General features: G+C 46.7%; 1 protein-coding gene across 1 annotated transcript; it reads left to right on the forward strand.

Moving 5' to 3' along the window:
* Window positions 1–23,233: 23,233 nt before the first annotated feature.
* LOC135551592 (axoneme-associated protein mst101(3)-like) lies at window positions 23,234–59,797 on the forward strand. Its single transcript, XM_064982792.1, has 3 exons — window positions 23,234–23,544; window positions 25,457–25,656; window positions 58,748–59,797. Exon 3 carries the CDS (start codon window positions 58,851–58,853, stop codon window positions 59,739–59,741), a length of 891 nt encoding a protein of 296 aa, XP_064838864.1. The 5' UTR covers window positions 23,234–23,544; window positions 25,457–25,656; window positions 58,748–58,850; the 3' UTR covers window positions 59,742–59,797.
* Window positions 59,798–70,589: the final 10,792 nt, after the last annotated feature.

The following is a 70,589-nucleotide window of genomic DNA, read 5'->3' on the forward strand; positions in this document are numbered from 1 at the left end:
TGTAGGACCAGCAGACTGAGTCTCTCTCTGTAGGACCAGCAGACTGAGTCTCTCTCTGTAGGACCAGCAGACTGAGTCTCTCTCTGTAGGACCAGCAGACTGAGTCTCTCTCTGTAGGACCAGCAGACTGAGTCTCTCTCTGTAGGACCAGCAGACTGAGTCTCTCTCTGTAGGACCAGCAGACTGAGTCTCTCTCTGTAGGACCAGCAGAGTGAGTCTCTCTCTGTAGGACCAGCAGACTGAGTCTCTCTCTGTAGGACCAGCAGACTGAGTCTCTCTCTGTAGGACCAGCAGACTGAGTCTCTCTCTGTAGGACCAGCAGAGTGAGTCTCTCTCTGTAGGACCAGCAGACTGAGTCTCTCTCTGTAGGACCAGCAGACTGAGTCTCTCTCTGTAGGACCAGCAGACTGAGTCTCTCTCTGTAGGACCAGCAGACTGAGTCTCTCTCTGTAGTGCCAGCAGACTGAGTCTCTCTCTGTAGGACCAGCAGACTGAGTCTCTCTCTGTAGTGCCAGCAGACTGAGTCTCTCTCTGTAGTGCCAGCAGACTGAGTCTCTCTCTGTAGGACCAGCAGAGTGAGTCTCTCTCTGTAGGGCCAGCAGACTGAGTCTCTCTCTGTAGGACCAGCAGACTGAGTCTCTCTCTGTAGGACCAGCAGACTGAGTCTCTCTCTGTAGGACCAGCAGACTGAGTCTCTCTCTGTAGGACCAGCAGACTGAGTCTCTCTCTGTAGGACCAGCAGACTGAGCCTCTCTCTGTAGGACCAGCAGAGTGAGTCTCTCTCTGTAGGACCAGCAGACTGAGTCTCTCTCTGTAGGACCAGCAGAGTGAGTCTCTCTCTGTAGGACCAGCAGACTGAGTCTATCTCTGTAGGACCAGCAGACTGAGTCTCTCTCTGTAGGACCAGCAGACTGAGTCTCTCTCTGTAGGACCAGCAGAGTGAGTCTCTCTCTGTAGGACCAGCAGACTGAGTCTCTCTCTGTAGGACCAGCAGACTGAGTCTCTCTCTGTAGTGCCAGCAGACTGAGTCTCTCTCTGTAGGACCAGCAGACTGAGTCTCTCTCTGTAGGACCAGCAGACTGAGTCTCTCTCTGTAGGACCAGCAGACTGAGTCTCTCTCTGTAGTGCCAGCAGACTGAGTCTCTCTCTGTAGGACCAGCAGACTGAGTCTCTCTCTGTAGTGCCAGCAGACTGAGTCTCTCTCTGTAGGACCAGCAGAGTGAGTCTCTCTCTGTAGGGCCAGCAGACTGAGTCTCTCTCTGTAGGACCAGCAGACTGAGTCTCTCTCTGTAGGACCAGCAGACTGAGTCTCTCTCTGTAGTGCCAGCAGACTGAGTCTCTCTCTGTAGGACCAGCAGACTGAGCCTCTCTCTGTAGGACCAGCAGACTGAGTCTCTCTCTGTAGGACCAGCAGACTGAGTCTCTCTCTGTAGGACCAGCAGAGTGAGTCTCTCTCTGTAGGACCAGCAGACTGAGTCTCTCTCTGTAGGACCAGCAGACTGAGTCTCTCTCTGTAGTGCCAGCAGACTGAGTCTCTCTGTAGGACCAGCAGACTGAGTCTCTCTCTGTAGTGCCAGCAGACTGAGTCTCTCTCTGTAGGACCAGCAGACTGAGTCTCTCTCTGTAGTGCCAGCAGACTGAGTCTCTCTCTGTAGGACCAGCAGAGTGAGTCTCTCTCTGTAGGGCCAGCAGACTGAGTCTCTCTCTGTAGGACCAGCAGACTGAGTCTCTCTCTGTAGGACCAGCAGAGTGAGTCTCTCTCTGTAGGACCAGCAGACTGAGTCTCTCTCTGTAGGACCAGCAGACTGAGTCTCTCTCTGTAGGACCAGCAGACTGAGTCTCTCTCTGTAGTGCCAGCAGACTGAGTCTCTCTCTGTAGGACCAGCAGACTGAGCCTCTCTCTGTAGGACCAGCAGACTGAGTCTCTCTCTGTAGGACCAGCAGACTGAGTCTCTCTCTGTAGGACCAGCAGAGTGAGCCTCTCTCTGTAGTGCCAGCAGACTGAGTCTCTCTCTGTAGGACCAGCAGACTGAGTCTCTCTCTGTAGGACCAGCAGACTGAGTCTCTCTCTGTAGGACCAGCAGACTGAGTCTCTCTCTGTAGGACCAGCAGACTGAGTCTCTCTCTGTAGGACCAGCAGAGTGAGCCTGACTTCAGGTGTCTCCATGGAAACAGGATTAAAAGGGAAAGTGTGTAAATATTTTAATCAGACATATCAATTTGACTAGTCACAATAATCACTTTATTGTGTGTATGTAACCGCACTCAATGATACTACAGGCCTGGAGAGGAGGGGTAAGAGAGCGGAATGGTCAGAGGCTTTCTGGGAAGTGTAGGAAAATGCATTGTGGAAGGTGTAGGAAACTGCAAAGACAGAGGAAGCTATGAGAGATGACTGCACAATCTTAGAGTAAGGAAAAATGCTGTTTTATGAAAAAATTATACAACATTATAACAGAAAGTGATTTAGCTTGTCTATTTTCTCAACAGTACATGATAGGATGCTCATTATGTTTTAATTTAAAACTGACAAATTTGTTCTGACAAAACTGACAATTTGTAAACCTACTCTAAGAGTATGTATTAGGCTGTTTGAGAGAAGGTTTGAATCCTAATCAACTCATCCAATGTGAGCACATCTGTTGTTGCAGGACAGTAGATCAATACAGGTACAGTACTGTCGCAGTAGTCAAGCTGCTGATGCTAATAGCCTTGTAAGTGCATAGGTCAAATTAGCTTTTGAATTTATTGTATTTTTCGGCTTCAGTCAAAAGCCAATATTTCACTTAAAACATATATTTTTTGTATTAATAGAGATTTATTTTCATTCAACAAGCCTTGCAACAATCCTCACAGCAATATAGGTACCGTAAAGCTGCTGCACAGTGTCACTGGGCCTGCAATAATGAACTGATGTGCCTATCAAATGACATGCAAACCACATGCGGAACGAACAGGAGATCACTTAGTCGCTCCCTCGCACGCCCCCTTAGTCTCCCTCACCTCCCTGGCTGCCCGGTAACACAGTAGACTGCTGCTACTGATCACTTCTGCTAGGTATCATAGGATAGCTCTAACAGTCTCCCTCACCTCCCTGGCTGCCCGGTAACACAGTAGACTGCTGCTACTGATCACTTCTGCCAGGTATCATAGGATAGCTCTAACAGTCTGCCTCACCTCCCTGGCTGCCCGGTAACACAGTAGTCTGCTGATACTGATAATGCTATCTGGTATCATAGGATAGCTCTAACAGTCTGCCTCTACTGATAATGCTATCTGGTATCATAGGATAGCTCTAACAGTCTGCTGATACTGATAATGCTATCTGGTATCATAGGATAGCTCTAACAGTCTGCTGATACTGATAATGCTGCCTGGTATCATTGGATAGCTCTAACAGTCTGCTGATACTGATAATGCTGCCTGGTATCATAGGATAGCTCTAACAGTCTGCCGCTACTGATAATGCTATCTGGTATCATAGGATAGCTCTAACAGTCTGCTGATACTGATAATGCTGCCTGGTATCATAGGATAGCTCCAACAGTCTGCTGATACTGATAATGCTGCCTGGTATCATAGGATAGCTCCAACAGTCTGCTGATACTGATAATGCTATCTGGTATCATAGGATAGCTCTAACAGTCTGTCTCTACTGATAATGCTATCTGGTATCATAGGATAGCTCTAACAGTCTGCTGATACTGATAATGCTATCTGGTATCATAGGATAGCTCTAACAGTCTGCTGATACTGATAATGCTGCCTGGTATCATAGGATAGCTCTAACAGTCTGTCTCTACTGATAATGCTATCTGGTATCATAGGATAGCTCTAACAGTCTGTCTCTACTGATAATGCTATCTGGTATCATAGGATAGCTCCAACAGTCTGCTGATACTGATAATGCTATCTGGTATCATAGGATAGCTCTAACAGTCTGCTGCTACTGATAATGCTGCCTGGTATCATAGGATAGCTCTAACAGTCTGCTGATACTGATAATGCTGCCTGGTATCATAGGATAGCTCTAACAGTCTGTCTCTACTGATAATGCTATCTGGTATCATAGGATAGCTCTAACAGTCTGTCTCTACTGATAATGCTATCTGGTATCATAGGATAGCTCCAACAGTCTGCTGATACTGATAATGCTATCTGGTATCATAGGATAGCTCTAACAGTCTGCTGCTACTGATAATGCTGCCTGGTATCATAGGATAGCTCTAACAGTCTGCCTCTACTGATAATGCTGCCTGGTATCATAGGATAGCTCTAACAGTCTGCTGCTACTGATGATGCTATCTGGTATCATTGGATAGCTCTAACAGTCTGCCTCTACTGATAATGCTGCCAGGTATCATAGGATAGCTCTAACAGTCTGCCTCTACTGATAATGCTGCCTGGTATCATAGGATAGCTCTAACAGTCTGCCTCTACTGATAATGCTATCTGGTATCATAGGATAGCTCTAACAGTCTGCCTCTACTGATAATGCTGCCTGGTATCATAGGATAGCTCTAACAGTCTGATGCTACTGATAATGTTTACCTGGTATCATAGGATAGCTCTAACAGTCTGCTGATACTGATAATGCTGCCTGGTATCATAGGATAGCTCTAACAGTCTGCTGCTACTGATAATGCTGTCTGGTATCATAGGATAGCTCTAACAGTCTGCCTCTACTGATAATGCTATCTGGTATCATAGGATAGCTCTAACAGTCTGCTGATACTGATAATGCTGCCTGGTATCATAGGATAGCTCTAACAGTCTGCTGAAACTGATAATGCTGTCTGGTATCATAGGATAGCTCTAACAGTCTGCCTCTACTGATAATGCTACCTGGTATCATAGGATAGCTCTAACAGTCTGCCTCTACTGATAATGCTGCCTGGTATCATAGGATAGCTCTAACAGTCTGCCTCTACTGATAATGCTGCCTGGTATCATAGGATAGCTCCAACAGTCTGCTGATACTGATAATGCTATCTGGTATCATAGGATATCATAACAGTCTGCCTCTACTGATAATGCTATCTGGTATCATAGGATAGCTCTAACAGTCTGCCGCTACTGATAATGCTATCTGGTATCATAGGATAGCTCTAACAGTCTGCCTCTACTGATAATGCTATGTGGTATCATAGGATAGCTCTAACAGTCTGTCTCTACTGATAATGCTGCCTGGTATCATAGGATAGCTCTAACAGTCTGCCTCTACTGATAATGCTATCTGGTATCATAGGATAGCTCTAACAGTCTGCCGCTACTGATAATGCTATCTGGTATCATAGGATAGCTCTAACAGTCTGCCTCTACTGATAATGCTATCTGGTATCATAGGATAGCTCTAACAGTCTGTCTCTACTGATAATGCTGCCTGGTATCATAGGATAGCTCCAACAGTCTGCTGATACTGATAATGCTATCTGGTATCATAGGATAGCTCTAACAGTCTGCCTCTACTGATAATGCTATCTGGTATCATAGGATAGCTCTAACAGTCTGCCGCTACTGATAATGCTATCTGGTATCATAGGATAGCTCTAACAGTCTGCTGATACTGATAATGCTGTCTGGTATCATAGGATAGCTCTAACAGTCTGCTGATACTGATAATGCTATCTGGTATCATAGGATAGCTCTAACAGTCTGCTGATACTGATAATGCTATCTGGTATCATAGGATAGCTCTAACAGTCTGCCTCTACTGATAATTCTGCCTGGTATCATAGGATAGCTCTAACAGTCTGCTGCTACTGATAATGCTATCTGGTATCATAGGATAGCTCTAACAGTCTGCTGCTACTGATAATGCTGCCTGGTATCATAGGATAGCTCTAACAGTCTGCTGATACTGATAATGCTGCCTGGTATCATAGGATAGCTCTAACAGTCTGCTGCTACTGATAATGCTATCTGGTATCATAGGATAGCTCTATCAGTCTGCTGCTACTGATAATGCTATCTGGTATCATAGGATAGCTCTAACAGTCTGCCGCTACTGATAATGCTATCTGGTATCATAGGATAGCTCTAACAGTCTGCCTCTACTGATAATGCTGCCTGGTATCATAGGATAGCTCTAACAGTCTGCCTCTACTGATAATGCTATCTGGTATCATAGGATAGCTCTAACAGTCTGTCTCTACTGATAATGCTGCCTGGTATCATAGGATAGCTCTAACAGTCTGCTGCTACTGATAATGCTATCTGGTATCATTGGATAGCTCTAACAGTCTGCCTCTACTGATAATGCTATCTGGTATCATAGGATAGCTCTAACAGTCTGCCGCTACTGATAATGCTATCTGGTATCATAGGATAGCTCTAACAGTCTGCCTCTACCGATAATGCTGCCTGGTATCATAGGATAGCTCTAACAGTCTGCTGATACTGATAATGCTATCTGGTATCATTGGATAGCTCTAACAGTCTGCCTCTACTGATAATGCTATCTGGTATCATAGGATAGCTCTAACAGTCTGCCGCTACTGATAATGCTATCTGGTATCATAGGATAGCTCTAACAGTCTGCCTCTACTGATAATGCTGCCTGGTATCATAGGATAGCTCTAACAGGCAAAATGGCTTAAGGACAACAAAGACAAGGTATTGGAGTGGCCATCACAAAGCCCTGACCTCCATCCTACAGAAAATATATGGGCAGAACTGAAAAAGTGTGTGAGAGCAAGGAGGCCTACAAACCTGACTCAGTTACCATATCCCATATCACTGCAGAGCGAGCTACTCAATCATCACTTATTATAGTCCCTCTGTTGGCATGGAAACACAGGTGAATAGTTTTACCCCAAAAGGTCCCGATATTGCCAACAAACTCCTCCCCTCAGTGAGTGGGACTCAGACCTGATGTTGGACAGGAAGTCTTATCTTCACAAGGTGGAAGAGGAAAGAAGGGGGACAGTCATCTTGAATCCATCAAGGCGAGCTCTCAGAAGTTATTTCATCAAGGCGAGCTCTCAGAAGTTATTTCATCAAGGCGAGCTCTCAGAAGTTATTTCATCAAGGCGAGCTCTCAAAAGTTATTCTATCAAGGCGAGCTCTCATCAAGGCGAGCTCTCATCAAGGAGAGCTCTCAGCAAGGCGAGCTCTCATCAAGGCGAGCTCTCATCAAGGCGAGCTCTCATCAAGGAGAGCTCTCAGCAAGGCGAGCTCTCATCAAGGAGAGCTCTCAGCAAGGCGAGCTCTCATCAAGGAGAGCTCTCAGCAAGGCGAGCTCTCATCAAGGAGAGCTCTCAGCAAGGCGAGCTCTCATCAAGGAGAGCTCTCAGCAAGGCGAGCTCTCATCAAGGAGAGCTCTCAGCAAGGCGAGCTCTCATCAAGGAGAGCTCTCAGCAAGGCGAGCTCTCATCAAGGAGAGCTCTCAGCAAGGCGAGCTCTCATCAAGGAGAGCTCTCATCAAGGAGAGCTCTCAGCAAGGCGAGCTCTCATCAAGGAGAGCTCTCAGCAAGGCGAGCTCTCATCAAGGAGAGCTCTCAGCAAGGCGAGCTCTCATCAAGGAGAGCTCTCATCAAGGAGAGCTCTCATCAAGGAGAGCTCTCATCAAGGAGAGCTCTCAGAAGTTATTCCTTCAAGGCGAGCTCTCAGAAGTTATTCTATCAAGGCGAGCTCTCAGAAGTTATTCCTTCAAGGCGAGCTCTCAGCAAGGCGAGCTCTCAGCAAGGCGAGCTCTCAGCAAGGCGAGCTCTCAGCAAGGCGAGCTCTCAGCAAGGCGAGCTCTCAGCAAGGCGAGCTCTCAGCAAGGCGAGCTCTCAGAAGTTATTCTATCAAGGCGGGCTCTCAGAAGGTATTCTCTCATCAAGGCGAGCTCTCAGCAAGGCGAGCTCTCATCAAGGCGAGCTGTCATCAAGGAGAGCTCTCAGCAAGGCGAGCTCTCAGAAGTTATTTCATCAAGGAGAGCTCCCAGAAGTTATTCTATCAAGGCAAGCTCTCAGCAAGGAGAGCTCTCAGCAAGGAGAGCTCTCATCAAGGAGAGCTCTCATCAAGGAGAGCTCTCATCAAGGAGAGCTCTCATCAAGGAGAGCTCTCAGCAAGGCGAGCTCTCAGAAGTTATTCTATCAAGGCGGGCTCTCAGAAGGTATTCTATCAAGGCGGGCTCTCAGCAAGGCGAGCTCTCATCAAGGCGAGCTGTCATCAAGGAGAGCTCTCAGCAAGGCGAGCTCTCAGAAGTTATTTCATCAAGGAGAGCTCTCAGAAGTTATTCTATCAAGGCGAGCTCTCAGAAGTTATTCTATCAAGGAGAGCTCTCATCAAGGAGAGCTCTCAGCAAGGCGAGCTCTCAGCAAGGCGAGCTCTCAGAAGTTATTTCATCAAGGAGAGCTCTCAGAAGTTATTCCATCAAGGAGAGCTCTCATCAAGGAGAGCTCTCAGCAAGGCGAGCTCTCAGCAAGGCGAGCTCTCAGAAGTTATTCTATCAAGGCGGGCTCTCAGAAGGTATTCTATCAAGGCGGGCTCTAAGAAGGTATTCTATCAAGGCGAGCTCTCAGCAAGGCGAGCTCTCATCAAGGCGAGCTGTCATCAAGGAGAGCTCTCAGCAAGGCGAGCTCTCAGAAGTTATTTCATCAAGGAGAGCTCCCAGAAGTTATTCTATCAAGGCAAGCTCTCAGCAAGGAGAGCTCTCAGCAAGGAGAGCTCTCATCAAGGAGAGCTCTCATCAAGGAGAGCTCTCATCAAGGAGAGCTCTCAGCAAGGCGAGCTCTCAGAAGTTATTCTATCAAGGCGGGCTCTCAGAAGGTATTCTATCAAGGCGGGCTCTCAGCAAGGCGAGCTCTCATCAAGGCGAGCTGTCATCAAGGAGAGCTCTCAGCAAGGCGAGCTCTCAGAAGTTATTTCATCAAGGAGAGCTCTCAGAAGTTATTCTATCAAGGCGAGCTCTCAGACGTTATTCTATCAAGGAGAGCTCTCATCAAGGAGAGCTCTCAGCAAGGCGAGCTCTCAGCAAGGCGAGCTCTCAGAAGTTATTTCATCAAGGAGAGCTCTCAGAAGTTATTCCATCAAGGAGAGCTCTCATCATGGAGAGCTCTCAGCAAGGCGAGCTCTCAGCAAGGCGAGCTCTCAGAAGTTATTTCATCATGGAGAGCTCTCAGCAAGGCGAGCTCTCAGCAAGGCGAGCTCTCAGAAGTTATTTCATCAAGGAGAGCTCTCAGAAGTTATTCCATCAAGGAGAGCTCTCATCAAGGAGAGCTCTCAGCAAGGCGAGCTCTCAGCAAGGCGAGCTCTCAGAAGTTATTTCATCAAGGAACTCTCAGAAGTTAATCCATCAAGGCGAGCTCTCAGAAGTTATTCCATCAATGCGAGCTCTCAGAAGTTATTCTATCAAGGCGAGCTCTCGGCAAGGAGAGCTCTCATCAAGAAGCTCTCCTCGCATCTACACTTCGGTCCGCAGGTAGTATAACTTTTCATTACATTTTCATTACATTTCATTATAGTACAACGGTTTGATTTGTCTAATCTTAGCAATTTCTTCTTAGCTAGCTACATAGCCGTCTTTGTATCAAAGATAATTGCGTAATTATCGTATTTCGTCGTCCTAACGTAGTCTACACTGCTATCTGCCCAGCAGCTAGCTAACGTCCACCGAATACCAGCACTGTAGAAACTATTACACTCAACTGAACGACTCGATTAGTGTAGTGTAAGCTAGCTACATAGTTGTCTTTGCTGTCTTCGTATCCAAGATAATTGTGTAGTTTAGAGTGTGTAGACTTAGAGTGATTATCTTAATTTACCGAGGTTAGCTAGCCAGCTATTTGTCGTCCTTAACGTAGGAGATACTGCTAGCTAGCTAGCCAACGTCTACCGAATAGAACTTCAACAACCCGGTCAACATTCCGCTTCGCTCCACAGGTAGTATCACATTTTCATTTCACTTCATTACAGTACAACGGTTTGATTTGTTTGATCGTAGCTAGCTAGCTACATAGCCGTCTTTGTATCTAAGACAATTGTGTAGTCTAGAGCGATTTTCTAGGTTAGCTAGCCAGCTATTGTCGTTCTTTTAACGTAACGTAACGTAATCAACACTGCTAGCTAGCCAGCTAGCCCCCGAATAGCAGCACTGTAGAAACTATTACACTCGACGGAACGACTTGATTAGTGTAGTGTCAACAACGCAGCCACTGCCAGCTAGCCTACAAAGTCAACAACGCAGCCACTGCCAGCTAGCCTACTCCAGCAGTATTGTATCATTTCAATCATTTTAGTCAATAAGATTCTTGCTACGTAAGCTTAACTTTCTGAACATTCGAGACGTGTAGTCCACTTGTCATTCCAATCTCCTTTGCATTAGCGTAGCCTCTTCTGTAGCCTGTCAACTATGTGTCTATCTATCCCTGTTCTCTCCTCTCTGCACAGACCATACAAACGCTCCACACCGCGTGGCCGCGGCCACCCTAATCTGGTGGTCCCAGCGCGCACGACCCACGTGGAGTTCCAGGTCTCCGGTAGCCTCTGGAACTGTCGATCTGCGGCCAACAAGGCAGAGTTCATCTCAGCCTATGCCTCCCTCCAGTCCCTCGACTTCTTGGCACTGACGGAAACATGGATCACCACAGATAACACTGCTACTCCTACTGCTCTCTCTTCGTCCGCCCACGTGTTCTCGCACACCCCGAGAGCTTCTGGTCAGCGGGGTGGTGGCACCGGGATCCTCATCTCTCCCAAGTGGTCATTCTCTCTTTCTCCCCTTACCCATCTGTCTATCGCCTCCTTTGAATTCCATGCTGTCACAGTTACCAGCCCTTTCAAGCTTAACATCCTTATCATTTATCGCCCTCCAGGTTCCCTCGGAGAGTTCATCAATGAGCTTGATGCCTTGATAAGCTCCTTTCCTGAGGACGGCTCACCTCTCACAGTCCTGGGCGACTTTAACCTCCCCACGTCTACCTTTGACTCATTCCTCTCTGCCTCCTTCTTTCCACTCCTCTCCTCTTTTGACCTCACCCTCTCACCTTCCCCCCCTACTCACAAGGCAGGCAATACGCTCGACCTCATCTTTACTAGATGCTGTTCTTCCACTAACCTCATTGCAACTCCCCTCCAAGTCTCCGACCACTACCTTGTATCCTCTTCCCTCTCGCTCTCATCCAACACTTCCAACACTGCCCCTACTCGGATGGTATCGCGCCGTCCCAACCTTCGCTCTCTCTCCCCCGCTACTCTCTCCTCTTCCATCCTATCATCTCTTCCCTCTGCTCAAACCTTCTCCAACCTATCTCCTGATTCTGCCTCCTCAACCCTCATCTCTTCCCTTTCTGCATCCTTTGACTCTATGTCCATCTATCCTCCAGGCCGGCTCGGTCCTCCCCTCCCGCTCCGTGGCTCGACGACTCATTGCGAGCTCACAGAACAGGGCTCCGGGCAGCCGAGCGGAAATGGAGGAAAACTCACCTCCCTGCGGACCTGGCATCCTTTCACTCCCTCCTCTCTACATTTTCCTCCTCTGTCTCTGCTGCTAAAGCCACTTTCTACCACTCTAAATTCCAAGCATCTGCCTCTAACCCTAGGAAGCTCTTTGCCACCTTCTCCTCCCTCCTGAATCCTCCTCCCCCCCCCCTCCCTCTCTGCAGATGACTTCGTCAACCATTTTGAAAAGAAGGTCGACGACATCCGATCCTCGTTTGCTAAGTCAAACGACACCGCTGGTTCTGCTCACACTGCCCTACACAGTGCTCTGACCTCTTTCTCCCCTCTCTCTCCAGATGAAATCTCGCTTCTTGTGACGGCCGGCCGCCCAACAACCTGCCCGCTTGACCCTATCCCCTCCTCTCTTCTCCAGACCATTTCCGGAGACCTTCTCCCTTACCTCACCTCGCTCATCAACTCATCCCTGACCGCTGGCTACGTCCCTTCCGTCTTCAAGAGAGCGAGAGTTGCACCCCTTCTGAAAAAACCTACACTCGATCCCTCCGATGTCAACAACTACAGACCAGTATCCCTTCTTTCTTTTCTCTCCAAAACTCTTGAACGTGCCGTCCTTGGCCAGCTCTCCCGCTATCTCTCTCAGAATGACCTTCTTGATCCAAATCAGTCAGGTTTCAAGACTAGTCATTCAACTGAGACTGCTCTTCTCTGTATCACGGAGGTGCTCCGCACTGCTAAAGCTAACTCTCTCTCCTCTGCTCTCATCCTTCTAGACCTATCGGCTGCCTTCGATACTGTGAACCATCAGATCCTCCTCTCCACCCTCTCCGAGTTGGGCATCTCCGGCGCGCCCCACGCTTGGATTGCGTCCTACCTGACAGGTCGCTCCTACCAGGTGGCGTGGCGAGAATCTGTCTCCTCGCCACGCGCTCTCACCACTGGTGTCCCCCAGGGCTCTGTTCTAGGCCCTCTCCTATTCTCGCTATACACCAAGTCACTTGGCTCTGTCATAACCTCACATGGTCTCTCCTATCATTGCTATGCAGACGACACACAATTGATCTTCTCCTTTCCCCCTTCTGATGACCAGGTGGCGAATCGCATCTCTGCATGTCTGGCAGACATATCAGTGTGGATGACGGATCACCACCTCAAGCTGAACCTCGACAAGACGGAGCTGCTCTTCCTCCCGGGGAAGGACTGCCCGTTCCATGATCTCGCCATCACGGTTGACAACTCCATTGTGTCCTCCTCCCAGAGCGCTAAGAACCTTGGCGTGATCCTGGACAACACCCTTTCGTTCTCAACTAACATCAAGGCGGTGGCCCGTTCCTGTAGGTTCATGCTCTACAACATCCGCAGAGTACGACCCTGCCTCACACAGGAAGCGGCGCATGTCCTAATCCAGGCACTTGTCATCTCCCGTCTGGATTACTGCAACTCGCTGTTGGCTGGGCTCCCTGCCTGTGCCATTAAACCCCTACAACTCATCCAGAACGCCGCAGCCCGTCTGGTGTTCAACCTTCCCAAGTTCTCTCACGTCACCCCGCTCCTCCGCTCTCTCCACTGGCTTCCAGTTGAAGCTCGCATCCACTACAAGACCATGGTGCTTGCCTACGGAGCTGTGAGGGGAACGGCACCGCAGTACCTCCAGGCTCTGATCAGGCCCTACACCCAAACAAGGGCACTGCGTTCATCCACCTCTGGCCTGCTCGCCTCCCTACCACTGAGGAAGTACCGTTCCCGCTCAGCCCAGTCAAAACTGTTCGCTGCTCTGGCCCCCCAATGGTGGAACAAACTCCCTCACGATGCCAGGACAGCGGAGTCAATCACCACCTTCCGGAGACACCCGAAACCCCACCTCTTTAAGGAATACCTAGGATAGGATAAAGTAATCCTTCTCACCCCCCCTTAAATGATTTAGATGCACTATTGTAAAGTGGCTGTTCCACTGGATGTCATAAGGTGAATTCACCAATTTGTAAGTCGCTCTGGATAAGAGCGTCTGCCAAATGACTTAAATGTAAATGTAAATGTAATCAAGGAGAGCTCTCAGCAAGGCGAGCTCTCAGAAGTTATTTCATCAAGGAGCTCTCAGAAGTTATTCCATCAAGGAGAGCTCTCAGAAGTTATTCTATCAAGGAGAGCTCTCAGAAGTTATTCTATCAAGGCGAGCTCTCATCAAGGCGAGCTCTCAGAAGTTATTGTATCAAGGAGAGCTCTCAGAAGTTATTCTATCAAGGAGAGCTCTCAGAAGTTATTCTATCAAGGCGAGCTCTCATCAAGGCGAGCTCTCATCAAGGCGAGCTCTCATCAAGGCGAGCTCTCATCAAGGCGAGCTCTCAGCAAGGAGAGCTCTCGGCAAGGAGAGCTCTCGGCAAGGAGAGCTCTCGGCAAGTAGAGCTCTCGGCAAGTAGAGCTCTCATCAAGGCGAGCTCTCAGAAGTTATTTCATCAAGGCGAGCTCTCAGAAGTTATTCTATCAAGGCGAGCTCTCAGAAGTTATTCCTTCAAGGCAAGCTCTCAGAAGTTATTCTATCAAGGAGAGCTCTCAGCAAGGCGAGCTCTCAGAAGTTGGTCTATCAAGGAGAGCTCTCAGAAGTTATTCTATCAAGGAGAGCTCTCAGAAGTTATTCCATAAAGGAGAGCTCTCAGAAGATATTCTATCAAGGAGAGCTCTCAGCAAGGAGAGCTCTCAGCAAGGCGAGCTCTCAGAAGTTATTTCAGCCTCCAACACTGTCGTCTTTGAGCAAGTCAGGCTCAGTGTCAGGAGCCTATGGAGTCTGTGCAACAGTTATTAAAGGCTGCACACTCTCTCTGATGAGAGCTGTCAGTAAAGGTATCTCTGATTTAAGAGAGGGGAGATGCTCCAGGCTGCTGAGACAACTGCTTACGAAACATTAGTTGTTAGACTAGACTGCGAGTGCAGGATTGTCTCTCACGGAATATAATCACAAAGCTATGTCAACCAAATGGAAGTGACTCTACAGTATGTGTTCGTCTTTCAGTGAAACAACTGGAGGTTAGTAGTAAACACAGACACATATTGACTGGATGATGTCCTGGCTTTTTGAACTTTTGAACTACAGTAATCTCAGGTCAAGTGGATGCTTTGGATAGTAACACATATATGGAATAATGATGTATTACTCCATCATTGTCAATGATCAGGCTTACCACTGTTGTGTCATCAGCAAACTTAATGATGGTGTTGGAGTCGTGCCTGGCCGTGCAGTCATGAGTGAACAGGGAGTACAGGAGGGGACTGAGCACACACCCCTGAGGGGACCCTGTGTTGAGGATCAGCATGGCAGATGTGTTGTTGCCTACCCTTACCACCTGGGGGTGGCCATCAGGAAGTCCAGGATCCTTTTGCAGAGGGAGGTGTTAAGCCCCAGGGTCCTTAGCTTAGTGATGAGCTTTGAGGGTTCTATGATGTTGAACGCTGAGCTGTTGTCAATGAATAGCATTCTCACATAGGTATTCCTCTTGTCCAGGTGGGAAAGGGCAATGTGGAGTACAATAAAGATTGCATCATCTGTGGATCTGTTGGTGCGGTATGCAAATTGAGCGGGTCTAAGGTTTCTGGGATAATGGTGTTGATGTGGGCCATGACCAGCCTTTCAAAGCATTTAATGGCTACAGAGGTCAGTGCTACGGGTTGGTAGTCATTTCGGCAGGTTACCTTAGTGTTCTTGGGCACAGGGGCTATGGTGGTCTACTTGAAACATGTTGGTATTACAGAGAGGTTACAGAGAGGTTGAAAATGTCAGTGAAGACACTTGCCAGTTGGTCAGCGTATGCTCGGAATCCAGGTAATTGGTCAGACACAGCGGCCTTTTGAATGTTGACCTGTTTAAAGGTTTTACTCACATCGGCTGCGGAGAGCTTGATCACACAGTCGTCCAGAACAGCTGATGCTCTCATGCATGTTTCAGTGTTATTTGCCTCGAAGAAAGCATAGAAGTTTGTAAGTCGCTCTGGATAAGAGCGTCTGCTAAATGACTTAAATGTAAATGTAAATGTAAGTTATTTTGCTCGTCTGGTAGGCTTGTCTGCTCGTCTGGTAGGCTCGTGTTACTGGGCAGCTCGCTGCTGTGCTTCCCTTTGTAGTCTGTAATAGTTTGCAAGCCCTGCCACATCCGACGAGTGTCTGAGCCGTTGTAGTACAATTAGATCTTAGTCCTGTATTGAAGCTTTGCCTGTTTGATGGTTCGTCGAAGGGCATAGCGGGATTTCTTTTAAGCTTCCGGGTTAGAGTCCCGCTCCTTGAAAGCGGCAGCTCTCCCCTTTTTATGAATTTATTTGCAAATTATGGTGGAAAATAAGTATTTGATCACCTACAAACAAGCAAGGTTTCTGGCTCTCACAGACCTGTAACTTCTTCTTTAAGAGGCTCCTCTGTCCTTCACTTGTTACCTGTATTAATGGCACCTGTTGGCACCTGTTTGAACTTGTTATCAGTATAAAATACACCTGTCCACAACCTCAAACAGTCACACTCCAAACTCCACTATGGCCAAGACCAAAGAGCTGTCAAAGGACACCAGAAACAAAATTGTAGACCTGCACCAGGCTGGGAAGACTGAATCTGCAATAGGTAAGCAGCTTGGTTTGAAGAAATCAACTGTGGGAGCAATTATTAGGAAATGGAAGACATACAAGACCATTGATAATCTCCCTCGATCTGGGGATCCACGCAAGATCTCACCCCGTCGGGTCAAAATGATCACAAGAACGGTGAGCAAAAATCCCAGAACCACACAGGGGACCTAGTGAATGACCTGCAGAGAGCTGGAACCAAAGTAACAAAGCCTACCATCAGTAACACTGCCAGGGACTCAAAACTTGCAGTGCCAGACGTGTCCCCCTGCTTAAGCCAGTACATGTCCAGGCATGTCGGAAGTTTGCTAGAGAGCATTTGGATGATCCAGAAGAAAATTGGGAGAATGTCATATGGTCAGATGAAACCAAAATATAACATTTTGGTAAAAACTCAACTCGTCGTGTTTGGAGGACAAAGAATGCTGAGTTCCAGACAAAGATCACCATACCTACTGTGAAGCATGGGGGTGGAAACATCATGCTTTGGGGCTGTTTTTCTGCAAAGGGACCAGGACGACTGATCCGTTTAAAGGAAAGAACGAATGGGGCCATGTATCGTGAGATTTTGAGTGAAAACCTTCCATCAGCAAGGAACGAAGGAGTGGCTTCGTAAGAAGCATTTCAAGGTCCTGGAGTGGCCTAGCCAGTCTCCAGATCTCAACACCATAGAAAATATTTGGAGGGAGTTGAAATTCTGTGTTGCCCAGCAACAGCCCCAAAACATCACTGCTCTAGAGGAGATCTGCATGGAGGAATGGGCCAAAATACCAGCAACAGTGTGTGAAAATCTTGTGAAGACTTACAGAAAACGCTTGACCTCTGTCATTGCCAACAAAGGGTATATAACAAAGTTTTCCAGCATAATTTGCAAATAAATCAATTAAAAATCCTACAACGTGATTTTCTGGATTTTTTTTCTCTCATTTTGTCTGTCATAGTTGAAGTGTACCTATGATGAAAATGACAGGCCTCTCTCATCTTTTTAAGTTGGAGAACGTGCACAATTGGTGGCTGACTAAATACTTTTTTGCCCCACTCTATGTACAGTCACTGTGGGGACAACGTCCTCGATGCACTCTCACTCTGTGTAGAAGTCCATAACGTATAAAGTCCCATTTATGCTAGTATTGCATTATGGGAGATGCAGTTTTATCCCTCTAAGGTCTGAATGGGATAAATTAGATTTCGCGTTGTAGCTTGTTTGTATTACAGTGTTTTTGTACATGAGTTGTTGTATTTTAATACAGTCAACACTGAAGGCACCTGGCAATGTATTGGAGATGTGAGATTTACCTTTCTCATGCTCCTCTAAAGAACAAGTTGTCAGATGGTGAATCGGAGACCTGTTCCTGTCATGATATTATTAACAAGTTGTCAGATGGTGAATCGGAGACCTGTTCCTGTCATGATATTATTAACAAGTTGTCAGATGGTGAATCGGAGACCTGTTCCTGTCATGATATTATTAACAAGTTGTCAGATGGTGAATCGGAGACCTGTTCCTGTCATGATATTATTAACAAGTTGTCAGATGGTGAATCGGAGACCTGTTCCTGTCATGATATTATTACAGATCTCTGTAAAACTCAGCCGTGGTGTCGCTCTTCATTTCGTGGTTCTTCTTCTTTCTTTATAAAGACCGCTACAAAGAGACGGATCTAGATTCAAATGTCTCTTTAAGAGACACACACTACCTCCTGAGGGAGACATCTACACTACATACCCCCTCTGAGTGGTACAGTGTAAAGACAACAGCTCTCCCACACCACACCCTCCCTCTGAGTGGTACAGTGTAAAGACAACAGCTCTCCCACACCACACCCTCCCTCTGAGTGGTACAGTGTAAAGACAACAGCTCTCCCACACCACACCCTCCCTCTGAGTGGTACAGTGTAAAGACAACAGCTCTCCCACACCACACCCTCCCTCTGAGTGGTACAGTGTAAAGACAACAGCTCTCCCACACCACACCCTCCCTCTGAGTGGTACAGTGTAAAGACAACAGCTCTCCCATACCACACCCTCCCTCTGAGTGGTACAGTGTAAAGACAACGGCTCTCCCACACCACATACCCCCTCTGAGTGGTACAGTGTAAAGACAACAGCTCTCCCACACCACACCCTCCCTCTGAGTGGTACAGTGTAAAGACAACAGCTCTCCCACACCACACCCTCCCTCTGAGTGGTACAGTGTAAAGACAACAGCTCTCCCATACCACACCCTCCCTCTGAGTGGTACAGTTTAAAGACAATGGCTCTCCCACACCACACCCTCCCTCTGAGTGGTACAGTGTAAAGACAACAGCTCTCCCACACCACATACCCCCTCTGAGTGGTACAGTGTAAAGACAACGGCTCTCCCATACCACACCCTACCTCTGAGTGGTACAGTGTAAAGACAACAGCTCTCCCACACCACATACCCCCTCTGAGTGGTACAGTGTAAAGACAACAGCTCTCCCACACCACATACCCCCTCTGAGTGGTACAGTGTAAAGACAATGGCTCTCCCACACCACACCCTCCCTCTGAGTGGTACAGTGTAAAGACAACAGCTCTCCCATACCACACCCTCCCTCTGAGTGGTACAGTTTAAAGACAATGGCTCTCCCACACCACACCCTCCCTCTGAGTGGTACAGTGTAAAGACAACAGCTCTCCCACACCACATACCCCCTCTGAGTGGTACAGTGTAAAGACAACGGCTCTCCCATACCACACCCTACCTCTGAGTGGTACAGTGTAAAGACAACAGCTCTCCCACACCACATACCCCCTCTGAGTGGTACAGTGTAAAGACAACAGCTCTCCCACACCACATACCCCCTCTGAGTGGTACAGTGTAAAGACAACGGCTCTCCCATACCACACCCTACCTCTGAGTGGTACAGTGTAAAGACAACAGCTCTCCCACACCACATACCCCCTCTGAGTGGTACAGTTTAAAGACAATGGCTCTCCCACACCACACCCTCCCTCTGAGTGGTACAGTGTAAAGACAACAGCTCTCCCACACCACATACCCCCTCTGAGTGGTACAGTGTAAAGACAACGGCTCTCCCATACCACACCCTACCTCTGAGTGGTACAGTGTAAAGACAACAGCTCTCCCACACCACATACCCCCTCTGAGTGGTACAGTTTAAAGACAATGGCTCTCCCACACCACACCCTCCCTCTGAGTGGTACAGTGTAAAGACAACAGCTCTCCCACACCACATACCCCCTCTGAGTGGTACAGTGTAAAGACAACAGCTCTCCCACACCACATACCCCCTCTGAGTGGTACAGTGTAAAGACAACGGCTCTCCCATACCACACCCTACCTCTGAGTGGTACAGTGTAAAGACAACAGCTCTCCCACACCACACCCTCCCTCTGAGTGTCCCACACCACATACCCCCTCTGAGTGGTACAGTGTAAAGACAACAGCTCTCCCACACCACATACCCCCTCTGAGTGGTACAGTGTAAAGACAACGGCTCTCCCACACCACACCCTACCTCTGAGTGGTACAGTGTAAAGACAACAGCTCTCCCACACCACACCCTCCCTCTGAGTGGTACAGTGTAAAGACAACAGCTCTCCCACACCACATACCCCCTCTGAGTGGTACAGTGTAAAGACAACAGCTCTCTCACACTACGTCCCTGCAAGAATTACCTTAATACCAGCAGACAGCATGTTTGCTCTGTTAGCCAAATTGAAAATGAAAGGCTTAAAATATTCACACGTGTGAATCATTGCATTAACCAAGTGTGCAACACTATGTGCAGTATGGTTTTAATGAGAAGCTCCTGTCTAGTTAGAATTTCTATCCATATTTTGTTTGTCTACATACAATGTTGTTTATGGTCTAATAATAGCTGCAGGACTGTGGCTTCACCCACGCAAGGCTTGTGTAAATAGAAACACTGAGAATCTGATGTTGAGAGATCTCACTAGACATATTTCACTCATGTAAATCCACCCGAAGATGTTTGTATGCATTTAACAGGGTGAATGTGGAGGCATATCAGAGATCAGTTCAAATCAAATCAAATCACATGTTATTGGTCACATCCACATGATTAGCAGATGTTAATGCGAGTGTAGCAAAATGCTTGTGCTTCTAGTTCCGACAATGCAGTAATAACCAACAAGTAATCTAACTCACAATTCCAAAACTACTGTCTTATACACACAAGTGTAAGGGGATAAAGATTATGTACATAAAGATATATGAATGAGTGATGGTACAGAGCAGCATAGGCAAGATACAGTAGATGGTATCGAGTACAGTATATACATCTGAGATGAGTATGTAAACAAAGTGGCATAGTTAAAGTGGCTAGTGATACATGTATTACATAAAGATGCAGTAGATGATATAGAGTACAGTATATACGTATACATATGAGATGAATAATGTAGGGTATGTAAACATTATATTAGGTAGCATTGTTTAAAGCGGCTAGTGATATATTTTACATCATTTCCAATCAATTCCCATTAATAAAGTGGCTGGAGTTGAGTCAGTGTGTTGGCAGCAGCCACTCAATGTTAGTGGTTGCTGTTTAACAGTCTGATGGCCTTGAGATAGAAGCTGTTTTTCAGTCTCTCGGTCCCAGCTTTGATGCACCTGTACTGACCTCGCCTTCTGGATGATAGCGGGGTGAACAGGCAGTGGCTCGGGTGGTTGTTGTCCTTGATGATCTTTATGGCCTTCCTGTAACATCGGGTGGTGTAGGTGTCCTGGAGGGCAGGTAGTTTGCCCCCGGTGATGCGTTGTGCAGACCTCACTACCCTCTGGAGAGCCTTACGGTTGTGGGCGGAGCAGTTGCCGTACCAGGCGGTGATACAGCCCGCCAGGATGCTCTCGATTGTGCATCTGTAGAAGATTGTGAGTGCTTTTGGTGACAAGCCAAATTTCTTCAGCCTCCTGAGGTTGAAGAGGCGCTGCTGCGCCTTCTTCACGATGCTGTCTGTGTGGGTGGACCAATTCAGTTTGTCTGTGATGTGTATGCCGAGGAACTTAAAACTTACTACCCTCTCCACTACTACTGTTCCATCGATGTGGATAGGGGGGTGTTCCCTCTGCTGTTTCCTGAAGTCCACAATCATCTCCTTAGTTTTGTTGACGTTGAGTTTGAGGTTATTTTCCTGACACCACACTCCGAGGGCCCTCACCTCCTCCCTGTAGGCCGTCTCGTCGTTGTTGGTAATCAAGCCTACCACTGTTGTGTCGTCCGCAAACTTGATGATTGGGTTGGAGGCGTGCGTGGCCACGCAGTCGTGGGTGAACAGGGAGTACAGGAGAGGGCTCAGAACGCACCCTTGTGGGGCCCCAGTGTTGAGGATCAGCGGGGTGGAGAAGTTGTTGCCTACCCTCACCATCTGGGGGCGGCCCGTCAGGAAGTCCAGCACACAGTTGCACAGAGCGGGGTCGAGACCCAGGGTCCCGAGCTTGATGACGAGCTTGGAGGATACTATGGTGTTGAATGCCGAGCTGTAGTCGATGAACAGCATTCTCACATAGGTATTCCTCTTGTCCAGATGGGTTAGGGCAGTGTGTAGTGTGGTTGAGATTGCATCGTCTGTGGACCTATTTGGGCGGTAAGCAAATTGGAGTGGGTCTAGGGTATCAGGTAGGGTGGAGGTGATATGGTCCTTGACTAGTCTCTCAAAGCACTTCATGATGACGGAAGTGAGTGCTACGGGGTGGTAGTCGTTTAGCTCAGTTACCTTAGCTTTCTTGGGAACAGGAACAATGGTGGCCCTCTTGAAGCATGTGGGAACAGCAGACTGAGATAGGGATTGATTGAATATGTCCGTAAACACACCAGCCAGCTGGTCTGCGCATGCTCTGAGGGCGCGGCTGGGGATGCCGTCTGGGCCTGCAGCCTTGCGATTGTTAACACATTTAAATGTTTTACTCACCTCGGCTGCAGTGAAGGAGAGTCTGCATGTTTCCGTTGCAGGCCGTGTCAGTGGCACTGTATTGTCCTCAAAGCGGGCAAACAAGTTATTTAGTCTGCCTGGGAGCAAGACATCCTGGTCCGTGACAGGGCTGGTTTTCTTTTTGTAATCCGTGATTGACTGTAAACCCTGCAACATACCTCTTGTGTCTGAGCCGTTGAATTGAGATTCTACTTTGTCTCTATACTGACGCTTAGCTTGTTTGATTGCCTTGCGGAGGGAATAGCTGCACTGTTTGTATTCGGTCATGTTTCCAGTCACCTTGCCCTGATTAAAAGCAGTAGTTTGCGCTTTCAGTTTCACGCGAATGCTGCCATCAATCCACGGTTTCTGGTTAGGGAATGTTTTAATCGTTGCTATGGGAACGACATCTTCAACGCACGTTCTAATGAACTCGCACACCGAATCAGCGTATTCGTCAATGTTGTTGTCTGATGCAATACGAAACATATCCCAGTACACGTCATGGAAGCAGTCTTGGAGTGTGGAATCAGATTGGCCGACCAGCGTTGGACAGACCTCAGTGTGGGAGCTTCTTGTTTTCGTTTCTGTCTGTAGCCAGGGATCAACAAAATGGAGTCGTGGTCAGCTTTTCCGAAAGGAGGGCGGAGCAGGGCCTTATATGCTTTGCGGAAGTTAGAATAAAAATGATTCAAGGTTTGCCAGCCCTGGTTGCTCAATCGATATGCTGATACAATTTAGGGAGCTCGGTTCCTGCTTTGATGCACCTGTATTGACCTCACCTTCTGGATGGTAAGCGGGGTTAACAGGCAATGGGATAGGAGGCTGCTCCCTCTGCTGTTTCCTGAAGTACATGATCATCTCCTTTGATTTGTTGACGTTGAGTGTGAGGTTATTTCCCTGACACCAAACTCCGATGGCCCCACCTCCTCCCAGTAGGCCGGCTATTTTTCAGGACCAGATAATAGAATATGCATATAATTGACAGCTTAGGATAGAAAACACTCTAAAGTTTCCAAAACTGTAACAATATTGTCTGTGAGTATAACAGAACTGATATTGCAGGCGAAAGCCTGAGAAAAATCCAATCAGGAAGTGATTCTTATTTAGAAATGTCTGCGTTCCTATGCGTCCCTATTGAGCAGTGAAACATCAACCAGATTCCCTTTTCTATGGCTTCCATAATGTGTCTAGTGTCACAAGACATAGTTTCAGGCTTTTATTTTGAAAAATGAGCGTGAACGACAACATTGCGTCAGTGGTCAGCTGGTGGCTCTCAGAGTGGTAATCAAGCCTACCACTGTTGTGTCGTCCGTAATAGACAAATGCGGCCATTGTTTCTCTCGCTCCTACTAAGAAGCCAACTGACCCAATTGATATATTATCGAATAGATATTTGAAAAACACCTTGAGGATTGATTATAAAAAACGTTTGCCATGTTTCTGTTGATATTATGGATCTAATTTGGAATATTTTTCAGCGTTGTCGTGACCGCAGTTTCCGGTAGATTTCTCAATCAAACGTGAAGAACAAAAGGAGGTATTTCGGCTATAAAAATAATCTTTATGAAACAAAATGAACATTTGCTGTCTAACTGGGAGTCTCGTCAGTGAAAACATCCGAAGATCATCAAAGGTAAAAGGTTAATTTGATTGCTTTTCTGATTTTCGCGACCAAGTTTCCTGCTGCTAGCTGGACATAATGCTATGCCAGGCTATCGATAAACTTACACAAAAGCTTGTCTTGCTTTGGCTGTAAAGCATAATTTCAAAATCTGAGATGACAGGGTGATTAACAAAAGGCTAAGCTGTATTTCACTATTTTTCACTTGTGATTTCATGACTATGAATATTTTCGAGTAATATTTTTTTTGTCCGTTGCGTTATGCTAAATAGTGTCAGTTGATGACAATTCTCTCGGATCCGGGATGGGTAGTTCCAAGAAATGCTGAAATGTAGTCAATGAACAGAATTCTTATGTAGGTATTCCTATTGTCCAGATGGGTTAGGGCAGTGTGCAGTGTGATGGCGATTGCATAGTCAGTGGACCTATTGGGGCAGTATGCAAATTTGAGTTGGTTTAGGGAATAAGGTAGGGTGGAGGTGATATGATTCTTGACTAGTCTCTCAAAGCACTTCATGATGACAGAAGTTAGTGTAATGGGGCAATAGTCAACTAGTTCAGTTACCTTAGCTTTCTTGGGAACAGGAACAATGGTGGTCCTCTTGAAACATGTGGGGACAACAGACCGGATAGGGATTGATTGAATATGTCCGTAAACCGACAAGCTAGCTGGTCTGCGCATGCTCTGAGACTGGGGATGCTGCCTGGGCTGGCTGCCTTGCGAGGGTTGACACGACATGTTTTACTCACGTTGGCCACGGAGAAGGAGAGCCCACAGGCTTTGGTATCAGGCTGTGTCAGTGTCAGTGTATTGTCCTCAAAGCAAGCAAAGAAGTTGTTTAATTTGTCTGGGAGCAAGACGTCAATGTCCCGACCGGGTTGGTTTTCTTTTGAAGTCTGTGATTGACTGTAGACCCCGCCACATACATCTCGTGTTTGAGCCGTTGAATTGCGTCTCTACTTTGTCTCTATACTGACGCTTTGCTTGTTTGATTGCCTTGTTTGAGGGAATAGCTGCACTGTTTGTTTTCGGTCATGTTTCCAGTCGCCTTGCCATGATTAAAAGCGATTTCAGTTTTGAGCGAATGCTACTATCAAGCCACGGTTTCTGGTTAGGAATGGTTTTAATAGTGGGTATGACATCTTCGATGTACTTGCTAATAAACTCGCTCACCGAATCAGCGTATACATCAATGTTGTTGTCTGAGGCAATCTGGAACATATCCCAGTTCACGTGATCAAAGCAATCTTGAAGCGTGGAATCCGATTGGTCAGACCAGCATTGGACAGAACTGAGCAGGCGTTTCCTGTTTTCGTTTCTGTCTACAGGCTGGGAGCAACAAAATGGAGTCATGGTCAGATTTGCCGAAGACAGGTCGGGGGAGGGCGTTATGTGAATAGTGGAAGTTAGAGTAGCAATGATCCAGAATGCTCCAGCCCCTGTTGCGCATTCGATATACTGATAGAATTTAGGAAGTCTTGTTTTCAGGTTAGCTTTGTTAAAATCCCCAGCTACAAGATATGCAGCCTCAGGATGTATGGTTTCCAGTTTACATAGAGTCCAGTGAAGTTCCTTCAGGGCCGACGAGGTATCTGCTTGGGGAAGAGGGATATACACGGCTGTCACTATAATCGAAGAGAATGCTCTTGGAAGATAATGCAGGAGGCATTTGATTGTAAGGAATTCTAGGTCAGGTGAACAAAATGACTTGAGTTCCTGTATGTTGTTGTGATTACACCATGAGTTGTTAATCATAAGGCATACACCCCCGCCCTTCTCCTTACCAGAGAGATGTTTGTTTCTGTCGGCGCGATGCAACATATCCCGAGTGAGCCATGTTTCCGTGAAACAGAGAATGTCACAATCTCTGATGTCTCTCTGGAAGGAGACTCGTGCACTAATTTTGTCCACCTTGTTTTCTAGAGATTGGACATTGGAGAGTAATATGCTAGGGAGCGGTGGATGGTGTGCTTGCCTTCTGAGTCTGACCAGTAGGACGCTCCGTCTGTCTCTCCTGCGGCGACCATGTTGTTTTGGGTCGGCCTCTGGGATCAGATCCAATGTCCAGGGTGGAGGTCCGAACAAAGGATCCACTTCGGCAAAGATTCCTGGTTGTAATGTTGGTAAGTTGACATTGCTTTTATATCCAATAGTTCTTCCCGGTTGTATGTAATAACAATTTAGATTTTCTGGGATAACAATGTAAGAAATAATACACAAAAAAAACAAATAACTGCATAGTTTCCTAAGTACCTGAAGCGAGGCGATCATCTCTGTCGGCGCCATCTTGCTATTCATCTTTCACCTCTCCCACCTCTGCTTGTATGACAAGGTGGAGGTATAACCTAACAGGGAGTTCAAATTGATCATAATTACTGAATGTGTGATAATGCATACTGGGGTTTAGGACTGTAACTTACTTTCATGAAATAATAGCTCTCTCCGGATAAACTGTCCCCACCCATGCAGTCAGCTGGGTTCTGAGTACATCACTCAGACAGGAATAAAGAACTCTCTGGGAAGAAGATGGACAGTGATTGATGATTAACCACTCATGGTGTGATTGTGATAACGTACAGAAAGTCATTTTGTTCACCCTACCATACCTTAAGGGAACATTTCGACATTTTCTGTATGGTTAGTCCCTTACTAGACGTCCGAAAACATTTGTAAAACTCGGGGACGGCGTCGGGCCGAGCGGCAGGGCCAGACCTACCGGGAAGTCATCAAATTAACTTTGTCGGACATTCGGTTTTCGTTTTATAAAATAATCAAATTTTGGTCATTTTCCGCTATCCCGGAAAATCCCACAAGAGGGCATAAGCAATCATACTGCAATTTGACAAAACATCACGAATCACGACGGGCCTTATCTCGAAAACTGAAAATATTTAGAAGCCGAAACTTGGTGAGCATAGGCTTGGCATAATGGGCAGGTGGCCCCGAACAAGATGGCGTCTAGGCCTCAACGGTTTTTGAGTTATGGCCATTTTTCTGGGATTAAAGGTCCAAAATGAAAATAGAGAAATTATTTTTTCACTTCACGTGAAAGTCAAGGAGCCTCCGGTGTCAATAAAAAAAATCAACCATTTATCTATCGTCAATTAAGAGAAATCGCACAATGACAGATTGGTGATGTTCAAATATAGGTGTTTTTTTTCAACAGTTACAGATCCAGTTGCAGGGTGTTCATACGAATATTTTTAAAGTGTGCTGCGGAGCTCTACGAGATTTCTGTGATTTTCTATGATTTTCTAAAATAACACACACTCACTAAACCCTCCGTAAATAACTCAGTTCTTAACGTAAAGACTTAAAACTCAGGATTCTGTAAAGGCATACCCCAATCAGGATATGGGTTTATTTATAGCTTCCTGTGCCAACAGGAAGTGCCTTAAATGGTGTCATAGTGGCTGTTTCCAAGGGTTAAAAAGGTCAGATCTTTTCAAAACATCATATGTGTGATTAGGCAACCCTCCTGAACTGTAAAATCAGTCATTTCTCCCAACAGATGTCAAAGAAAAGCTCTCACACACACACACAGCAAGGATGGAGTGACAAAGCGCGGTGCTTAAAGACACAGAGAGCAGGCAATGGCATAAACATAATCCCAAGGCCGTGCCGAGTTCAACGAGATATCCCGCTTGACCGTAGCTCGCTCGGTCTAAGTGCAGCGACCATGAGAAAAGTAGGCCCAAAATGAAGCCTGCACCACAACATCATTTGATTTTGGGTGACAGCGGCGGAACGGTTAGGTTTAGAAGGACAATTCAAACACAGGACTGTTCCTAAGGTCCTCCCGATCTGTGCAAGCCTAACCTTGACCGTGTGGCATTAACCCTTCACAGTTAAAAGAAGGTGTTTACATCAAACAGTTTGCATTGACTTCTCTCCCCATAGGAATACATTGCCTGCTCCTCTAAATTCAACCTGAGGCCTATGTGGATTATGAATGCCTTATGAACCTGTCTTCTATGACAGTCCATCAGACCACTATGAGGTCTACCTGTGTCGATTCTAAGCTTCCTGGAGAAACCGGAAGTGGTTAAATTCACCCAAAAATGTATTTGGATGTACATCACCAGCAAAGGTGAAAATGACTCTGCATTCAACCCTGTGTAAATCAGTCAGTTTTTATGGTAAAGACTTGAAACTCAGGATTATGTAATAGAATACCCCAATGAGGATGTGTGTTGAGTTATAGCTTCCTGTAACAACCGGAAGTGCCATAATTGGTGTCTCATGGGCTGTTTCGAGGGGTTAAAAAAAATTGGATCTTTCCAAAACTTCATATATGTGATTAGGCAACCCCCATGAACTGTAAATCAGTCATTTTTCCCATAAAACTTCAAAGGAAAACTAAATCACACACACACACAGCTTGGAAGTAGGGATCCATTGGGGTGCGTAGAGACATACACTCCCTGCATTAGTTAAAATTGTTGGAACTTTTAAAGAACCGTCAGACCTAGAGTTCCGAAACTTTAGAATCCTGTTCTAGACCTCAGGTCGATAGTGCGTGGTGAGTTACGGCGCTCTAGAAGGTTCTCGGACCGAGAAACAGCCTCGTACATTTGCAATGACTTCAATTCATTTTGACCATTACGAAAATGGCGACATTTATAAATGTCCCAGAGTCACAAGACTAGGTGCATTGTGACCGTCCCGGCCCATAGAGACAGAACCCAACGTTTCTGTCCGATAGCTCATTCAAGGACCCCGTAGCAAGTAATTGAAAAAAGTGGATTTTCAGCACCAATTAGGGTTTTACTCGGACACCAAATGACCTATCGAGCCGAAACTTGGGATTCGGGGTCGCCTCAGCTAGGCCTACACATAACACAAGAAATGGACCCGCAGCTAGAACGTAACTACGTGTTTTATGTTTTTTTATGGTTTGAACCGAAGGCGTTGTGAATTTTGGGCCAGCTCTGAAGTATGTGATACTTGGCTCCTAAACGAGTTGGGAAAAGTGGGTTTGGTGTCAGTTTGTATCAGTTTGGTGTCAGAATGATATCAAATTGACTGATGGACGGTGACTTGCTGGTGACTCTTGTCCATTTGCAATATGTTTAAACGGTGAGGTACCATCACCAAAAGTGACATTCTGAAATCAACCCTAACGAGCGATGGAGAGGTACCAGAATCACTGCCCAGCCATCCCGAGTTCATCGGGCCAGTCAATTTGGCATTCCTGAACGATTTTTATAGCATGACAAATTTGTGATGGTGAATGCCCAGTTAACCATATTGCAAATGCACAGTGACTTTGCAAGAGTGAGAAAACATAAACAAATGGACATTCTGAAATCAACCCTAACGAGCGATGGAGAGGTACCAGAATCACTGCCCAGCCATCCCGAGTTCATCGGGCCAGTCAATTTTGCATTCCTGCACGATTTTCAGTGACTTTGCAAAAGTGAGAAAACATTTGCAATATGTTTTAACAGTGAGGTACCATCACCAAAAGTGACATTCTGAAATCAACCCTAACGAGCGATAGAGAGGTACCAGAATCACTGCCCAGCCATCCCGAGTTCATCGGGCCAGTCAATTTGGCATTCCTGCACGGTTTTTATGGCATGACAAATTCGTGATGGTGAATGCCCAGTTAACCATATTGCAAATGCACAGTGACTTTGCAAGAGTGAGAAAACATAAACAAATGGACATGATGAAATCAACACCACGAGTGATTGAAAGGAACAACAATCACTGCCCGGCCTTCCCGAGTTCATCAGGCCAGTCAATTTTGCATTTCTGCAGGATTTTTGAGCATGTCAAATTTCTTATGACATTTGGCCCCCACAAAACATATGCCTTATGCACAAGTAAAAAAAAAATAATTATGATAATAAAATATGACTAAAGTATGTTGATACAGTTCTTATACGTGTGTAATTGACACAAAATTCTAAAGAATTTCGAAAAACGGTCCAGAAAGCACTTTTTTAGGGGTGTGTGAAGTTTTTTATGAAATTTTGCAATTTTTGACTTTTGACTTTTGACTTCCTATGAAATCATATTGCAAATGGATAAAACATTTGGACAAAACACTCTAATACCTCATAATGCATCTGTCAACCCTCTAATAACCCAGACTGCATCTGTCAACCCTCTAATAACTCCTAATGCATCTGTCAACACTCTAATAACTCATGATGCATCTGTCAACCCTCTAATAACTCAAAATGCATCTGTCAACCCTCTAAGAACTCAGACTGCATCTGTCAACCCTCTAATAACTCCTAATGCATCTGTCAACACTAACTCAGACTGCATCTGTCAACCCTCTAATAACTCAAAATGCATCTGTCAACCCTCTAATAACTCATAATGCATCTGTCAACCCTCTAATAACTCAGACTGCATTTGTCAACCCTCTAATAACTCCTAATGCATCTGTCACCCCTCTAATAACTCAGGCTGTATCTGTCATACCTCTCATAAGTCATAATGAATATGTCAACCCTCTCATTAGTCATAATGCATCTGTCAACCCTCTAATAACTCAGACTGCATCTGTCAACCCTCTCATAAGTCATAATGCATCTGTCAACCCTCCAATAACTCAGGCTGCATCTGTCAACCCTCTCATTAGTTATAATGCATCTGTCAACCCTCTAATAACTCAGACTGCATCTGTCAACCCTCTCATTAGTCATAATGCATCTGTCAACCCTCTAATAACTCAGACTCTGTCAACCCTCTCATAAGTCATAATGAATCTGTCAACCCTCCAATAACTCAGACTGCATCTGTCAACCTTCTCATAAGTCATAATGCATCTGTCAACCCTCTAATAACTCAGACTGCATCTGTCAACCCTCTAATAAGTCATAATGCATCTGTCAACCCTCTAATAACTCAGACTTTATCTGTCAACCCTCTCATAAGTCATAATGCATCTGTCAACCCTCTAATAACTTATAATGCATCTGTCAACCCTCTAATAACTCATAATGCATTTGTCAACACTCTAATACCTCAAAATGCATCTATCAACCCTCTAATAACTCAGACTGCATCTGTCAACACTGTAATAACTCAAAATGCATCTGTCAACCCTCTAATAACTCAGACTGCATCTGTCAACCCTCCAATAACTCATAATGCATCTGTCAACCCTCTAATAAGTCATAATGCATCTGTCAACCCTCTAATAACTCAGCCTGCATCTGTCAACCCTCTCATAAGTCATAATGCATCTGTCAACCCTCTCATAAGTCATAATGCATCTGTCAATCCTCCAATAACTCAGACTGCATCTGTCAACCCTCCAATAACTCAGACTCTATTTGTCAACCCTCTCATAAGTCATAATGCATCTGTCAACCCTCTCATAAGTCATAATGCATCTGTCAATCCTCCAATAACTCAGACTGCATCTGTCAACCCTCTAATAACTCAGACTCTATCTGTCAACCCTCTCATAAGTCATAATGCATCTGTCAACCCTCTCATAAGTCATAATGCATCTGTCAACTCTCCAATAACTCAGGCTGCATCTGTCAACCCTCTAATAACTCAGACTGCATCTGTCAACCCTCTCATAAGTCATAATGCATCTGTCAACCCTCCAATAACTCAGACTGCATCTGTCAACCTTCTCATAAGTCATAATGCATCTGTCAACCCTCTAATAACTCAGACTGCATCTGTCAACCCTCTAATAAGTCTTAATGCATCTGTCAACCCTCTAATAACTCAGACTGCATCTGTCAACCCTCTCATAAGTCATAATGCATCTGTCAACCCTCTAATAACTTATAATGCATCTGTCAACCCTCTAATACCTCAAAATGCATCTATCAACCCTCTAATAACTCAGACTGCATCTGTCAACACTCTAATAACTCAAAATGCATCTGTCAACCCTCTAATAACTCAGACTGCATCTGTCAACCCTCCAATAACTCATAATGCATCTGCCAACCCTCTAATAACTCAGACTGCATCTGTCAACCCTCTCATAAGTCATAATGCATCTGTCAACCCTCTAATAACTCAGACTGCATCTGTCAACCCTCTCATAAGTCATAATGCATCTGTCAACCCTCCAATAACTCAGACTCTATTTGTCAACCCTCTCATAAGTCATAATGCATCTGTCAACCCTCTCATAAGTCATAATGCATCTGTCAACCCTCCAATAACTCAGACTGCATCTGTCAACCCTCTAATAACTCATAATTCATCTGTCAACACTCTAATACCTCAAAATGCATCTGTCAACCCTCTAATAACTCAGACTGCATCTGTCAACAATCTAATAACTCAAAATGCATCTGTCAACCCTCTAATAACTCAGACTGCATCTGTCAACCCTCTAATAACTCAAAATGCATCTGTCAACCCTCTAATAACTCAAAATGCATCTGTCAACCCTCTAATAACTCAAAATGCATCTGTCAACCCTCTAATAACTCAAAATGCATTTGTCAACCCTCTAATAACTCAGACTGCATCTGTCAACCCTCTAATAACTCATAATGCATCTGTCAACCCTCTAATAACTCATAATGCATCTGTCAATCCTCTAGTAACCCAGACTGTATATGGTCTCTGACCAATTCCTATTGCTCTGAATGCATCCCCAATGGAACCCTATTCCCTGTAGTGCACTACTTTGTGTCATGACCCATAGGGCTCTAGTCAGAAGTAGTGCACTATAAAGGGAATAGGGGGTGATTCCGGACACATCCTGTATGTTGATTTTCTACTCAGGGAAATATTGTGGTTGACCCCTGTCCCCCAGATCCTCAATTTACGTTTTAATAAATATAGTAAAACAGCTTTTTCAGGCTAAACAAGTGTGAAAGAGCAATTGTAACATCCCTCTCTCTCAAATGCTTTGGGGGGGGGGGTATTTGGTTCTCTGTCTGTTTTATTTCTGAGGCCATTTTCCTTGCATTGGCTGATAATACTTGTTGTTGCAGTTGTTTTTATAGTCATAGTAGCGTATTGATTGCTGAAAAATACATTTGTGGAGGAAGCACGGCCATTACCCACACATGTAGCTCCAGCAAGGAGCTAGAACCAAGGCAGCAGCGAACTGAGAGCAAGGGATATTCATGAGGACACAGATGTGAGTTATATCTGGAACACTAGCTACCTCTCTCATCTCCCATTAGTAAGCTGAAATTTCTCGTTGCCATGATGTTACTCTCAAAAATGTCAAATGTTGTAGATTTATCTGCACAATCTACTGTCCTTAAATAGAGTATAGTCCTCACACACATAGGGAGATACAGACAATTCACAGAGTGATACACTATATCACATCAAGCAGAGTTGTCTCTACCAGCTACTGCTCCTTGGAATTAGTGCTGCAATTATTTCCAGTGAAATTTCTATCTAAAACTGTGCAGTTTACTCTGACCTCTGATGCCAACGCTACACGTTCCTCTAGAGATGTTTGTTTGCAGGCGTTGTTTTTGAACAGCCCATCTTTGCAACGTCTGTTACACTTGGTTGAACTGAGTAGTTAACAGCCTCTTAAATGTAATGGCAAAATGTAGATTTCCGCCAAAATAGACATACCCAAAGGTAACTACTGAAATGCCAAGGCTTGGTATATTTGGAAAGATGACATCTGGGAGATTATGATCTGAAGATAGATAGATAGGAGTTACATAGTTCAGAAAAGTGGGGTGTCGTGTTTTTGACTTCATTAAACAGTTTAAAATCACATTACATAATTTCACAAATAGTTTAATCTTTACTCATTCATTTTATACAACAATTAGATGCAAGCCCTACAACTGAGACTCTTGTATAAACAGAGTTATGGTAATGTGGCTGAATTGTCTTTCTTGAGGTCACCAAATTGTACCAAATGGACGAGTTCATAGCTGGCTACTTCACCGACCGTTTATACCTTCTCCAGAACATGAATATTGTTCAATTCTCAAGTTCTGTGATGTGGAAGAAGTTCCTTTGTTCTCTCTGGCCATGAGGAGAGAACTCCTAGGAATTTATTACCTGCCTAACAGAGCCTGTTGGTAGGGCGAAGACAGCGAGGCGGTGAGAGATAGAGGGGGATGGTGCAGAGAGAGGGGGGTGGTGCTCGCTGTACCCAAAGAGTGCCACGTCATGATAGGGGATAGACACGGCCGTGACTATAACCAAAGAAAATTATCTTGGGATATAACAGGGTCTGCATTTGATTGTGAGGTATTCTCGGTCGGGTGAACAAAAGGATTTGAGTTTCTGTATGTTATCACAATCACACCATGAGTCGTTAATCATGAAACATTCACACCCACCCTTCTTCTTCCACAGAGAGATATTTATTCCTGTCTGTGCGGTGAACTGAGAATCCAACTGGCTGTTCCGACTCAGACAGTATATCTCGAGAGAGCCATGTTTCTGTGAGGCAGAGTATGTTAATGTCTCTCTGGAAAGAAAACCTCGCCCTGAGCTCGTCAACTTTATTATCCAGAGACTGAACATAAGCAAGTAATATACTCGGAAGCGGTGGGTGGTGTGCACGCTTCCTAAATCAGACTAGAAGACCACTCCGAGTACCACTCTGAGTACCTCTCCTCCGTCGGTGTTGTTTTGGGTCGGCTTCTGGAATCAGTTAAAACCTGTTGAGTGTAGGGGGCAGTATTTTGATTTTTGGATGAAAAACGTACCCAAATATAACTGCCTATTTCTCAGGCCTAGAATCTAGAATATACATATAATTGTCAGATTAGGATAGAAAACATTTCTAAAACTGTCAAAATATTGTCTGTGAGTATAACAGAACTGATATTGCATGCGAAAACCTGAGGAATATTCAACCAGGAAATGGACTCTATTTTGAAAGCTCCATGTTCCATTGAATGCCTTCCCTCCATTTAAAGGGATATTAACCAGATTCCTTTTCCTACGGCTTCCCCATGTTATGAACAGTCTTTAGACATAGTTTCAGGCTTTTATTTTGAAAAATGAGTGAGAAAGATCACATCGCGTTAGTGTATAGCTGGATGACCCCAAAATGTTGCTTGTGTAACAGTTTGGAGCAGCCATTGTGTCTCTCTCTCCTATTGACAAAGCCAAAGTCCCGGTTGATATATTATCGATTAAATATTGAAAAAACAACCTGGGGATTGATTATAAAAAACGTTTGACTTGTTTCTGTGGACATTACGGATACTATTTGGAATTTTCGTCTGCGATGTCGTGACCGCTCGTGCCTGTGGATTTCTGAACATAATGCACCAAACAAATGGAGGTATTTTAGATATAAAAAAAATCTTTATGGAACAAAAGGAACATTTATTGTGTAACATTTATTGTGTAATCCTCAAAGGTAAGCAATTTAATTTCTTGCTTTTCTGACTTTCGTGACCAATATACTTGGCGGCTAGCTGTTTGTAATATTTGATCTACTAAGAGATGTTCTTACATAAACACTTGGATAGCATTTGTCGAAAAGCTGTATTGAAATCTGACACGCCAGGTGGATTAACAACAAGCTAAGCTATGTTTTGCTATATTGCACTTGTGATTTCATGAAAATTAAAAAACATTTAGTAATTTATTTTGAATTTGGCGGCCCTGCAATCCATCTGATGTTGACGCAAATGATCCCACTAACGGGATGGGTGCATCAAGAAGTTAAATTGCCCTGTTGGGTGTGAACAAAGGATCTGCTTCGGGAAAGTCGTATTCCTGGTCGTATTCCTGGTCGTAATGCTGGTAGTGAGTTATCGCCGCTTTGATATAGAATAGTTCTATCTGACTGTATGTAATAACAAAAAACTCTGGCCGAACAATGTAAGAAAGAATAAATACAAAAATAAAATACTGCATAGTTTACCAAGAGCAAGAAGCGAGGCAGCCCTCTCTGAATGGCATATGTGGCACCTCCCTCGACATCCAGGAGGGATGTCATGGGGGACCGCCTCAGCCAGGTGACCAGGAACAATTGTCCTGAGAAGGGAGACATGAAAGGAAGTGAGATACGGTAGTCACTGGGGAGCTCACCTTGTGGACTGTCCGGAGAACCTTGAACGGCCCCAAAAACTGGGGGCTCAGTTTCTTGCAGGGCAGGCGGAGTGGGAGGTTCCTGGTGGAGACCAAGACGTGATCACCAGGATGGAACACGGAAGCCTACCTGCAGTGGTAATTCGCATCCTCCTTCGGACAGTGGATGGCGTGCTGGAGTCTCACGTGTGCATCACTCCACATATCTTCTGCACTCCTGAACCACTCATCCAATGGGGAGCAGGTAGCCTAGTGGTTAGAGAATTGGGCAAGTAAGCCCTGAATCAAATCCCCGACCTGACAAGGTAAAAATCTGTCGTTCTGCCTACTTAGCAAGGCAGTTAACCCACTGTGTGCCGGGTGCTGAAGACATGGATGTCGATTTAAGGCAGCCCCCCACACCTCACTGATTCAGAGAGGTTGGGTTAAATACAGATGACACATTTCATTTGAATGCATTCAGTTGTACAGTTGACTAGGTATCCCCCTTTCCTTTCCCTTTCCACCGCAGGAGCTTTGGTCTGGCCCGGGGTCCACAGATCCCGGGCTGGATGATAACCCAGATCACACTGGAAGGGAGTCAGACCGGTGGAGGAGTGAAGTAACAAATTCTGTGCGTACTCCGCCACGAAAAAGGAATCGGGCGCACTCCCCCTGCCGGTCCTTGGCAATGGCTCCTCAGGAACCTCCCCAGCTCCTGGTTCATCCTCTTCACCTTCCCATTAGACTGAGGCCTATACCCAGTAGTGAGGCTGACAGTGACTCCTCAGGAACCTCCCCAGCTCCTGGTTCATCCTCTTCATCTTCCCATTAGACTGAGGCCTATACCCAGTAGTAAGGCTGACAGTGACTCCTCAGGAACCTCCCCAGCTCCTGGTTCATCCTCTTCTTCTTCTTCCATTAGTCTGAGGCCTATACCCAGTAGTGAGGCTGACAGTGACTCCCCAGGAACCTCCCCAGCTCCTGGTTCATCCTCTTCATCTTCCCATTAGACTGAGGCCTATACCCAGTAGTGAGGCTGACAGTGACTCCTCAGGAACCTCCCCAGCTCCTGGTTCATCCTCTTCATCTTCCCATTAGACTGAGGCCTATACCCAGTAGTGAGGCTGACAGTGACTCCCCAGGAACCTCCCCAGCTCCTGGTTCATCCTCTTCATCTTCCCATTAGACTGAGGCCTATACCCAGTAGTGAGGCTGACAGTGACTCCTCAGGAACCTCCCCAGCTCCTGGTTCATCCTCTTCACCTTCCCATTAGACTGAGGCCTATACCCAGTAGTGAGGCTGACAGTGACTCCTCGGGAACCTCCCCAGCTCCTGGTTCATCCTCTTCACCTTCCCATTAGACTGAGGCCTATACCCAGTAGTGAGGCTGACAGTGACTCCTCAGGAACCTCCCCAGCTCCTGGTTCATCCTCTTCACCTTCCCATTAGACTGAGGCCTATACCCAGTAGTGAGGCTGACAGTGACTCCTCAGGAACCTCCCCAGCTCCTGGTTAATCTTCTTCTTCTTCTTCCATTAGACTGAGGCATGGGAAGGGGAAGGAGTTTCCCTACTTGAGTGTGCTGGGGGAGATTTTGTTTGGGCACACACAGAACAGGAGTTGACGTAACGAATAACGTCCTGCGCCAGGGTGGGCCACCGATACTTTTCAGTGAAAGATTGAATAGTATGGGTGATTCCTGGATGTGCAGCATCGAGAGCTGTGTGCCCAAGTCAGCAGCAAATTCCTTATCCCCGTGGGAACTTTCACTACCATTCAAATGTTTGGGTCACTTAGAAATGTTCTTGTTTTTTAAAGAAAAGCAAATTTTTTTCCATTAAAGTAACATGAAACTGATCAGAAATACAGTGTAGACATTGCTAATGTTGTAAATGACTAAATAAAGGTAAAATAAAAAGAAGCAACACACATGGCCTTCTTTAGACTAGTTGAGTATCTGGAGCATCAGCATTTGTGGGTTCGATTTCAGGCTCAAAATGGCCAGAAACAAATAACTTTCTTCTGAAACTCATCAGTCTATTCTTGTTCCCTCTACTTGAGGGTGAGGGTACCGACACCCGAAGTAGGTTATCCAGACGGATGGCCATTGCGATGAGTGTGTCCAAGGAGAGGTTGTTGTCTCGACATGCCAGTTCCGTCTGGACCTCCTTGCGTAATCCTCTTCTGAAAAGCGTACGGAGCGCCGGTTCATTCCAGCCGCTGGATGCTGCTACTGTCCGGAAATTGAGTGGTCATCCTGCCGTAGATGATAGGAGACACCTCTGAACAGAGACATGAACCCCTAATACAAAGCCAGCTCCTCCTCTACTCTCTCCCAGACGGCCGTAGCCCACTCCAATGCCCGCACAGTCAGCAGAGAACTAACCGTGGCAAACTTGGACCTCTCATTGCTTCTTTAGGCAGCACCTTACCATGACTCACCTTGGTTCTTCAGTCAGCATCTCACCATGACTCACCTTGCTTCACAATGACCTCACCAAAATTGTGCGTTCTTAATTAAGTCACATATTATTTTACACTTCCACCTTTCTGTGTTCCGACTTTCCTTAGATGATAAACAACATGATGAACAACATGCATGCTAGTGCAGCAGCACACATAGGTCTGATTTGACATTATATTTTACAATTGATGCATCCCAAATGGCACCCTATTTCATAAATAATGCACTACTTTTGACCAGATCCCATAAGACCTGATGAGCGCTGGTCTAAAGTAGTGCATTATAAAGGGAATAGGGTGCTTTTGGGACAGATCCATAGTGACAGCTAGTAAGGAAGTGGTGCTCCCAGCCATGTCATGTCACAGTGAGTTACAGTCAGACAGAAATAGGTACTGGAGAAGAGGAAGGTGAAGGAGAGAGGAAGAGAAGAGAATAGAGGAGAGGAGAGGAGAGGTGAGGAGAGGAGAGGAGGAAAGAGAGGGAGAGGAGAGGAGAAGAGGAAGGTGAAGGAGAGACGAAGAGAAGAGAATAGAGGAGAGGAGAGGAGAGGAGGAAAGAGAGGTGGAGTAGAGGAGAGGATAGGAGAGGAGGAAAGAGAGGGGGAGGAGAGGAGGAAGGTGAAGGAGAGAGGAAGAGAAGAGAATATAGGAGAGGAGAGGAAGAAAGAGAGGTGGAGGTGAGGAGAGGAGAGGAGGAAAGAGAGGTGGAGGAGAGGAGAAGAGGAAAGATGGAGATGGGGAGAGGAGAGGAGAGGAGAGGAGGAAAGAGGGAGGTGGAAGAGGGGAGAGGAGAGGAGAGGGAGGTGGGGAGAGGACAGGATAAGAGGAAAGAGGGAGGTGGAAGAAAGGAGAGGAGAAGAGGAAAGAGGGAGGTGGAAGAAAGGAGAGAAGAGGAAAGAGGGAGGTGGAAGAGAGGAGAGGAGAAGAGGAAAGAGGGAGGTGGAAGAGAGGAGAGGAGAAGAGGAAAGAGGGAGGTGGAAGAAAGGAGAGAAGAGGAAAGAGGGAGGTGGAAGAGAGGAGAGGAGAAGAGGAAAGAGGGAGGTGGAAGAGAGGAGAGGAGAAGAGGAAAGAGGGAGGTGGAAGAGAGGAGAGGAGAAGAGGAAAGAGAGGTGGAAGAGAGGAGAGGAGAAGAGGAAAGAGGGAGGTGGAAGAGAGGAGAGGAGAAGAGGAAAGAGAGGTGGAGGTGAGGAGAGGAGAAGAGGAAAGAGAGGTGGAGGTGAGGAGAGGAGAAGAGGAAAGAGAGGAGGAGGTGAGGAGAGGAGAGGAGGAAAGAGAGGAGGAGGTGAGGAGAGGAGAGGAGGAAAGAGAGGTGGAGGTGAGGAGAGGAGAAGAGGAAAGAGAGGTGGAGGTGAGGAGAGGAGAAGAGGAAAGAGAGGTGGAGGTGAGGAGAGGAGAGGAGGAAAGAGAGGTGGAGGTGAGGAGAGGAGAGGAGGAAAGAGAGGAGGAGGTGAGGAGAGGAGAGGAGGAAAGAGAGGTGGAGGTGAGGAGAGGAGAGGAGGAAAGAGAGGAGGAGGTGAGGAGAGGAGAAGAGGAAAGAGAGGTGGAGGTGAGGAGAGGAGAGGAGGAAACATGTCATCCTGACTTAAGGTCAAGAGCACAAAGGGGATTCATGGGAGAGGACTGAGCAGCCTACCTACTGGTTCACATAACCCCTTATCTATTCTGTATCACATGATACTGTATATTATACTGTACATAGAACATGTATGTTGTTAGAATTTTCCAAAGGAGTAAGGACTAAGCAGTTGAACTACTGGATCACATAACCTTATACTCTACAGAAAAACGCTGTGGTAGTGTTTGGCTAGTATGCTGATGCATAACACATTAAATATAACATTTATATTTTTGGAAGCATTTAGTTCATAATAACAGACATAGAACATTTATTTTATTTAACCTTTATTTTAACAGGGAGTTACGTAAGCCCAATACTCTTGGAAATATCTTGTTCGAACAACTTAGTGTCTCGTTTGAACGACTTAGTATCTAATTTTAAGAATGTATTATCTAATTATGAATGACTTCATCTTTCCCGAGTCTGGTCTTGGCGATGCATAGAAAAAACACTGAGTCCTTATTCAGCCACGAGAATATAAACATGTTTTATGTCCCGTCGATAGTATAGTCTCTAACAGAGCTCATCCAATTTGTCCTCCAGTGACTGCATGTTTGCCAATACAACAGAGGGCAACTGTAGTCTACTTGCTCGCTGACGTGGTTACGTCAGGATGCCGCCTCGCCTGCATCTCTTTCACCACCATTTCCTCTTTTGAGTCCCGGGGATTATGGCCTGGTCCAGTCGCACCCTGATCTGGTTCTCCACCCCCTCCAGGTGTCACCCATCTTCCCCATTATTGATGGTGCATTTAAATCAAATTAGTCACATGCGCTGAATTTATTTATTTTACCTTTATTTTACTAGGCAAGTCAGTCAAGTTGTCTTATTTTCAATGACGGCCTAGGAACAGTGGGTTAACTGCCTGTTCAGGGGCAGAACGACAGATTTGTACCTTGTCAGCTCGGGGATTCGAACTTGCAACCTTTCGGTTACTAACTCAACGCTCTAACCACTAGGCTACCCTGCCCATACAACAGGTGTACACCTTGAAATGTTTACTTACGAGCCCCTAAACAACAATCCAGTTTAAAAAATCCGGATAAGAATAAGTAATAAAAGTAACAAGTAATTAAAGAGCAGCATTAAAATAACAATAGGGCCACCATACACCGGTACAGAGTCAATGTGCGGGGGCACCGGTTAGTTGAGGTAATATGTACATACTGTATAGGTATTAAAGTGACTATGCATAGATGATAACAATGGAGAGTAGCAGTGGTGTACAAGGGGGGAGGGCAATGCAAATAGTCTGGGTAGCCATTTTATTAGGTGTTCAGGAGTCTTTTGGCTTGGGGAATAAGCTGTTTCGAAGCCTCTTGGGCCTAGAATTGGCGCTCCGGTACTGCTTGCCATGCGGTAGCAGAGAGAACAGTCTATGACTAGAGTGTCTTTGACAATTTTTTAGGGCCTTCATCTCACACTGCCTGGTATAGAGGTCATGGATGGCAGGAAGCTTGGCCCCAGTGATGTACTGGGCCGTATGCACTACCCTTTGAAGTGCCTTGCGGTTGGAGGCTTAGCAGTTTCCATATCAGGCAGTGATGCAACCAGTCAGGATGCACTTGATGGTGCAGATGTAGAACCTTTTGAGGATCTGAGGAACCATGCCAAATCTTTTCAGTCTCCTGAGGGGCAATAGGTTTGGTTGTGCCCTCTTCAAAACTGCCATGGTGTGCTTGGACCATATTAGTTTGTTGGTGATGTGGCCACCAAGAAAATTGAACCTCTCAACCTACTCCACTGCAGCTCTGTCGATGAGAATGGGTGTGTGCTCGGTCCTCTTTGTCCTGTAGTCCACAATCATCTCCTATGTCTTGATCACATTGAGGGAGAGGTTGTTGTCCATGCACCACATGGCCAGGTCTCTCCTCCTCCCTAATGGCTGTCTCGTCATTGTTGGTGATCAGGCCTACCACTGTTGTGTCATCGGCAAACTTAATGATGGTGTTGGAGTCGTGCCTGGCCGTGCAGTCATGAGTGAACAGGGAGTACAGGAGGAGACTGAGCACACACCCCTTATGGGCCCCCTGTTGAGGATCAGTGTGGAGGATGTGTTGTTACCTACACTTACCACCTGGGGGCAGCCATCAGGAAGTCTAGGATCTAGTTGCAGACGGAGGTGTTTAGTCCCAGGGTCCTTAGATTAGTGATGAGTTTTGAGGGCACTATTGTGTTTAACTCTGAGCTGTAGTCAATAAACAGCATTCTCACATAGGTGTTCCTTTTGTCCAGGTGGGAAAAGGCAGTGTGGAGTGCGATAGAGATTGCATCATCTGTGGATCTGTTGGTGCGGTATGCAAATTGGAGTGGGTCTAGGGTTTATGGGATAATGGTGTTGATGTGAGCCATGACCAACCTTTCAAAGCATTTCATGGCTACAGACGTGAGTGCTACGGGTTGTTTGTCATTTAGGCAGGTTACCTTAGTGTTCTTGGGCACAGGCAATTAAAACATGTTGGTATTACAGACTCGGACAGGGAGAGGTTAAAAACTTCGGTGAAGATACTAGCCAGCTGGTCAGCGCATGCTTGTAGTACACATCCTGGCAATCTGTTCGGCCCTTTGCAGTCTGTAATGGTTTGCTAGCCCTGCCACATCTGACGAGCGTCAGAGCTGGTGTAGTAGGATTCGATCTTAGTCCTGTATTGATACTTGTCTGTTTGATGGTTTGTTCTTCCGGGTTAGAGTCTCGCTCCTTGAAAGTGGCAGCTCTAGCCTTTGATCACTGTTTGTCTGTTGCCAGTTTGTCTTGTCAAGGCTACTAGCGTTTTAACCTGTACTGTTTCTTGTTAGTTCCTGTTTTCTAGTTTGCCCGGTTTTGACCATTCTGCCTGCCCTGACCCTGAGCCTGCCTGCCATTTCATACCTGTTGAAACTGCCCTGGATTACTGACCCCTGCCTGCACTGACCCTGAGCCTGCCTGCCTGCTGTTCTGTACCTTATGCACTCTGCCCTGGATTACTGACCCCTGCCTGCACTGACCCTGAGCCTGCCTGCTTGCTGTTCTGTACCTTATGCACTCTGCCCTGGATTACTGACCCCTGCCTGCACTGACCCTGAGCCTGCCTGCTTGCTGTTCTGTACCTTATGCACTCTGCCCTGGATTACTGACCTCTGCCTGCCCTTGACCTGTCATATTCCTGCTCCCTGTTTGGGAATAAATGTTTGTTATTTCGAACTGTCTGCATCTGGGTCTTATCCTGAGGTCTGATAGTAGGAACTGGTCATGACTGACCTAGTTGACTCTAAAGATTGGAAGTCTGTCAATGGCCAGGGTTTTTAATACTACTGCCATGGACCTGTTACATATAATGGTTTTATTCTTATCCTAATGGTACCTACGTCCTTTAGACTACAGCTTACCTTAATGTGTTGCAGGCATCTGTCTAATCCCTCCGTCTCCAACCAGTAGCTGTTCTTCACTTCGGTCACATGCACAGTCTCCTGGGAGAGGATCAGGTGGGAAGCAGAGTCCAGGATGGTGCAAGAGCCTAAGGAAGCACAGTGGCCTGGCGAATCACACCATGCGTCTCCTTATAAGATCAGTGATGGCCTCTGTGTGCTGGGTCCACATGTGGTTATGAACCTTTAGCACAATGTAGATGAGCTGCTGGTTAGCGGACTGTCACAGCAACATGGAGAGCAGGCTGAGGAGGTGACATATTTCCACAAAGATGGAGTGGGAGCCGCCAGTAAGGAAGGCTGCTGATGGCACCAACAGATTCCCTGCTAACAACTTTCCCATTCTAGTCTGGGACTCCCACTTCTTCCTGTGGCACACAACACACGGTCTCCATGGTGATGGCCAAACCGATTATTTTCAGGGATGAATTGATGACACTTGCTCGACATCCTGGCTCATCTCAGACATTGAACAACTTCTTCAGCTTTGCTATCAAATACGATGTATTTCGGATCTTGCACACACTCTTCGATAGTATATCTTGGCTCGCACTGTGATGATGGTGCTTCTGAGCTCTCAGGTTCATACAGAGAGTTCTGGTCTTCACTGATCTCACGCTCCATCAGCTCCGTCTGTGGAGTATAGGGGCAAGACTCGGTTGAATACTGATGGTCATGAGTGCAATCTAGCTGGTCCCCGAGCTCTTTACTGATGGTCCTGGTGGACCTTTTTACTCATGGTCCCGGTGGACCTCTTTACTGAGGGTCCCGGTGGACCTCTTTAGTGAGGGTCCCGGTGGATCTCTTTACTGAGGGCCCCGGTGGATCTCTTTACTGAGGGTCCCGGTGGACCTCTTGGTGAGGGTCCTGGTGGATCTCTTTACTGATGGTCCCGGTGGATCTCTTTAGTGAGGGTCCCGGTGGACCTCTTTAGTGAAGGTCCCGGTGGATCTCTTTACTGAGGGCCCCGGTGGATCTCTTTACTGATGGTCCCGGTGGACCTCTTTAGTGAGGGTCCCGGTGGACCTCTTTAGTGAGGGCCCCGGTGGACCTCTTTAGTGAGGGATCCGGTGGACCTCTTTACTGAGGGTCCTGGTGGACCTCTTTAGTGAGGGTCCCGGTGGACCTCTTTAGTGAGGGTCCCGGTGGACCTCTTTACTGAGGGTCCCGGTGGATCTCTTTAGTGAGGGATCCGGTGGACCTCTTTACTGAGGATCCTGGTGGACCTCTTTACTGAGGGTCCCGGTGGATCTCTTTAGTGAGGGATCCGGTGGACCTCTTTACTGATGGTCCCGGTGGACCTCTTTGTTGATGGTCCCGGTGGACCTCTTTAGTGAGGGTCCCGGTGGACCTCTTTAGTGAGGGATCCGGTGGACCTCTTTAGTGAGGGTCCCGGTGGATCTCTTTAGTGAGGGATCCGGTGGACCTCTTTACTGATGGTCCCGGTGGACCTCTTTACTGATGGTCCCGGTGGATCTCTTTACTGATGGTCCCGGTGGACCTCTTTAGTGAGGGTCCCGGTGGACCTCTTTAGTGAGGGATCCGGTGGACCTCTTTAGTGAGGGTCCCGGTGGATCTCTTTACTGAGGGTCCTGGTGGACCTCTTTACTGAGGGTCCCGGTGGATCTCTTTAGTGAGGGATCCGGTGGACCTCTTTACTGATGGTCCCGGTGGACCTCTTTACTGATGGTCCCGGTGGATCTCTTTAGTGAGGGTCCCGGTGGACCTCTTTACTGATGGTCCCGGTGGATCTCTTTAGTGAGGGTCCCGGTGGACCTCTTTACTGATGGTCCCGGTGGACCTCTTTACTGATGGTCCCGGTGGACCTCTTTACTGATGGTCCCGGTGGATCTCTTTACTGATGGTCCCGGTGGACCTCTTTACTGATGGTCCCGGTGGACCTCTTTACTGATGGTCCCGGTGGATCTCTTTACTGATGGTCCCGGTGGATCTCTTTAGTGAGGGCCCCGGTGGACCTCTTTAGTGAGGGATCCGGTGGACCTCTTTACTGATGGTCCCGGTGGATCTCTTTACTGATGGTCCCGGTGGACCTCTTTAGTGAGGGATCCGGTGGACCTCTTTAGTGAGGGATCCGGTGGACCTCTTTACTGATGGTCCCGGTGGATCTCTTCTCCACTGCAGCACAGGAACCCTCTGGCACCCAGGGGTCAGTTTGGCAAGCAGTACTGACCATTATTCGCTGATGCTTGAAATAAAATGAAGGCTTATATTAGGTTATAGTTAAATTGTTCAAGAATCACTGCATATACTGTATATTGACCATTTGATATCCAAAATTGCCTCAGGGGTGACAGATTGTGTCTTGGAATAAACAATAGCCTTCTCTGCACAGTCTCCTCTGGATAAAAACCTTTTCAGGGATGGCGGTGTGATCCTGAAAACAAATAAACGTTTCGTTAAGACAACTGAACCTGAATTTATCAGTTGGTGTCAGCATACACACGCACGCACGCACGCACACACACACACACACACACACACACACACACACACACACACACCAAGCTAAGCAAATACAGGGACATTTATTTTCCGGCAAACATTAGCTACGTCAATTTCAGTCTAGAAAACGTTCCGAAAACAAATCTGTCAGCAAAATGTATTTCTTGACTCTCTGGGGTGGAAACTACCTACCAAATAACAGGACTACACTGAGAAACTGTGTTGCAATTTTAGTTGCAGTTGAGTTGCTTGCTAATGTTAGTTACTGGAGGGTGTTACACAAAACACTTCAGGTGCAATTAGCTATTTACCTTTAATTAGAGTTGCAACAAAGTTGTCCAGTGTCTAAGGCTAGCCAAGTCAACAACAGTCATGACTCATGGTAAACGTTACCTCAGGCTCCATTGTCTCGCATCGCCTCCTCTGTTCAGTCCAGCTTTGGCTTGACTCAGAAGTCAGTGATGTTGATGATGGTCGGTCTGTAACACCATAACACTCAAAATGTAACATGGAGGTGCAAGCATAGGGTTCAACGTAGGACTATGACTCCTGTCCCTTCCGAAACTCCCGGTTGCTTCATCGAAAGTGTCTTTTATTGCAAACTCTTCCTCCGTGGAGTGATGCTGCAGATCCTGCGAGCTCGAGCTAATTCGAATCTAGCTACCTCGAATCTATTTCTTGATTATATTTACACACATTATATTCAGTATTAGGATTAAAAAGAAAATTCATACATATACAGTAACATAATAGTATTCTGATTAGTACATATACAGTAACATAAAAGTATTCTGATTAGTACATATACAGTAACATCATAGTATTCTGATTAGTACATATACAGTAACATCATAGTATTCTGATTAGTACATATACAGTAACATAATAGTATTCTGATTTGTACTTATACAGTAACATAATAGTATTCTGATTAGTACATATACAGTAACATAATAGTATTCTGATTAGTACATATACAGTAACATAAAAGTATTCTGATTAGTACATATACAGTAACATAATAGTATTCTGATTAGTACATATACAGTAACATAATAGTATTCTGATTAGTACATATACAGTAACATAATAGTATTCTGATTAGTACATATACAGTAACATAATAGTATTCTGATTAGTACATATACAGTAACATAATAGTATTCTGATTAGTACATATACAGTAACATAATAGTTTTCTGATTAGTACATATACAGTAACATAATAGTATTCTGATTAGTACATATACAGTAACATCATAGTATTCTGATTAGTACATATACAGTAACATCATAGTATTCTGATTAGTACATATACAGTAACATCATAGTATTCTGATTAGTACATATACAGTAACATAATAGTATTCTGATTAGTACATATACAGTAACATAATAGTATTCTGATTAGTACATATACAGTAACATCATAGTATTCTGATTAGTACATATACAGTAACATAATAGTATTCTGATTAGTACATATACAGTAACATAATAGTATTCTGATTAGTACATATACAGTAACATAATAGTATTCTGATTAGTACATATACAGTAACATAATAGTATTCTGATTAGTACATATACAGTAACATAATAGTATTCTGATTAGTACATATACAGTAACATAATAGTATTCTGATTAGTACATATACAGTAACATCATAGTATTCTGATTAGTACATATACAGTAACATAATAGTATTCTGATTAGTACATATACAGTAACATAATAGTATTCTGATTAGTACATATACAGTAACATAATAGTATTCTGATTAGTACATATACAGTAACATAATAGTATTCTGATTAGTACATATACAGTAACATAATAGTATTCTGATTAGTACATATACAGTAACATAATAGTATTCTGATTAGTACATATACAGTAACATCATAGTATTCTGATTAGTACATATACAGTAACATCATAGTATTCTGATTAGTACATATACAGTAACATAATAGTATTCTGATTAGTACATATACAGTAACATAATAGTATTCTGATTAGTACATATACAGTAACATCATAGTATTCTGATTAGTCAGACTCGTCCTGAAACAAGATTGGTGAATACTTAGTATACGTCTCATAGCCAGGAAGGATCAAAGCTGACAGTTGATTAATGGTTCTAACATTTTTGCTAGGTAAGACAATTTCGAAATAGGGGTCACCACCTTTGTGGAGAGGGGCCGCCTTCCAAGCCCTGGGGATAGCATCTGAGGTCACGACCTTTGTGGAGAGGGGCCGCCTTCCAAGCCCTGGGGATAGCACCTGAGGTCACCACCTTTGTGGAGAGGGGCCACCATCCAACCCCTGGGGATAGCACCTGAGGTCACCACCTTTGTGGAGAGGGGCCACCTTCCAAGCCCTGGGGATAGCACCTGAGGTCACCACCTTTGTGGAGAGGGGCCACCTTCCAAGCCCTGGGGATAGCATCTGAGGTCACGACCTTTGTGGAGAGGGGCCGCCTTCCAAGCCCTGGGGATAGCACCTGAGGTCACCACCTTTGTGGAGAGGGCCACCTTCCAAACCCTGGGGATAGCACCTGAGGTCACCACCTTTGTGGAGAGGGCCACCTTCCAAACCCTGGGGATAGCACCTGAGGTCACCACCTTTGTGGAGAGGGGCCACCTTCCAAGCCCTGGGGATAGCATCTGAGGTCACGACCTTTGTGGAGAGGGGCCGCCTTCCAAGCCCTGGGGATAGCACCTGAGGTCACCACCTTTGTGGAGAGGGGCCACCTTCCAAACCCTGGGGAGAGCACCTGAGGTCACCACCTTTGTGGAGAGGGGCCACCTTCCAAGCCCTGGGGATAGCACCTGAGGTCACCACCTTTGTGGAGAGGGCCACCTTCCAAACCCTGGGGATAGCACCTGAGGTCACCACCTTTGTGGAGAGGGGCCACCTTCCAAAAAAACAAAGATTCACTGAAACCTTTTTTTCTGTTTGTGTTATTATTTAGTATTGTACATCATACAGTGAGATATTTCATAATGTTATTATTTAGTATTGTACATCATACAGTGCGATACTTCATACTGGTATTATTTAGTATTGTACATCATACAGTGAGATACTTCATACTGGTATTATTTAGTATTGTACATCATACAGTGAGATACTTCATACTGGTATTATTTAGTATTGTACATCATACAGTGAGATACTTCATACTGGTATTATTTAGCATAGTACATCATAGAGTGAGATACTTCATACTGGTATTATTTAGCATAGTACATCATAGAGTGAGATACTTCATACCGTTCACTTTCTAACACAAATTATATCCTTGGACCAGAATAAAGAATAAAGGACGATCAAACATTTCTTTATATGAGCTCCAAGTTCTTGCAGTGGCTATCTAAATGATTCACTCTTCTTTGGACCAAGGCAGAAGTCTCAAGCTTTTCTGAGATAGTAGGAGTTCTGAAAACCATAGATTGATGTTCTGGATGGCCATAAATATAAATGCATGTACAGTGCCTTGCGAAAGTATTCGGCCCCCTTGAACTTTGCGACCTTTTGCCACATTTCAGGCTTCAAACATAAAGATGTAAAACTGTATTTTTTTGTGAAGAATCAACAACAAGTGGGACACAATCATGAAGTGGAACAACATTTATTGGATATTTCAAAAAATTTTAACAAATCAAAAACTGAAAAATTGGGCGTGCAAAATTATTCAGCCCCTTTACTTTCAGTGCAGCAAACTCTCTCCAGAAGTTCAGTGAGGATCTCTGAATGATCCAATGTTGACCTAAATGACCAATGATGATAAATACAATCAACCTGTGTGTAATCAAGTCTCCGTATAAATGCACCTGCAATGTGATAGTCTCAGAGGTCCGTTAAAAGTGCAGAGAGCATCATGAAGAACAAGGAACTTACCAGGCAGGTCCGAGATACTGTTGTGAAGAAGTTTAAAGCCGGATTTGGATACAAAAAGATTTCCCAAGCTTTAAACATCCCAAGGAGCACTGTGCAAGCGATAATATTGAAATGGAAGGAGTATCAGACCACTGCAAATCTACCAAGACCTGGCCGTCCCTCTAAACTTTCAGCTCATACAAGGAGAAGACTGATCAGAGATGCAGCCAAGAGGCCCATGATCACTCTGGATGAACTGCAGAGATCTACAGCTGAGGTGGGAGACTCTGTCCATAGGACAACAATCAGTCGTATATTGCACAAATCTGGCCTTTATGGAAGAGTGGCAAGAAGAAAGCCATTTCTTAAAGATATCCATAAAAAGTGTTGTTTAAAGTTTGCCACAAGCCACCTGGGAGACACACCAAACATGTGGAAGAAGGTGCTCTGGTCAGATGAAACCAAAATTGAACAATGCAAAACGTTATGTTTGGCGTAAAAGCAACACAGCTCATCACCCTGAATACACCATACCCACTGTCAAACATGGTGGTGGCAGCATCATGGTTTGGGCCTGCTTTTCTTCAGCAGGGACAGGGAAGATGGTTAAAATTGATGGGAAGATGGATGGAGCCAAATACAGGACCATTCTGGAAGAAAACCTGATGAAAAATACCTGAGACTGGGACGGAGATTTGTCTTCCAACAAGACAATGATCCAAAACATAAAGCAAAATCTACAATGGAATGGTTCAAAAATAAACATATCCAGGTGTTAGAATGGCCAAGTCAAAGTCCAGACCTGAATCCAATCGAGAATCTGTGGAAAAAACTGAAAACTGCTGTTCACAAATGCTCTCCATCCAACCTCACTGAGCTCGAGCTGTTTTGCAAGGAGGAATGGGAAAAAATGTCCGTCTCTCGATGTGCAAAACTGATAAGAGACATACCCAAGCGACTTACAGCTGTAATCGCAGCAAAAGGTGGCGCTACAAAGTATTAACATAAGGGGGCTGAATAATTTTGCACGCCCAATTTTTCAGTTTTTGATTTGTTAAAAAAGTTTGAAATATCCAATAAATGTCGTTCCACTTCATGATTGTGTCCCACTTGTTGTTGATTCTTCCCAAAAATATACAGTTTTATATCTTTATGTTTGAAGCCTGAAATGTGGCAAAAGGTCGCAAAGTTCAAGGGGGCCGAATACTTTCGCAAGGCACTGTACATACAGTAATATAAACCTAAAATAATGGTGCAATTGTAAAACGCTCCCTCAGTTGGAGGAGAATCCATATTGTAACAAGAGGAATCCTGGTATACACACCTGACTGGGGCAGACAAGTGATGGACCACGTGAATAACCAAACCCCCTGAGTTTGGACTGTCGACAAAATGAAATCACTCTCAGACTAAAGCCCCCCTCCCTCCTTCTCTGCCTTTCTCCTCCCTCCCTCCCTCCCTCCCTCCCTCCCTCCCTCCCTCCCTCCCTCCCTCCCTCCCTCCCCCTCCCTCCTCCCTCCCTCCCTCCCTCCCTCGCCCCTCCCTCCCCCCCCCTCCCCCCCCTCCCTCCCTCCCTCCCTCGCCCCCTCCCTCCCTCCCTCCCTCCCTCCCTCCCTCCCTACACCCCTCCCTCCCTCCCTCCCCCTCCCTCCCCCTCCCTCCCTCCCTCCCTCCCTCCCTCCCTCCCTCCCTCCCTCCCTCCCTCCCTCCCTCCCCCTCCCTCCCTCCCTCCCTCCTCCCCCCTCCCTCCCTCCCTCCCTCCCCCCTCCCCCCTCCCTCCCTCCCTCCCTCCCTCCCTCCCTCCCTCCCTCCCTCCCTCCCTCCCTCCCTCCCTCCCTCCCTACACCCCCTCCCTCCCCCTCCCCCCTCCCTCCCCCCTCCCTCCCCCCTCCCTCCCTCCCTCCCTCCCTCCCCCCTCCCTCCCTCCCTCCCTCCCTCCCTCCCTCCCTCCCTCGCTCCCTCCCTCGCTCCCTCCCCTCCCTCCCTCCCTCCCTCCCTCCCTCCCTCCCTCGCTCCCTCCCTCCCCCTCCCTCCCTCCCCTCCCTTGTTCCCTCCCTCCCTCCCTCCCCCCCCCCTCCCTCCCTCCCTCCCTCCCTCCCTCCCTCCCTCCCCCCCCCCCTCCCTCCCTCCCTCCCTCCCTCCCCCTCCCTCCCTCCCTCCCTCCCTCCCCCCTCCCTCCCTCCCCCCCTCCCTCCCTCCCTCCCTCGCTCCCCCCCTCCCTCCCTCCCTCCCTCGCTCCCTCCCTCCCTCCCTCCCTCCCTCCCTCCCTCCCCCCTCCCTCCCTCCCTCCCTCCCTCCCTCCCTCCCTCCCTCGCTCCCTCCCTCCCCCCTCCCCCCTCCCTCCCTCCCTCCCTCGCTCCCTCCCTCCCTCCTCCCTCCCTCCTCCCTCCCTCCCTCCCCTCCCTCCCTCCCTCCCTCCCCCCTCCCCCCCCCTCCCTCCCTCCCTCCCTCCTCCCTCCCTCCCTCCCTCCCTCCCTCCCTCCCTCCCTCCCTCCCTCCCTCCCTCCCTCGCTCCCTCCCTCCCTCCCTCGCTCCCTCCCTCCCTCCCTCGCTCCCTCCCTCCCTCCCTCCCTCCCTCCCTCCCCCCCCCCCCTCCCTCCCTCCCTCCCTCCCTCCCTCCCTCCCTCGCTCCCTCCCTCGCTCCCTACACCCCTCTACCTCTCACCACTTCAGAAAGTCTAACATCCTGTTTTCAGAAGAGAAAAGAGCTCTGACATTCAATGTATTTTCAATCTGATTTTCCTATATGTGCCACAGGTTCGCTCTACCAGAGTTTGAATACAGGCTTTCCTGGAGGCATCTAGGGCAACATCCCAAATTTCACCCTATTCCCTTTATAGTGCACTACCTGGTCAAACGTAGCTCATTATAAAGGGAATAGGGTGCCATTTGGGATGCTTCCTAGGAGGAGAGCTGAGGAGAGGGCTGATCATGATCCCCCTAACTCCCAGATGGGCTGACTCTGGCTGTGCAGTGTCACGTTGAATCTCTTAGTGCCCTTCAGAGAGCAGTGGGCCAGAGAAAGAAGAGTCCAGCATCTATCTATCTATCTATCTATCTATCTATCTATCTATCTATCTGTCTATCTGTCTATCTGTCTATCTGTCTATCTATCTATCTAGAAAATCACATTGTAGGATTTTTAATGAATTTATTTGCAAATGATGGTGGAAAATAAGTATTTTGTCAATAACAAAAGTTTATCTCAATACTTTGTTATATACCCTTTGTTGGCAATGACAGAGGTCAAACGTTTTCTGGAAGTCTTCACAAGGTTTTCACACACTGTTGCTGGTATTTTGGCCCATTCCTCCATGCAGATCTCCTCTAGAGCAGTGATGTTTTGGGGCTGTTGCTGGGCAACACAGACTTTTAACTCCCTCCAAAGATTTTCTTTGGGGTTGAGATCTGGAGACTGGCTAGGCCACTCCAGGACCTTGAAATGCTTCTTACGAAGCCACTTGTTTGTTGCCCGGGCAGTGTGTTTGGGATCATTGTCATGCTGAAAGACCCATCCACGTTTCATCTTCAATGCCTTGCTGATGGTAGGCTTTGTTACTTTGGTCCCAGCTCTCTGCAGGTCATTCACTAGGTCCCCCCGTGTGGTTCTGGGGTTTTTGCTCACCGTTCTTGTGATCATTTTGACCCCACAGGGTGAGATCTTGAGTGGAGCCCCAGATCGAGGGATATTATCAGTGGTCTTGTATGTCTTCCATTCAGTCTTCCCAGCCTGGTGCAGGTCTACAATTTTGTTTCTGGTGTCCTTTGACAGCTCTTTGGTCTTGGCCACAGTGGAGTTTGGAGTGTGACTGTTTGAGGTTGTGGACAGATGTCTTTTATACTGATAACAAGATCAAACAGGTGCCATTAATACAGGTAATGAGTGGAGGACAGAGGAGCCTCTTAAAGAAGAAGTTACAGATCTGTGAGAGCCAGAAATCTTGCTTGTTCGTAGGTGACCAAATACGTATTTTCCACCATAATTTGCAAATAAATTAATTAAAAATCCTACAATGTGATTTTCTACATTGTTGTTCTTCTCATTTTGTCTGTCATAGTTGAAGTGTACCTATGATGAACATTACAGGCCTCTCTCATCTTTTTAAGTGGGAGAACTTGCACAATTGGTGGCTGACTAAATATTTTTTTGCCCCACTGTATACACCTGTTCTGAAAGGCCCCAGAGTTTGCAACACCACTTAGCAAGCGGAACTGTGAAGACCAAGTAACACTCCAAACAGGTCAGGGACAAAGCTGTGGAGATGTCCAGATCTGGGTTAAGTTATAAAAAAATATCCGGATCTTTGAACATCTCATGGAACATCCCATGGAGCACAATTAAATCCACTATTTAAAAAAATTGAAAGAATATGGCACCACAACAAACCTGTCAAGTGAGGGCCGCCCACCAAAACTCACAGACCAGGCAAGGAGGGCATTAATCAGAGAGGCAACAAAAAAAACCAAAGATAACCCTGGAGGAACTGCAAAGCTCCACTGCGGAGATTGGAGTATCTGTCCATAGGACCACTTTAAGCCATACACTCCACAGAGCTGGGCTTTACTGAAGAGTGGCCTGAAAAAAGCCATTGCTTAATTAAAAAAGAAAATAAGAAAACACATTTGGTGTTCGCCAAAAGGCATGTGGGAGACTCCCCAAACAGTTGGAAGAAGGTACTCTGGTCAGGTGAGACTAAAATGTAGCTTTTCGTCCAACAATGAAAACTCTATGTCGGGCGCAAAGCCAACAACTCCCATCACCCAGAGAACACCATCCCTACAGTGAAGCATAGTGGTGGCAGCATCATGCTGTGGGTATGTTTTTCATCAGCAGCGACTGGGAAACTGGTCAGAATTGAAGGGATGATGGATGTCGCTAAATACAGGGAAATTCTTGATGGAAACCTGTTTCAGTCTTCCAGAGATTTGAGACTGGGACGAAGGTTCAACTTCCAGCAGGACAACGACCCTAAGCATACTGCAAAAGCAAAACTTGAGCGGTTTAAGGGGAAACATTTAAATGTCTTGGAATGTCCTAGTCAACGCCCAGACCTCAATCCAATTGAGAATCTCTGGTATGACTTAAAGATTGCTGTACACCAATGGAACCCATCCAACTTGAAGGAGCTGGAGCAGTTTTGACTTGAAGAATGGGCAAAAATCCCAGTGGCTAGATATGCCAAGCTTATAGAGACATACTCCAAGAGACTTGCAGCTGTAATTGCTGCAAAAGGTGGCTCTACAAAGTGTTGACTTTGGGGTGGTGAATAGTTATTCACGCTCAAGTTTGCTGTTTTCCTTCTCATATTTCTTGTTTGTTTCACAATAAAACATATTTTGCATCTTCAAATTGGAAGGCATGTTGTGTAAATTAGCTCCTCCCACCCGAGGCCAGAAGACTTGTTAGCTCCTCCCACATGAGACCAGAATACGTGTTTTAGCTCCTCCCACCTGAGACCAGAAGACCTGTGTTAGCTCCTCCCAGATGAGACCAGAGACCCCCTCACTGTTCACCCCTGAAATATAATTTCTCTGGTCTCACCTACCCATGTAGATGACCAGTGGTTCTGGTAGTGTTTGATGGTTCTGCTTTGCGGAGTGAGACACTTAGGCTTGAGACTTGAGACTGACACTTAGGCTTGAGACCAAATGGCCTCCTATTCCCTATGCAGGCAACTACTTTAGACCAGGGCCAATAGGGACGCAACCTAAAATGCAAAACAGGGGAGTTGAGTTTTGTCATCCTGAGAGGACTGGATGTGGATGTGATGTCATCCTAAAAGGACGTGGAAGTGGTGTCATCCTGAGAGGATGTGGGTGTGGTGTAATCCTAGGAGGAAGTGGATGTGGTGTCATCCTAGGAGGACGTGGATGTGGTGTCATCCTAGGAGGAAGTGGATGTGGTGTCATCCTAGGAGGACGTGGATGTGGTGTAATCCTAGGAGGAAGTGGATGTGGTGTCATCCTAGGAGGAAGTGGATGTGGTGTCATCCTAGGAGGAAGTGGATGTGGTGTCATCCTAGGAGGAAGTGGATGTGGTGTCATCCTAGGAGGACGTGGATGTGGTGTCATCCTAGGAGGTAGTGGATGTGGTGTCATCCTAGGAGGACTTGGATGTGGTGTCATCCTAGGAGGACGTGGATGTGGTGTCATCCTAGGAGGAAGTGGAAGTGGTGTAATCCTAGGAGGAAGTGGATGTGGTGTCATCCTAGGAGGAAGTGGATGTGGTGTCATCCTAGGAGGAAGTGGATGTGGTGTCATCCTAGGAGGAAGTGGATGTGGTGTCATCCTAGGAGGAAGTGGATGTGGTGTCATCCTAGGAGGAAGTGGATGTGGTGTCATCCTAGGAGGAAGTGGATGTGGTGTCATCCTAGGAGGAAGTGGATGTGGTGTCATCCTAGGAGGACGTGGATGTGGTGTAATCCTAGGAGGTAGTGGATGTGGTGTCATCCTAGGAGGACGTGGATGTGGTGTCATCCTAGGAGGACGTGGATGTGGTGTCATCCTAGGAGGAAGTGGATGTGGTGTCATCCTAGGAGGACGTGGATGTGGTGTAATCCTAGGAGGAAGTGGATGTGGTGTCATCCTAGGAGGACGTGGATGTGGTGTAATCCAAGTAGGACGTGGATGTGGTGTCATCCTAGGAGGACGTGGATGTGGTGCCATCCTGAGGAGGACGTGGATGTGGTGTCATCCTGAGAGGACGTGGATGTGGTGCCATCCTGAGGAGGACGTGGATGTGGTGCCATCCTGAGGAGGACGTGGATGTGGTGCCATCCTGAGAAGACGTGGGTGTGGTGTCAACCTAGGAGGACGTGGGTGTGGTGTAATCCTAGGAGGATGTGGTGTCATCCTGAGAGGACGTGGATGTGGTGTCATCCTGAGAGGACGTGGATGTGGTGCCATCCTGAGAAGACGTGGGTGTGGTGCCATCCTGAGGAGGACGTGGATGTGGTGCCATCCTGAGGAGGACGTGGATGTGGTGCCATCCTGAGAGGACGTGGGTGTGGTGCCATCCTGAGAAGACGTGGGTGTGGTGTCAACCTAGGAGGACGTGGGTGTGGTGTCAACATAGGAGGACGTGGGTGTGGTGCCATCCTGAGAAGACGTGGGTGTGGTGTCAACCTAGGAGGACGTGGGTGTGGTGTCAACCTAGGAGGACGTGTGTGTTGTGTTAACCTAGGAGGACGTGGGTGTGGTGTTAACCTAGGAGGACGTGGGTGTGGTGCCATCCTGAGAAGACGTGGGTTTGGTGTCAACCTAGGAGGACGTGGATGTGGTGCCATCCTGAGAAGACGTGGGTGTGGTGTCAACCTAGGAGGACGTGGGTGTGGTGTCAACCTAGGAGGACGTGGGTGTGGTGCCATCCTGAGAAGACGTGGGTGTGGTGTCAACCTAGGAGGACGTGGGTGTGGTGTCAACCTAGGAGGACGTGGGTGTGGTGTCAACCTAGGAGGACGTGGGTGTTGTGTCAACCTAGGAGGACGTGGGTGTGGTGCCATCCTGAGAAGACTTGGGTGTGGTGTCAACCTAGGAGGACGTGGGTGTGGTGTCAACCTAGGAGGACGTGTGTGTTGTGTCAACCTAGGAGGACGTGGGTGTGGTGTCAACCTGAGAAGACGTGGGTGTGGTGTCAACCTAGGAGGACGTGGATGTGGTGCCATCCTGAGAAGACGTGGGTGTGGTGTCAACCTAGGAGGACGTGGGTGTGGTGCCATCCTGAGAAGACGTGGGTGTGGTGTCAACCTAGGAGGACGTGGGTGTGGTGTCAACCTAGGAGGACGTGGGTGTGGTGCCATCCTGAGAAGACGTGGGTGTGGTGTCAACCTAGGAGGACGTGGATGTGGTGCCATCCTGAGAAGACGTGGGTGTGGTGTCAACCTAGGAGGACGTGGGTGTGGTGCCATCCTGAGAAGACGTGGGTGTGGTGTCAACCTAGGAGGACGTGGGTGTGGTGTCAACCTAGGAGGACGTGTGTGTTGTGTCAACCTAGGAGGACGTGGGTGTGGTGTCAACCTGAGAAGACGTGGGTGTGGTGTCAACCTAGGAGGACGTGGGTGTGGTGTCAACCTAGGAGGACGTGTGTGTTGTGTCAACCTAGGAGGACGTGGGTGTGGTGTCAACCTAGGAGGACGTGGGTGTGGTGTCAACCTAGGAGGACGTGGATGTGGTGTCAACCTGAGAAGACGTGGGTGTGGTGTCAACCTAGGAGGACGTGGGTGTGGTGTCAACCTAGGAGGACGTGGGTGTTGTGTCAACCTAGGAGGACGTGGGTGTGGTGTCAACCTGAGAAGACGTGGGTGTGGTGTCAACCTAGGAGGACGTGGGTGTTGTGTCAACCTAGGAGGACGTGGGTGTGGTGTCAACCTGAGAAGACGGGGGTGTGGTGTCAACCTAGGAGGACGTGTGTGTTGTGTCAACCTAGGAGGACGTGGGTGTGGTGTCAACCTAGGAGGACGTGGGTGTGGTGTCAACCTAGGAGGACGTGGGTGTGGTGTCAACCTAGGAGGACGTGGGTGTGGTGTCAACCTAGGAGGACGTGTGTGTTGTGTTAACCTGAGAGGACGTGGGTGTGGTGTCAACCTGAGTGGACGTGGATTTGATTGCCGATAGTAAATTGCATTTCTTAATGCTGTTGGTCTATCCATTGTTTACATTAAATGTATGAACCTTAAATTGCGTTTATCATATTTTCACTTTTCCTATTGGTGTGTCCATCACATGAATCAGTGATTTCTGGCTCTTAAAGGGGTGTAAATGAGGGTGATTCCGCATCTTGGATGGTGACTTTGGGGACAAGGGAGGAAGAGGGAGGACAAGGGTGAGGGAGGGGATCTAGTCTGGCTGTTGTTGATAGATTTATGACGGACTGGAAATAAGCATTTGTCCGCTCATCCTAATGTTTGCAGGGGAAAACATCATATCACATAGTCCTGTCTACACCGTTGAACGGTTGCAGGAAGACTTCATGTACAATCCAAACTATATTGAAAATATTTGGATAATGGAAAGCTTTAGAGATAAAAAGTAAATGTTACCATTTCTTCATAAAAGATAAATATATAGTGGTTCACTTAATAAACTGATAATATGGTATGTTGATTGACCATCTATACATACATATACTGTACATGGGACAATGCAATTAAAGATTTAATTGATACAATAAAATGCATTGATCCCGTTGCAATTTCTTTATTGAGAAGTCACAAACACTGAAGCAGTTTTCATATGCTGTACGCCTGTTCAGTTTTAATCCTTGGCCAAACAAGCATTAATCCACAGGAAGTGCACCATCTGTGTCACGTTCTGACCTTTATTTCCTTTGTTTTGTCATTATTTAGTATGGTCAGGGCCTGAGTTGGGGTGGGCAGTCTATGTTTGTTTTTCTATGATTTGGGTATTTCTATGTTACAGAATCACCCACCACAACAGGACCAAGCGGCGTGGTGACAGGCAGCGGCAGCAGGAGCAGCGAAAAGAGGAATGGACATGGGAGGACGTTTTGGACGGCAAGAGTATGGACTATACAACTTGGGAGGAAATAGACAGGTGGGCGGTCGACCCAGGAAGAGTCCCGGAGCCCGCCTGGGATTCGCTGGAGCAGTGCGAAGAGGGGTATAGGAGAATGGAGTTGGAGAGACAAGCACGGCGGCACAGCAGGAAGCCCGAGAGTCAGCCCCAAATATTTCTTGGGGAGGGGCACACAGGAAGTGTGGCGAAGCCAGGTCGGAGACCTGCGCCAAATTCCTGTGCTTACCGGGGGGCGAGAGAGACCGGGCAGGCACCGTGTTATGTGTCCCCAGTGCGGGTGCATAGCCCGGTGCGCCCATCTGCCCAGCGCCGCCTGAGCCGCCCGTCTCCCCAGCGCCCCCTGAGCCGCCCGTCTCCCCAGCGCCGCCAGTGCCGCCAGTCTGCAAGGAGCTGCCAGTGCCGCCAGTCTGCAAGGAGCCGCAAGTGCCGCCAGTCTGCAAGGAGCCGCCAGTGCCGCCAGTCTGCAAGGAGCCGCCAGTGCCACCAGTCTGCAAGGAGCCGCCAGGGCCACCAGTCTGCAAGGAGCCGCAAGTGCCGCCAGTCTGCAAGGAGCCGCCAGTGCCGCCAGTCAGCCAGGGGCCGCCAGTGCCGCCAGTCAGCCAGGGGCCGCCAGTGCCGCCAGTCAGCCAGGGGCCGCCAGTGCCGCCAGTCAGCCAGGGTCCGCCAGTGCCGCCAGTGCCGCCAGTGCCGCCAGTCAGCCCAGAGGCGCCAGAGCCCCTCAGCCCAAAGCCCTTGCCCCTCTGTCCCGAGCTGCCCCTCTGTCCTGAGCTGCCTGTCTGTCCCGAGCTGCCCCTCAGTCCAGTGGGGTCATTTAGTAAGGTCACCGTGGTTAGGAGGCCATGGAAGCGGACAAGAAGGTGGACTAAGACGTTGGTGAAGTTGGGTCCGCGTCCTGTGCCAGAGCCGCCACCGCGGACAGACGCCCACCCAGACCCTCCCCTATAGGTTAAGGTTTTGCGGCCGGAGTCCGCACTTTTGGGGGGGGGGTACTGTCACGTTCTGACCTTTATTTCCTTTGTTTTGTCATTATTTAGTATGGTCAGGGCGTGAGTTGGGGTGGGCAGTCTATGTTTGTTTTTCTATGATTTGGGTATTTCTATGTTTCGGCCTCGTATGGTTCTCAATCAGAGGCAGGTGTCATTAGTTGTCTCTGATTGAGAATCATACTTAGGTAGCCTGGGTTTCACTGGGTAGCCTGGGTGTGTTTGATTGTTCCTGTCTCTGTGTTTGGACCAGATAGGGCTGTTTTGGTTTTTCACATTTCTTGTTTTGTTAGTTTATTCATGTATAGTGTCTTCATGTATAGTGTCTTTATTAAAGTACCATGAATAACCGTTTTGGTCCGCCTCTCCTTCACCTCAAGAAAACCATTACACCTTGCCCCTGTCCAATGGATAGAGAGGGACAACAGATGCAACGTAATTCACCAAAGACCTGGACATAAATGGTCAAAGAAGGCCTCAAGCCATGGTAAGTGCTATGTACCTACTTAGTTGTGTGTTTGTTTACGCATGTACATTTAAGTCATTTAGCAGACGCTCTTATCCAGAGCGACTTACAAATTGGTGAATTCACCTTCTGACATCCATGTAAAGTGTAACCATAATTACCAAACAATGCCAGTCCAGGCTGCCTCATGTTAATTGTATAGTATTGTAATCAACAGTCACAGCGGAGGACATGGACCTTACCGAAACAGATGACCATATAGCAGTGGCTGTTGGGGGGGAGAGCTTGACCCTGGAGCATCTGACTCTAAAACGGGGTTTGATAGCTTGACCCTGGGGCATCTGACCCTAAAACGGGGTTTGATAGCTTGACCCTGGGGCATCTGACCCTAAAACAGGGTTTCAGAGCTTGACCCTGGGGCATCTGACCCTAAACAGCAAACCCCCCACACACACACACACATTTTTGTATTAACCCTAAATCACCTGATTTAATTAGTCAAAGGCTTGATGATTAGCTGACTAATCTAACCACCAACCTTCCCCACGCTGCTGCTACTCTCTGTTATTATCTACGCATAGGCACTTTATTAACTCTACCTACATGTACATATTATCTCAATTACCTCGACACCGGTGCCCCCACACATTGACTCTGTACCGGTACCCCTTGTTTATAGCCTCCACACTGACTCTGTACCTTTACCCCCTGTATATAGCCTCCACATTGACTCTGTACCGTAATACCCTGTATATAGCCTCCACATTGACTCTGTACCGGTACCCCCTGTATATAGCCTCCACATTGACTCTGTACCATAATACCCTGTATATAGCCTCCACATTGACTCTGTACTGGTACCCCCTGCATATAGCCTCCACATTGACTCTGTACCGGTACCCCTTGTTTATAGCCTCCACACTGACTCTGTACCGGTACCCCCTGTATATAGTCTCCACACTGACTCTGTACCGGTACCCCCTGTATATAGTCTCCACACTGACTCTGTACCGGTACCCCCTGTATATAGCCTCCACACTGACTCTGTACCGGTACCCCCTGTATATAGCCTCCACATTGACTCTGTACCGGTACCCCCTGGATATAGCCTCCACATTGACTCTGTACCGGTACCCCCTGTTTATAGCCTCCACATTGACTCTGTACCGGTACCCCCTGTATATAGTCTCCACATTGACTCTGTACCGTAACACCCTGTATATAGCCTCCACACTGACTCTGTACCGGTACCCTCTGTATATAGTCTCCACATTGACTCTGTACCGTAACACCCTGTATATAGCCTCCACACTGACTCTGTACCGGTACCCCCTGTATATAGCCTCCACATTGACTCTGTACCGGTACCCCTGTATATAGCCTCCACATTGACTCTGTACCGGTACCCCTTGTTTATAGCCTCCACACTGACTCTGTACCGGTACCCCCTGTATATAGCCTCCACATTGACTCTGTACCGGTACCCCCTGGATATAGCCTCCACACTGACTCTGTACCGGTACCCCCTGTTTATAGCCTCCACATTGACTCTGTACCGGTACCCCCTGTATATAGTCTCCACATTGACTCTGTACCGTAACACCCTGTATATAGCCTCCACACTGACTCTGTACCGGTACCCCCTGTATATAGTCTCCACATTGACTCTGTACCGTAACACCCTGTATATAGCCTCCACATTGACTCTGTTCCGGTACCCCCTGTATATTGCCTCCACATTGACTCTGTACCGGTACCCCCTGTATATAGCCTCCACATTGACTCTGTACCGGTACCCCCTGTATATAGCCTCCACATTGACTCTGTTCCGGTACCCCCTGTATATTGCCTCCACATTGACTCTGTACCGGTACACCCTGTATATAGCCTCCACACTGACTCTGTACCGGTACCCCCTGTATATAGCCTCCACATTGACTCTGTACCCGTACCCCCTGTATATAGCCTCCACATTGACTCTGTACCGGTACCCCTTGTTTATAGCCTCCACACTGACTCTGTACCGGTACCCCCTGTATATATCCTCCACATTGACTCTGTACCGGTACCCCCTGGATATAGCCTCCACATTGACTCTGTACCGGTACCCCCTGTTTATAGCCTCCACATTGACTCTGTACCGGTACCCCCTGTATATAGTCTCCACATTGACTCTGTACCGTAACACCCTGTATATAGCCTCCACACTGACTCTGTACCGGTACCCCCTGTATATAGTCTCCACATTGTCTCTGTACCGTAACACCCTGTATATAGCCTCCACACTGACTCTGTACCGGTACCCCCTGTATATAGTCTCCACATTGACTCTGTACCGTAACACCCTGTATATAGCCTCCACACTGACTCTGTACCGGTACCCCCTGTATATAGCCTCCACATTGACTCTGTACCGGTACACCCTGTATATAGCCTCCACACTGACTCTGTACCGGTACCCCCTGTATATAGCCTCCACATTGACTCTGTACCAGTACCCCCTGTATATAGCCTCCACATTGACTCTGTACCGGTACCCCCTGTATATAGCCTCCACACTGACTCTGTACCGGTATCCACTGTATATAGCCTCCACATTGACTCTGTTCCGGTACCCCCTGTATATTGCCTCCACATTGACTCTGTACCGGTACCCCCTGTATATAGCCCTTCTATTGTTATTTACAGATGTTCGTTAATTATTTATTTCTATTTCTATTTCACCTTTATTTAATTCTTATTCTTATCTTACTTTTTTAAAGCATTTTCTTAAAACTGCATTGTTGGTTAATGGCTTGTAAGTAAGCATTTCAATGTAAGGTGACAAATACAATTTGATTTGATTCAAGTTAAGGGTTAAAATAAAAATGTGAATCGCCTGGAGGGGCCGAGGAGAGGTTGGGGAAACCCTGCCCTAATGAAACCAGATGCCAGGAGTCAGTTTGAACAGACACGACTCCCTCAGTTCAGAAAACACAATCTGTGCTTCTCGACCAGAAATCCCTCACGCCTGAACAGGACCTGCTTTTGAACCTCATACACTATCCAGCTCCTGCTCGTCAAAGTAGCTAAATGGTAGGAGGGGGTTTTGACCTGAGGTAGGCTTGACGCCAGGTCACATGACCCTAAGGAAATCACCCTACACACAACAACCCCAAGAGAGTAAGTGCCTAATCAAGGCTCGCGTCATTCAACTGGTCAGGCAGAATGACTAGCTTGTTAGAACATTTCTAAATAGCACTAAATGCAGTTGTAATATAATGACCATGTATAGCTGGCTCACTGGCTTTCACTTCAATGTGGGTTTAAATACAATGTGGTGCTATAAAAGTTTTAGATCCTCAGACTGGCTGTAACCTAATCCTCTGTCTGATTGGCTGTAACCTAATCCTCTGTCTGATTGGCTGTATCCTAATCCTCTCTCTGATTGGCTGTAACCTAATCCTCTGTCTGATTGGCTGTAACCTAATCCTCTGTCTGATTGGCTGTATCCTAATCCTCTGTCTGATTGAATATAACCTAATCCTCTGTCTGATTGGCTGTAACCTAATCCTCTGTCTGATTGGCTGTAACCTAATCCTCTGTCTGATTGGCTGTAACCTAATCCTCTGTCTGATTGGCTGTAACCTAATCCTCTGTCTGATTGGCTGTAACCTAATCCTCTGTCTGATTGGCTGTAACCTAATCCTCTGTCTGATTGAATGTAACCTAATCCTCTGTCTGATTGGCTGTAACCTAATCCTCTGTCTGATTGGCTGTAACCTAATCCTCTGTCTGATTGGCTGTAACCTAATCCTCTGTCTGATTGAATATAACCTAATCCTCTGTCTGATTGAATGTAACCTAATCCTCTGTCTGATTGGCTGTAACCTAATCCTCTGTCTGATTGGCTGTAACCTAATCCTCTGTCTGATTGGCTGTAACCTAATCCTCTGTCTGATTGGCTGTAACCTAATCCTCTGTCTGATTGAATGTAACCTAATCCTCTGTCTGATTGGCTGTAACCTAATCCTCTGTCTGATTGGCTGTAACCTAATCCTCTGTCTGATTGGCTGTAACCTAATCCTCGGTCTGATTGGCTGTAACCTAATCCTCTGTCTGATTGGCTGTAACCGGGACCTCTTCAAGTCCTTTGAAGTCATGAAGATGTGCCCCCCAGGATGCTCCTGTCATTAGTGGGAATGCTTGACGGAAGAACAAAGCACTTTGGCAGTGTAAGTGTGTATATACTAATCAAATTATAATTTGAATCGATTAGTGGTTAATATTTGTCCCTAATATAATAACTGTCCCTTACTTACACCTCTGTATGTGTTGTACGTTATTAGAGTGGAAAGATATTTGGCAACACATTCCAGAAGGCATTCCACGAGTGAACGTATGGGCTGTTTGAAATAGACACTCTTTGTGAAAGTGTTGTCCTCCATGGTCCTGCCTGCTCACAGGAGATGCATGCTGTATCAGTTGGATGGGAATTGCAATCAATACCACTTCCGGAAAGCCTCAGGGTTTGTACTACCTCATGTGTTGATGTTTTGTTCAGGGTATAATTATACCTTCATGCTGGTCTTTTTGTTATGAAGTACATGTCTGTGATGCTTCTATGACAGTGTCTTCTTGGTGAAAAACGATGTCATCCTTCGTCAGAACATGTCCATATATAGACCAATCATTTTTCTCTGTTTTTATTACAAAGATTAATGCCACCCAGGTTAGAACTTGTTTCTTTATTTAAAAAAAAGTGAATCTCTGCACTTCACTGTGATTTTGCTGTTTTAGAAGCCAGGCAAAAGGAGTGTGTGTGCCTCGTCAGAGCGGAGAGCGGCCAAAGACACGGCAGGAAAACAATCTACCCAAGTAGATGAGGAGGATCTTCAGATAGCAGTTGGCCCACACGGCTTGCTTCTCAGGGCCCTCAACATGTACAGAGGAGAGATGGTGTGCCTATGCATATACATGCCAAGGCACATGAATGGTCTTGTGAAGGAATTGTTTTCCTTCTTGACTGTTTTTGTTCTATGCAGAAAGGATATTGTAATGCTCTTAAATAATAGAAGTAATACATGATTTTGTTGTTGTTGAATTTGTTCATTATGTCATTATGACAGCAATCAGCCTGGTGCCGGCACAACAACCAGGGGAGATGTCCATCAGGGGAATAGTTTCATATCCAGAGCTGCTGTCATGACAAAGTGCATGTCCAAGGCTGTGCATTATGATAACATAACTAATCCTGAAGAAGGTTGAGGTTTACAACATAATTCCCTTAATAAGCTGACAGTGAAGGACATTTACTTTTTGGGGTTAACTGATGATGCTACAATAATGTTAGGTAAAGTCAATTTTTTTTTTTTTATCTCTCATGACAGTCTTTATGTCGATTAGTCAGGCACACAGTAGTACATTATTAGAATAGTTGACTGAAGATGTTTTTCCAACAGTACGGACAGACATTATCACACCATTGGCAGTTGAACAAGAGGAAGTTCACCAACATGGATTGCATGTGATGGTATTTTTTTCATAATCTTTTTTAATTTTACCTACCTGTATCTACTGTTTTATTCTTGTTTATCTATTTCTACATGTCTGATCTTTTTTTCTGAAATCCTGGCTCAGGTTTCTCTTACTTTATTAGTCATCTTGATGCAGGACAACATCAAGATGACTGTATACATTAAAGTAAAAAATGTGAACTTTCACCTATGTTATTCCTTAAATAGTATATTTTCAGAAGTTCAGAAGACTGAAGGAGGAGACCAGCCTCCTTGAAGCAAAGCAGAGTTGGACATCAATGAGTGGGTTGCTGAGGTGCTGCAGTGGCCTGAAGGTACATTGTTAGGTTTTGAACAAATAGAGCAAAAACTCAAACGGACAACCAAAAAAGCTCAAACCGAGTTTATTCTACCCACAAGCATACCTTCTGACTAAGAGGAGTTGACACCTTGCATGTCTAAGATAAACACTCCGTCTCTGTTGCTAGGCAGAAACACAATAGGTTCCTCTCACTGCTATAGTCATGGCCTGTCTAAATCTAGGGCCCTCATTTTTTTTATTTTTTTTTATTTCACCTTTATATAACCAGGTAGGCTAGTTGAGAACAAGTTCTCATTTACAACTGCAACCTGGCCAAGATAAAGCATAGCAGTGTGAACAGACAACACAGAGTTACACATGGAGTAAACAATAAACAAGTCAATAACACAGAAAAAAAGGGGAGTCTATATACAATGTGTGCAAAAGGCATGAGGAGGTAGGCGAATAATTACAATATTGCAGATTAACACTGGAGTGATAAATGATCAGATGATCATGTACAGGTAGAGATATTGGTGTGCAAAAGAGCAGAAAAGTAAATAAATAAAAACTGTGGGGATGAGGTAGGTGAAAATGGGTGGGCTATTTACCAATAGATTATGTACAGCTGCAGCGATCGGTTAGCTGCTCAGATAGCTGATGTTTGAAGTTGGTGAGGGAGATAAAGGTCTCCAACTTCAGCGATTTTTGCAATTCGTTCCAGTCACAGGCAGCAGAGTACTGGAATGAAAGGCGGCGAATGAGGTGTTGGCTTTAGGGATGATCAGTGAGATACACCTGCTGGAGCGCGTGCTACGGATGGGTGTTGCCATCGTGACCAGTGAACTGAGATAAGGCGGAGCTTTACCTAGCATGGCCTTGTAGACGACCTGGAGCCAGTGGGTCTTGCGACGAATATGTAGCGAGGGCCAGCCGACTAGAGCATACAAGTCGCAGTGGTGGGTAGTATAAGGTGCTTTAGTGACAAAACGGATGGCACTGTGATAAACTGCATCCAGTTTGCTGAGAAGAGTGTTGGAAGCAATTTTGTAGATGACATCGCCGAAGTCGAGGATCGGTAGGATAGTCAGTTTAACTAGGGTAAGCTTGGCAGCGTGAGTGAAGGAGGCTTTGTTACGGAATAGAAAGCCGACTCTTGATTTGATTTTCGATTGGAGATGTTTGATATGGGTCTGGAAGGAGAGTTTGCAGTCTAGCCAGACACCTAGGTACTTATAGGTGTCCACATATTCAAGTTCGGAACCATCCAGTGTGGTGATGCTAGTCGGGCATGCGGGTGCAGGCAGCGATCGGTTGAAAAGCATGCATTTGGTTTTACTAGCGTTTAAGAGCAGTTGAAGGCCACGGAAGGAGTGTTATATGGCATTGAAGCTCGTTTGGAGGTTAGATAGCACAGTGTCCAATGACGGGCCAAAAGTATATAGAATGGTGTCGTCTGCGTAGAGGTGGATCAGGGAATTGCCCGCAGCAACAGCAACATCATTGATATATACAGAAAAAAAGAGTCGGCCCGAGAATTGAGCCCTGTGGCACCCCCATAGAGACTGCCAGAGGACCGGACAGCATGCCCTCCGATTTGACACACTGAACTCTGTCTGCAAAGTAATTGGTGAACCAGGCAAGGCAGTCATCCGAAAAACCGAGGCTACTGAGTCTGCCGATAAGAATATGGTGATTGACAGAGTCGAAAGCCTTGGCAAGGTCGATGAAGACGGCTGCACGGTACTGTCTTTTATCGATGGCGGTTATGATGTCGTTTAGTACCTTGAGTGTGGCTGAGGTGCACCCGTGACCGGCTTGGAAACCAGATTGCATAGCGGAGAAGGTACGGTGGGATTCGAGATGGTCAGTGACCTGTTTGTTGACTTGGCTTTCGAAGACCTTAGATAGGCAAGGCAGAATGGATATAGGTCTGTAACAGTTTGGGTCCAAGGTGTCTCCCCCTTTGAAGAGGGGGATGACTGCGGCAGCTTTCCAATCCTTGGGGATCTCAGACGATATGAAAGAGAGGTTGAACAGGCTGGTAATAGGGGTTGCGACAATGGCGGCGGATAGTTTCAGAAATAGAGGGTCCAGATTGTCAAGCCCAGCTGATTTATACGGGTCCAGGTTTTGCAGCTCTTTCAGAACATCTGCTATCTGGATTTGGGTAAAGGAGAACCTGGAGAGGCTTGGGCGAGGAGCTGCGGGGGGCCGGAGCTGTTGGCCGAGGTTGGAGTAGCTAGGCGGAAGGCATGGCCAGCCGTTGAGAAATGCTTGTTGAAGTTTTCAATAATCATGGATTTGTCGGTGGTGACCGTGTTCCCTAGCCTCAGTGCAGTGGGCAGCTGGGAGGAGGTGCTCTTGTTCTCCATGGACTTCACAGTGTCCCAGAACTTTTTGGAGTTGGAGCTACAGGATGCAAACTTCTGCCTGAAGAAGCTGGCCTTAGCTTTCCTGACTGACTGCGTGTATTGGTTCCTGACTTTCCTGAACAGTTGCATATCGCAGGGACTGTTCGATGCTATTGCAGTCCGCCACAGGATGTTTTTGTGCTGGTCGAGGGCAGTCAGGTCTGGAGTGAACCAAGGGCTGTATCTGTTCTTAGTTCTGCATTTTTTGAACGGAGCATGCTTATCTAAAATGGTGAGGAAGTTACTCTTAAAGAATGACCAGGCATCCTCATCTGACGGGATGAGGTCAATGTCCTTCCAGGGTACTCGGGCCAGGTCGATTAGAAAGGCCTGCTCACAGAAGTGTTTTAGGTGATGAGACAGTGATGAGGGGTGGTCGTTTGACTGCGGCACCGTAGCGGATACAGGCAATGAGGCAGTGGTCGCTGAGATCCTGATTGAAGACAGCTGAGGTGTATTTGGAGGGCCAGTTGGTCAGGATGACGTCTATGAGGGTGCCCTTGTTTACAGAGTTAGGGTTGTACCTGGTGGGTTCCTTGATGATTTGTGTGAGATTGAGGGCATCTAGCTTAGATTGTAGGACTGCCGGGATGTTAAGCATATCCCAGTTTAGGTCATCTAACAGAACAAACTCTGAAGCTAGATGGGGGGGCAATCAATTCACAAATGGTGTCCAGGGCACAGCTGGGAGCTGAGGGGGGTCGGTAGCAGGCGGCGACTTATTTCTGGAGAGAGTAATTTTCAGAATTAGTAGTTCGAACTGTTTGGGTATGGACCTGGAAAGTATGACATTACTTTGCAGGCTATCTCTGCAGTAGACTGCAACTCCTCCCCCTTCGGCAGTTCTATCTTGACGGAAGATGTTATAGTTGGGTATGGAAATCTCTGAATTTTTGGTGGCCTTCCTGAGCCAGGATTCAGACACGGCAAGGACATCAGGGTTAGCAGAGTGTGCTAAAGCAGTGAGTAAAACAAACTTAGGGAGAAGGCTTCTGATGTTGACATGCATGAAACCAAGGCTTTTTCGATCACAGAAGTCAACAAATGAGGGTGCCTGGGGACATACAGGGCCTGGGTTTACCTCCACATCACCCGCGGAACAGAGAAGGTGTAGTATGAGGGTGCGGCTAAAGGCTATCAAAACTGGTCGCCTAGAGCGTTGGGGACAGAGAATAAGAGGTGCAGGTATCTGGGCATGGTAGAATATATTCAGGGCATAATGCGCAGACAGGGGTATGGTGGGGTGCGGGTACGGCGGAGGTAAGCCCAGGCACTGGGTGATGATGAGAGAGGTTTTATCTCTGGACATGCTGGTTGTAATGGGTGAGGTCACCGCATATGTGGGAGGTGGGACAAAGGAGGTATCAGGGGTATGAGGAGTGGGACAAGGGGCTCCATTGTGAACTAAAACAATGATAACTAACTTGAGCAACAGTATACAAGGCATATTGACAATTGAGAGAGACATACAGCGAGGCATACAGTAATCACAGGTGTTGAACTGGGAAAGCTAGCTAAAACAGTGGGTGAGACAACAGCTAATCAGCTAGCATAACAACAGCAGGTAAAATGGCATTGACTAGGCAACTGGGCCGACAGATAAAACAAACAAGCAGAATGGAGTACCGTGATTAATGGACAGTCCAGCGTGCATCAGCTATGTAGCCAAGTGATCAGAGTCCATGGGGCAGGGGGGCTGGACTGGCGAGTGTTATCCAGGTTAAAAAACTAACAATGACTAAATAGCTTGTAGCTAGTTAGCTGGTTAGATTCTGGAGGTTCTTGAGTGTGTTCTAAAAATTAAAAATAATAGCGATTCCGTATCACATTGGGTGAGGCAGGTTTCCAGAAGGTATGCATTTTTTTTTTTAAATCGGGAAGAGATAGAAAGTACATATGGGCCACTGCGTGTTTGGGACGCGGCGATGCAGACGGTTAGCAGGCCTGTGCTAACAAGCTAACAGATTAGCAGGCCTGTGCTAACAAGCTAACAGATTAGCAGCCCGGGGTAAACAAGGTAGTAGTTAGCGGACCTGGGCTAAACAAGCTAGCAGTTAGCATGCCGA

The sequence above is a fragment of the Oncorhynchus masou genome, chromosome 13, assembly GCF_036934945.1.
Source record: "Oncorhynchus masou masou isolate Uvic2021 chromosome 13, UVic_Omas_1.1, whole genome shotgun sequence".
Lineage (NCBI taxonomy): Eukaryota > Metazoa > Chordata > Actinopteri > Salmoniformes > Salmonidae > Oncorhynchus > Oncorhynchus masou.

Excerpts from the sequence above, each read along its gene's own strand:
- LOC135551592 (XM_064982792.1), top strand. The coding sequence starts at position 58,851 with ATGGACTATACAACTTGGGAGGAAATAGACAGGTGGGCGGTCGACCCA.